General features: G+C 39.7%; 2 protein-coding genes across 2 annotated transcripts; both read right to left on the bottom strand.

Annotated features, from left to right (window-relative positions):
* Window positions 1-32,200: 32,200 nt before the first annotated feature.
* On the bottom strand, window positions 32,201-33,058 carry LOC141619931 (uncharacterized). Its single transcript, XM_074436936.1, has one exon. The coding sequence runs from the start codon at window positions 33,056-33,058 to the stop codon at window positions 32,201-32,203; it is 858 nt and encodes a 285-aa protein (XP_074293037.1).
* A 1,328-nt stretch (window positions 33,059-34,386) lies between these two features.
* Window positions 34,387-45,738, bottom strand: LOC141623906 (uncharacterized protein At1g32220, chloroplastic-like). The gene is made up of 10 exons (XM_074440055.1): window positions 45,543-45,738; window positions 43,043-43,160; window positions 42,814-42,902; window positions 39,421-39,476; window positions 39,279-39,334; window positions 38,668-38,761; window positions 37,699-37,778; window positions 35,515-35,557; window positions 35,154-35,245; window positions 34,387-34,890 (listed from the first exon to the last, which is right to left on the bottom strand). Exons 1-10 carry the CDS (start codon window positions 45,584-45,586, stop codon window positions 34,711-34,713), a joined length of 852 nt encoding a protein of 283 aa, XP_074296156.1. The 5' UTR covers window positions 45,587-45,738; the 3' UTR covers window positions 34,387-34,710.
* Between the last annotated feature and the right edge of the window lie 26,351 nt (window positions 45,739-72,089).

The raw sequence follows: 72,089 nt of genomic DNA, 5'->3' as shown, positions 1-72,089 counted from the left end.
CGTGGGGTTACGCGAGGCGCGTTTTTTGTTCCTATTCTAGGCATAGTACCGTTTTAGTTGGTCGAGGTTTGTTGGGTTGGAAAACTCATTCTCGTCTAGGTCTGTGATTCTAACCGCACCCCCTGGAAGTATGGACTTGACTAGAAATGGTCCAGCCCAATTAGGTTTGAATTTTCCCCGTGGGTCGACAGGTAAAAGAGCTCTAACCGATTTGAGTACTAAGTCTCCTTCCTTGATGTTTCTTGGCTTAACCCTTTTGTTGAAACCTCGTTTGATACGTGCTTGATATGTTTGGACGTTATGCAAGGCGCGTAGCCTACGTTCATCCAGGAGGATGAGTTCTTCATACCTATCCCTCTTCCAATCGGCTTCTGGGATTTGACTTTCGAGTAAAATACGCAAGGATGGTATCTCTAGCTCGACTGGTTGTACAGCTTCCATGCCGTAGGTCAAATAGAAAGGAGTAGCCCCAGTGGGCGTCCTAACAGATGTATGATATCCCCACAAAGCAAAGGGTATCTTACTTGGCCAATCTCGATAGTTGTCAATCATTTTCTTGAGAATTGTGACAACGTTCTTGTTTGCTGCCTCTACCGCGCCATTAGTCTGTGGTCTATAGGGCGAAGAGTGGTGATGCCTGATCTTGTATTTGGCTAGCAATTGCTCAGTCTCAGCTAGGAAATGTGATCCATTATCACTAATGATCTCATGTGGGCAACCATATCGACAGATGATGTTGTTTTGTATGAACTTTGCCACGTTTTTAGCCGTGAGACTAGTGTAGGAAGCCGCTTCTACCCATTTGGTGAAATAGTCGATTGCCACTAGGATGAAACAGTGACCTCCTATTCCGGCTGGGGTTATCTTCTCGATTATGTCAATTCCCCAAGCAGAAAATGGCCAAGGAGATGTCATCGTATAGAGCAATGAAGGAGGGATGTGTTGTACATTCCCGAAGATTTGGCAATTGTGGCAATGTCTTACGTATTTGATGCAATCGGATTCCATTGTGGTCTAATATTACCCCAAACGTGTGATTTTCTTTGCCATCATGGGCCCACTCATGTGAGGACCGCATTCTCTATCGTGGACTTCTTCCATCACCTTTCGTGCCTGTGAATGATCAAGGCAACATAGGATTACACCAAGAGGTGTTCTTTTGTATAACTCTCCTTGCATGAGAATGTATTGGGAAGCTAATAGGCGTATAGCACGTTGTCCCCTCTTGTCCATATCCGGTGGATAGGTACCGTTGAGCTTGAAATTCAGGATTGCTTGGAACCAGGGTTCCTGCGCGATCTCCTCTTCCTCGGTGATTTGGTGGACATAAGCTGGTTCTGACCGTCGTTCGATGCACAAAGGCATTTCCACCATGTGATCTTGCATATTAATCAATGATGCAAGTTTTTCAAGAGCATCTGCAAATTGATTTTCTTCCCGAGGTAAGTGTAGATATGTCACGTGATCAAAGAATTGGGCAACTTGGTCTATTCTGGCTTGGTATGGTGCTAGGCTTTCGCTTCGAATTTTCAAAGATCCTGTAACTTGATTGATGATCAGTGATGAATCCCCATGTACTCGGAGGTTTTTAATGCCTAGGCTCACTGCCGCTTGTAATCCAATTAGACAAGCTTCGTATTCTGCAGCATTGTTTGTCACCTCGAAGTTGAGTTTGACAGCGATTGGTGTATGCTCGCCTTCAGGAGAAATGAGAAACACTCCTATTCCAAATCCTCTTAAGTTTGATGCCCTATCAAAGTAAAGGTCCCAGGAGTCTACATCAGTTTTGAGTATATCCTCGTCCGGAAATGACCAAGTGTCTATTGTTTGTGTGTCATTGATGGGATTTTCTGGCAACAGCGCGCTCTTTTATGACTTTTAGAGGCACGTTGATTAATCCAAACGGCATGATCGTATAACAATAGGTTCCCCATTGAGTGACAAAGGCGGTCTTATGCATGTCTTCTATGGCCATTTTGATTTGGTTATAACCCGCATACCCATCCATGAAGGATAGTAATGCGTGGTCTGCAGTATTGTCCACCAATATGTCGATATGTGGTAGAGGGAAGTCATCTTTAGGGCTTGCTTTGTTTAAGTCCCTAAAGTCAACACAAACGCGGATTCTCCCATCCTTTTTGGGTACAGGTACTATGTTGGCTACCAAGTCAGAATGCTCGGAAACTTTGATGAACCCGGCCTTGAATTGCTTATCAACTTCTTCTTTAATTTTGAGAGCCCATTCCGTTCTCATTCGTCGAAGTTTCTGTTTTACAGGTTTAAAACCTGGCTTAATCAGGATTCTATATTCGGCGATATCCCTGTCGATCCCTGGCATGTCTTTGTAGGACCAAGCAAAAATGTCTTTGAACTCATTTAGGAGATCTATGAAATCGGCCTTTTCGGTAGAGCTCAAGGTAGTCCCTATCCTAAGTTCTTGGGGTTCTAGTTCGGTTCCTACATTGATGGGTTCGGTGTCCTCTATTACTGGTCCCCCTTCCCCTTCCTGTAGTATTTCTTTGGCTACGTAGGGAGGTATTTCGATCGAGTTTGGGTCTTGGTCATCCTCATTATCATCGTAAACAGAATTGCACTCAAGATAACACAAAGAGTAAGCAGAACCTGATTTATTCATATTAAAGTTTGAGTAAAGTTGAAACAAAGAAGCCATCTGATCCATGGTCAGTGGCGGAAAAGGGACAGTGGTTGGGACATTTCCTGAACTACTGTGACTACTCGAGGCTAAGCTAGGAGAAACAGAGGGAATGGGGATGACGACAGGAGGAGACTCTCTAATGACTTCTCTAGACTCCGACTTTGACTCCGACTCCGACTCGAACTCATCGTCTTCTGGTTCTCCTTTGAACATCTCTCCTTCTCCAGTGGTGAGTTTAAAGAGTCTTCCTTGATTGTTGGTCCACTTGATTGATTTTCTCCATCCTTTTTGTTGACTTCCGTTGGTTTCTGTGATTAACGTGGTGGGGTTGAAGCGATTGTCCTGAAGTATCATGGTAATGATCTCATCCTGCGCGGCTCTAACAAATCGATCCTCTCCAAACAATAGACTAACAGCTTGTTCGTCTAAGCAAGGTGCTTGACGGGTTTTGACGGTAAGAACCGTTTCTGGAGGGATTAAGTAGCAATCGTGAAAGATCTCGATTCCGACTAGCTTCTTCTCGAGATAATGCCAAGGCTCGGGAAATTCGTGAAAGAGTTCTAGACTTCCTTCCTTAACAAAGTACCCATTTAGGGTAGGGAGATAGGGTCGCATTTGGACTCCTACATGCTTACGGTTTTGAACTTGAGCGAGCATTTCGAGAACCTCTTCTTTAGTGGATTTGTACCCTAGTCCAAGTGGTATCCTTTTTTGAGTTGCCTTCCTTGTATGGTGCGAAGGTGTTTCTTCGGGTAGGGTTCAAAGGCATTCTAGGGAAGTATCCCTGGGATTTGAGTATGTGGTTGACCACCAAGTTGGAGTACGGGTCATAGTATAAGGGTGCCAATTCGCTTTCTATGACACTTATGCTATGGAAGCCCCCAAGTTCATATACTGGATCTGCAAGGACTTGATTGCTTGATTTCTTTTTGATTATTGCCTTGATGGGTGACGAAGTGATCGTCACCACTTTGCCATTTAGTGGGATCTTGATCTTTTGATGGAGGGTGGATGTTACCGCTTTGGAAGCGTTAATCCAAGTTCTTCCTAGAAGTATGTTAAAGGAAGCTTCGATGTCCACTATTTGGAAGTTAACCTTTCGCTCAATTGGCCATGTGGCTATGGTTAGGCTAGCAAGTCCTACTACCTTTCGTCGTGTACCATCATATGCACGTACACCTTGATTGGTAGGGGTCCAATCCGATTCTTTCATGCCTAATTTGTATGTCGTTTTGAGGGTTATGACGTTGACCGCGGAGCCATCATCTACCAAGGTCATTGGCACATTTTTCTTTAGACAAATGACAGTGATGTAAAGAGCTAAGTTGTGACTAGCGCCAAAAGGCGGCAAATCTTCGTCTGAGAAAGTAATAGGATTACTTAGCTTCGGTGATTCTTGGAAGACCAAGTTGACTACATCTTCGGGTGTCGAGTTATGTGCTACATTTAGTTTGGCCAAAGCTTGCAGTAAAGCTTGGCGATGTGGGAATGAACTTGCTACTAATTGCCAGACTGAAAGATCAGCCTTTGTCTTCCGTAATTGCTTGAGCAAATGGTCAGTGGGGTCTTCTTCGCTATCATTTGGTGTGACAACGTTGGTTGGACAATTTTGAGTAGTGCTTTGGTACGGACGACCCGAACGAGTTAGGTGGCCCACATCTTGGTCTTCACCATTTTGGACTATTTCTTTGACAAGGGAGTTTTCAATGAGATACTCGTCCTCATCATCGTCGGCCCAAACTCCATTGATTGTAGCTAGTTCCCTCATTCTCATGATTTCATCTTCTAGTCGTATGATTTGATCGACTAGTTTATCAACTACGGTGACTACTTCTTGCATAGTAGCATTTTGAGAGAAGGTTAGTGGCACATGCTTCTTGGGTGTCACGTTGGGATCATGTAAAGTTGTCACCACATTTTCTAATTCCCAAACTTGCCTATCCATACTCCTTGCCCATGTGATGAAGTCGGAAATGGTAGGGGAGATAGTAGAGTAGAACCCCTCACTCTCTATTGCGTGGATATTATTTTCGACTGGAGAAATGAGATGTGAACAATCTAAGGTAGATTCGTCACTTGTAATCACTAGAACTCCAAGAGGATTCTGAGTGTTGTTGGGTTTACCTCCCGGCGGTATTGGTAGTCGACCATCTTCAATCATGTCTTGAAGCACATTTTTCAAGTTGTAGCATTTTTCTGTGTCATGCCCCTTACCCGTATGGTATTCACAGTACGAGTTCTCGTCCCAGAATTTGGATTTCCTTTCGGGTTCGGGAGTAGGTCCAATGGGTTGAAGTTTGCCTTGCTTCATTAACCTTTTTAGAGCGTTGGAGTAAGTGTCCCCAAGATTTGTGAATTTCCTTGGTGGGGTACTTTTCTTGGATGGCTCGAGAAGGTTAACTTCATCGGTTTTGCTAGTGAAGCCGTATGAACGACTTGTTGAGCCTTGATATCCTCGACCTACCGTTTTGGACAAGAGTCCTTTATGGATGTCATCTTCAATCCTTGTCCCTAGTACGGTTAAGTCCTTGAAAGTCTTGATGTTTTGGTATCTCAAATGATTGGCATAGATGCGTTTGAGATTGTCCACAAACTTCTCCACAAGGGTAGCCTCATCCGGGCGCTCAACTAGTTGGGTACTAGTCTTCCTCCACCTACTTAGGAAGTCGGTGAATCCTTCTTTGTCATTTTGGGTAAGAACCTCTAGAGTGCGCATGTTAACTTGGATCTCGGCATTATCCGCATATTGCTTAGAAAACTCGATCGCGGCATCTTCCCAAGTAGCGACCTTCTTGTGTTCTAAGGAGTAGAACCATTGCTTCGGGATGGTGTCAAGAGATGAAGGAAAGATCCTTAAGAACATCTCAGGTTTGATGCCTTTGATAGACATGTAATCCTTGAAGGCATGGATGTGGTTCAAAGGGTTTTCGTGCCCCTTGAATTTAGGGATATCCGTCATGTTGAAGTTGGTTGGCAACTTGGAATTGACGGCCTCGTACTTACGATTATTCTCCCTGTAAATGTCATCCCCTTTAAGGTACATCAATTGCTCCTCTAAGTATTGGAGTCTTTTCTAGGCTACAGTTAGTCCCATGGGAGGATTTTCATCCCTGGATTCATCCGCGGAGTCACCTGTTACTTCACTTTCATGAGGAGGCAACCTCCCCTCTACGGCATAGATCCGGCCCTCGATGATCTCAAGGCGATCATGGACTTGGTCTTGGGTAACTTGGATTTGGGCTAGCGCGGCTAGGATTCGATCATTACCATCTTGAAGTTGGTCGAGGTTTGTTTCGCTGGATCCAGGCATCTTGAAAACTGGATAAGAGATCGATGACGAATCAAAACACGATCGATCAATCTGACACACTTGCTAAAAGAAGAAATGTTTTGACTCGTGAAGTGGGTGTGTGCCACTTGTGTTGAGTGAGCTTTGAAGAAAGATAAGGATTTTGAAAATGTGTATCCTAGTCAACTATAATGTAGTTGTAGGAGTGGACTCGAAGTGAGGTTTCGAAATGGGCTTGTGACCCGGATTTTGACTCGACAAATGGACAGAGTTTCGACTGGGTTTTGCGCTAATCAAATGGTCTTTTTCGAAATTTTGATTAAAAAAAGGATTTTGATTTTTACAAAAATCGTCATGGTTTCATTTAGAAATGGTGATCACGTAAGGTACAAACATTTATATAAGCATTATAACGGGATGCTGAGTGCATTTAAAAGGGTTTTGGTTTAAAAGGTGGGTTGCCATACCGAACCATCAAACCCGAAGTCTGTGGAGAGGCTCGTACCAAACAAGAGTAAGGCCGATTCCTAGTCCATTTCCTCAAGTAGTGAAGGCCCTTGATACAAACAAGAGTAAGCATCATGGTATGGATGACGTCAATCGCTATCCATCCTTAGGCCCAAATAAGAATTAGGACCGTTTAGACGGGACGATTGGTCGAATGGGTTGGGTTGGGCCTAGGAAGGCCGAATAAAACGGTCTAGGAAGACCGAGTTATGAAACCCGACAATTGTCTTGTACATATTATTCCCTAACCTTGTTCAAGTTTCACCCTTGGCTACACGTAAGTGTATTATCCCCAGCGGAGTCGCCAAACTGTGGACAGCGGGGGGCCCACAGGGGCGCTTGGGTGGAAGAGAACGAGCGTTTGCATTTTTGTTGGAGTCGCCACCAATTTTTATGGGAAATTGGAACCGTTTGAATACCTCGTGCCATGTCAAGGCACAAAGTAGAGACATGAACACTAAGCAATCGTTACCCTTAGCATTCTATGTCTAGAATGACTCTCGTGGATGCCAATGAACACAGGTGTTCACGGAGATCTGGAGTAAGGGGTGAGGGTACGTATTAGGAAGCTTTTTTGATCGAACACCTAATCCCGCCCGCCTCGATAGCGGCCTCTACTAATGATTAGGGACATCATTCGTACTCGATATATCGTCGGCAATATGCATGCAATGCAACATCCAAGTTTTAATCCTAACATGTGAAAATTAGGCTAAGTCGGTAGACAATTAATTTAGCATACAATTGGGTCGAAGTAAGATTTAATGCTCAATTACATGTGAAAACATACAAATGATACAAGAAATAATGATAAGTACAATAGGAAAATTACGATAAAGAAAATTATAATAATTACATTGGATTAGGCGATTTATGTCGAAAATACCTTTAAAACGGATAATTTGAGAAAACGAATAAAGGAATGAATTAACGAACAAAACAGAAGGCGATAATACGAATAATAGTTAATTAATACGTAAGCTAATTAAATTAGGTCAAGCAACAACGGAGTTCAGAGACAGAATTCAACCCGGAACAGGCGCAGCAGAGCTGCGTCTCTTGGAATAGGCGCAGCAGTTGTTGCGTCTGTTCCTTACCTGAATTCTGGCTGCGAAGCCGGAATTGCGTGTTGTTAATACCCGTCGGTAAATTTAAAGATTGATTAAATTATTTACTCGGATGAAAGTGATTAATAGGTTATTTACATGCGATTAAGGGGTCATAAAACATGGATGAGACGAATATGGATGAAGTTGATTAATACGAATTAATTACATGATTAATGAACAAATTAACAAATTAAACTAATTAGGCTAAATACGATGGATTAATGACGAATATATGATGGTGACAAAAAATAAACAGATGCAAATATATCAATGATGAATTCCAGAGATTCAATATGGGTAAATCGAACCTCTAAAACCCGAATTAAGTTTAATGACGAAAACCCGCAAATATTGGTTATTTGGGATTTAAGTCGGAAATTAATGAGATGAATTAAATACTAATGATGATAATATATTACATGTTAGAAATTATAATGCTATTTTATCAAAGAATTAAAGAAAACAAAAGAAACAAATAAAAGTTTGACGAATTTCAGAGGACGAAGGAAGAAGAAAGGAAGCAGGAACTGCAGCAGCCTCACGAAGAGGCGCAGCAGGAACTGCGCTCCTTCGAAGAGGCGCAGCAGTTGCTGTGTCCTTTCTCGACGTCTGTCTACTGGAAATCCGTAAAAAGGGGTTTTTAAACAAGCTTTTATAAATCGGTTTTAAGAGGTATTTTCGACATAAACCTTACAATTGATGATACAAAAAGTAAAATACAATAAATAAAGAGAGATTTACACCCTCAGACTTACATGTTTGACGAAACGAGATGAACTAAGATATCGATTAGTGATGCTCGACGCGAATGTAAAGAAAGTGCCCTCGTAAGAGGAATTAAAACAGATTGATTAAGTTGATTGATTGTGGAGTTGGTCAAATTGGTCGGTCATGCAAACGAGGCTGGTACTCAGAAGGATCCGAGCTTACGTGGTCGAAAGTTCAAGCACGTAGATGCCAAAAAGTAAGAACAAAGGTCTAGAATGCAAAGGGAGAAGAGAAGGGCGGACACTCGCGTGAGAAATATGAGGAGTGAAGGCTTTTATTTATACTAATCACGTGAAGGAATTAGGGTTTCGGAGAGTCTTTGGAAGTGAATCTCGGAAAGATATGAAAAAGATACGAAAATTACGCAGAAAAGGACCTGGGAAGAGGCGCGGCAGTAGCTCAAGTCTCTTGGAAGAGGCGCGAAAGAATCGCTGCGTCTGTTCCCAAGTGGTTTCCTCCTGCGGAAGAATGATTTCCGTGTTTGAGTTATGGTAGGACGAAATAATTTGGTTTTCCTTAATATCTTATGTGAATATTACGGGAAATTGTTTACCAAAGGATAAAGATTGTGAAATATTTATAAAAATATGGAATAGAAATATCCGGAATATTCCAGAACATTCTGACTCGGGATTTAACGGTTATCAGAAAATGAAGACGGTTTTAAGCCCGGACTCCAAATGTACTCTAATTACTGTCAAAACGACCGTATCGGCACGTAGATGACAACTAAGAGGTAGACATTAGTGTTTGAGCAATCACTTGACGATAAACTTACGAACTGTCACAAATCATTCCGCGTAGCAAACATGCGGCCCAATCATCACTGGGTGGTTTGCGAGAGGTGCAGAAATGAGGTATCAGCAACAAGAATCTCTTTCTTTTATTGTAGTTCAAGTTTGGAGGAAGAACTCCTCCCACAATATAATTAGCATAGTCGGCGAACCATGGTGTTTTGTGTTTCTCGAGTTGTGAATGGATGGCCATCAAAATATCATCGGGGAAAGAGTCATTGATTGGTGTCTCTCCCTCATCATTATGGAATCAAATCCTTGACAAGTGATCTGCTACTACATTCTTGGCCCCCTTCTTATCCCTTATCTCCAAATCAAATTCTTGGAGTAGCAAAATCCACCTCAACAATCTTGGTTTTGCTTCTTTCTTTATCAAGAGATGTCTAAGAGCACGGTGGTCCGAGAAAATAATCACTTTTGATCCAAGCAAATAGCAACGGAGTTTGTCCAATGCATAGACAATGGCGAGAAGTTCCTTCTCCGTGGTGTCATAGTTCACTTGGGCGGCATCAAGAGTCTTACTTATGCAATAGATAGCATGCAAAGCCTTTCCCACCCTTTGGCCAAGAACCGCTCCAACGGCGTAGTTACTTGCATCGCACATGATCTCAAATGGTAGTTCCCAATTTGGTGGTTGGATGATTGGTGCCGAGAATAAGGCTTCCTTGATTCTATACAAAGCTTCAACACACTCATTAGTGAATTGGAATTGGGCATCCTTAAGCAAAAGTTGAGTGAGGGGTTTCGCGATTTTGGAAAAATCTTTTATAAAATGGTGATAGAACCCCGCATGACCGAGAAAGCTTCGTACTCCTCTCACATTTACGGGAGGTGGAAGTTTCTCTATGACTTCAACTTAGGCTTTGTCAACTTCAATGCCCTTTTCCGAGATTAAATGACCCAAGACAATACCTTCATCGACCATGAAATGACATTTTTCCCAATTCAAGATGAGGCTAACATCTTCACACTTTTGCAATACAAGAGAAAGGTTATGCAAACAAGAATCAAAGTCTTTTCCATAAACGTTAAAATCATCCATAAAAACCTCCATTATGGTTTCTAAATAGTCGAAAAAGATGCTCATCATGCATCTTTGGAAGGTAGCGGGGGCATTAAATAGCCCGAAAGGCATTCTCCTATATGAAAAAGTACCGTAGGGACATGTGAAAGTAGTCTTGTGTTGGTCATCCCGGTGTATCGGGATTTGAAAGAATCCCGAGTACCCATCAAGATAACAAAAGAATTTGTTAGAGGCAAGCCTCTCAAGCATTTGGTCAATGAATGGTTTGGGGAAATGATTCTTTCTTGTTGCGGAATTCAATTTTCGATAATCGATACACATACGCCAACCGGTAATCTTCCTTGTGGATATTAGCTCGTTCTTATCATTTGTCAGCACCGTGGTACCTCCTTTCTTAGGTATCACTTGAACGGGGCTAACCCACAAAGAATCCGATATAGGATAAATGATTCCCGCATTAAGTAATTTCATAACCTCCGCTTTCACAATTTCTTGCATGTGGGGGTTTAGTCTCCTTTGTCCTTGGATGGTAGGTCTATGGTCGTCCTCTAGGTGAATCCTATGCATGCAAAAGTTGGGACTTATTCCCTTAAGGTCATCTATACTATAACCTATAGCCTTTTTATGTTCTTTTAACACATCAAGCAAACTTTTCAATTGATTCTCATCAAGTTTTTCATTAACAATCACGGGTTTTGTTTTAGACTCATCAAGGTAAGCATACTTCAAATTTGGGGGAAGGAGCTTTAGAGTTGGGGGTTTGTACCTCATTTTCTACCTTTGAAGGTTCACTAGGGACATCTTCTATCTCCATTACACATTCCACCCTCATGGCATATTCGACTTGTTCCTCGAACTCCTCATACCCATTGTAGTCAAATTCCTCGACATATTCGACTTGCTCCTTGACTTGCATGGTATGATCTTTAGTTGCTTGTTCTTCTTTAGTGGATTGTAATCCTTCCTTGAGAATGTCATTTATCAGTATGGATTGCTCATAAGTGAGCTCTTTGTTGGCTAGTGCGGCTTCAAGGAGATCCACTCCAATGCCCAATGCTTGTTTTTGGCATCACTTTCTTCTAAGGCTTCCAATGCTTTCAAAGGGTCTATGATGAGAGTAGTACTCACATGGTCCTCTACACAACAATCTATAATATCCATCTTGCAAATTATACTAAGAGAAAAAGGGGAGAAGTACCTTGAGGAAGTTCTCTCTCTCAAGGTAAAGAAAGACACAACTAAAAATAATTAATGAAAATTAAATCAATTGAACACCGTCCCCGGCAACGGCGCCATTTTTGGTCGGGTCGTTTTTGTGCTTAGTGCTTAGTCATTGTCACTACCTAACCAAAAAAATATTTATAACTTCACAAACTACTCTTAGTAAAGAGGTAAGTAAAGATCGGATCCCAAGGGACGGGTATCGATTTAAGATTTCAATTGCAAGTAGTGTATGTCTTAGGGTGTCACAAATTGGGTTGAGATGAAGTGTGGTCTAAACTAATCAACAAGATGAATGTAAATTAATAAAAACAAAGTAAAGCAATTAAAGGGGTTTGTAAACAATTGATTAAAGGCACTAGGGTGTCATGGGTTCATAGGGGATTCATGGAAATAGATCATACAAACATATTCTCAATTAGAAGCAAGCACTTATTGTTGTGATGGGATCGAGTTAGTGTATATCTTACAATCCCTAGGAAGATTTGGGTCCCGGAGCCGAGTCGATCAAGACTTTACAACACCTACAAGTCGACTTAATTCTTCCTATTCAACTCTATGCATGGTCTAATGAGGCTCGAGTTGGTTTATGTCTTACAAGCCTCATTGAAAAGATAAGAGATGGGTAAAAAATGCAAGGTTTCATAGTCTAGCATTTTATCAAACATAACAAGTGCATAGGTTGAAATCACAACAAGCAAGCAATTAATTATGAAAACACATTAGATTAAGCATAGATTAATTCCCATGATTGTTTTCCCTAATTCCCCATTAACCCTAGCTAAAGGACTACTCACTCATGATCAAGTTTAGCATGCTAATAAGGTTGTAAATCATACTAACAAAGCAAAACATGATGAATGATGTGATTAACAATAATTAAAAAAAGGTAAAAAGAGATTATACCTATTGAGATGATCCAAATAATAAAGCGAAGAATAATAGAAGTAAACTTGATGATTGATGGAAGGTTGTCAATCCTCCAATAAACCCCAAATAATCTGCTAATTACCCAACTAAACTAAGAACAATTGAGAGAATAAGGAAAGATTAAGATGTGATTAATATTAAAAATGTGTATTACAACTTTGATTAAGACTAAATTAAGAGAATAATTATGATAAGATGGGATTAGATTTTCTAAGATTAAGATGACATGATAATCTAGGTAGTACAATAGAGTATTTATACTAAAATTAAGTACAAGGATTAGGGTTACTAAGGGCTTAAATGACGATTAAGACCCTAAGAGAAGCTTGATGATTTGCAACTCCCGAGGGACATGCGCGGATTGGTGTAGCAACTCCTCAGGGACATGCGCGGATTGAGTTGAGGCACGCCTTGTCCTGTGAGGCAATCCGCTCGGGCTGGCAGTCGGGATGCTCGGATTGTGCTCTGGCACGCTCGGATCGTTGCTCTGATCTGCTCGTCCTGAGCTCAGGACGCTCGGATCGTTGGACAGAGTTCTTCTCCTATTCTTGGCTCCCTAACAATCCGTGAGGACTGTCTTAGGGATGCGAGGATCTTTAATCATTGCCCATTTCACTTCATTTATTTGCTTAGGCTTCTAGTGTCGGTCTCCTCTTCGATGCTTGGTCATTAGATGCAATCCATTTAGCTCCATTTTGCTCCATAAATACAAGGCTAGCAATCGTCTCCTACCAAGGACACAAAACCTCAAAGAATATGCAAAATGGGAAACTAAAGATAAGAAATGACCCTAATAGGTGCTAGAAAGCATAGGAACGAGGCTAATTGGGGGACTAAATGTGCTCAAATATGAGTCACATCACAATTGAAAAAGTGGTTTTTAAAATTGAAGGGAAATGAAGAAAACACGAAGTAATGTACTCCCAGCCTGTGGGCGGGTGGGCTACACTTGGAAGGCTGGGAAGTTTTTGACTTTGTTTTGATTAAATGGATGGGAATTTAGTGCAGTGCACTCCCAGCCTACCCATCGGCCGCCAATGCATGTACCGGCTGGGAAGTTTCTTCCTAATTCAAAGAAAAATTTGAGGAAATACTGTGAAGGGTCTCCCAGCCGGCAGGCCGGCAGCCGGTCCATCGGCTGGGAAAGCAGACTTGGGAAAAGAAGGCAAAAATGGCGTGGATGGAGGTGTGAGCCGGTAGGCTGGCAGCCGGTCCGCCGGCTGGGAACAACCCATTTGAGGAAAAAAGGAGGAAATACGAGGAATGGTAGCTCCCTGTCGGTCGGCCGATAGCTGGTCCACCGGTTGGGAGTTTTCTGACCATTTTTGAATTTTTTTTTTGAAATACCCGTACTCCCAGCCGGCGCACCGACGACTTGTCCTTGGACCGGCTAGGAGTACTCTAACGGCATTAAAACACCAAAAATCACACAAAATCAAACATAAAACCGCGACACTCCCTCCCTCTAAACCACCACTTTCTCTCTCAAATCTCCACCAAACACCACCAATCCACCACCCACTCCCTCCCTTCCCCTAACCCTCTCATCCAATCAACCATGGCACCAAAGAAGAGAGTCCGAAAGGTGATTTGGCGCTTCAGCAAGCCGAACTAGTGGCGGCCGCGGTTAATGGCATGAGTCCCGATCCGGCTTTTCCGGGACTCCAATTCAGTTCCGTCACAATGAAAGGTAAGTTCATGTTATTCAAACAACGTCCCCTTCACCCGACTCAATTTATTGATCGCCAATCTATGAGTGACTTAGGGTTAGATCGTGTCACCCTTGAATTATTTGATAGAGTTAGAATGAAACAAATGTATGATTTACATGAGAAGACTTATTCTAGACTCACTTGAGAATTCCTTAGTTCCCTTAAGATAGATAAGCACCGTCAAAATCAAAAGGCCGCATCCTTGCATTTCCGTCTTATGAACAAAGACTTCTCATTGACCTTACCGACCTTAGCCGCGAATTTTGGGCTAGACCCGAGTCCACCTCACAAAACGCCGGAAAATTTTGATCACGGACTCCTTTGGAAGGCTATAACCGGCCTTGATGACAAACCGAGGGTGAAGAGATCCGCAAACACTTGTCATAATGCCACCATCCGAATTTGGCATAGATACATGGGTTGGACTGTTTTCGGGCGAGATGAAAATCACAACTTCCGAACGAAGGAATTGGAAATTCCCCGCTCCTACCTTTGCTCCAACCCTTCAACCTTCAAAATTTGCGTGGCTCACCATATGGCCTTCCACCTTCACCGATTAAGCAATTCACCGGGGCAATCGACCCCAATTGTCGTGGATGGCCTTATCACCCACCTTGCCAAGCGCCTTTTCCGTAAATTGAACTTGAACGGGATGAATTTCATTACCGGGGAGACTATTCTCACCAAGTATTATATCCAATATACTCTCAATTGGATAAAGAAGAACCCCGAAGACCGGCAAAACTATTGGCAAATACGGGTAAACGGAGTGGATAAGAATTCAATTCCACTCCCCAACCCGGACAAAATGAAAGTGGTGTCGAATTCACCGCACTACTTGCTTGAAATTGAGGCGGATGAAGACACTTCCACCACCCAAACCCAAAACCCAAACCTCCTCTATGCGCGTGAGCGCCCGGTCACTGCCCAACCCTCTTTGCAGTACACCATGCCTACCTCTCCTTTCTTCCCCGGACCGTTCCAACAAGGGGAAGGATCATCAAGCCAAACACCATAACCACTCCTACTCCATCCTCAACTTATAGAATTCATGGAGAACATGAATTTCGGAATGAAAATGGCCACAAGTGAGAGGCTTGGCTTGCAACAAAGAATGGATCGCCTCTACTTTGACCAATCGGTCGGCCAATTCCCTGTGTACGATGACTATATGAGGAGGCAATACAAGCACCCCTCCGGCCTTCACCCTTCCTACTACCTTGCTCCAGATGGTGGACATCCTATTGACGGTAGAGCTGATCAAGTGCGGGCCAACCCGTTCAGCCCGACCCGTCCAGCCCGCTTAGTAAACGGGCTTGGTCAAGAAATTTTAAAAAATAAATGGGCAACGGGCAACGAAATTAGGCCCGCTAAAATAAATGGGCGGGCTTAGACTTGAGAAAATTGTCCATGAGCAGGCCACTAGGTCCGCTATTAATCTTATGATTTTATTTTTTATTTTTTATAAAAAAAAAAAGAATAACTTACGGATTACAAAATTTAGAATATATAGATAGAGTAGTAAACTAAATGGCCTACACTCTAAACCTTAACCAGTTAACCGTATAAATTTTGAACCTCTAAAATCTAAAAGACTAAACTTAATACCTATAAAATACTAACCGAGCAAGCCAACATCATTGTTTAGTAGATTTATTTTTGAATTTCAATATCTAATTAAGAGTAACGAAGACTACTATTTTCTAACCGTAAAATGTTTGTAAATTTAGCGATGTTAGACTTCTATAATCTTAATAACAAAAGCAAATTAATTTTATTTAGGCCCATGGGCCGGCCCGCTTTCTTGTAGTCAGCGAACTTGGACAACGGAATATGGCCCGTTGTAGCGGGCACGGGCTACAAAATATGGCCCACCAGGCACTTTTTTCATGGTTTGGCCCGTCCATGTCCGGCCCAAACCAGCTAATGATCACCTCTAATTGACGGCAGTTTTATATACGGCGACATCAACATGCGCCCGGATTATTTTAGTGCTCCGGTCTTCCCCACTCCGGCCTCTACTCAAGGGAAGGGGCTTGACACCCAGTGGTTCGGGGGAACCCCTTCCATCTTCGGTGGAGGAGGTGATGCTAGTGGCTCGGGGGCGGCACGTGAGGTGAATATCGACTTGACGGTAGAGGGCTATGATATGGGTGGCCTAACGGCCATGAACACGGGTGATTTTATCCGTGAATCCGAGTTTGGTACCAGGAATGATGATGATTATGATGATGATGACGAAGCGGACACCGACACCGAGGAGGCCTAGTATTGATGGCCATCCTCCCTCCCATTCAATCCAAATGCCAAGTATGGCCCCTTTAATCCAAATCTCCCATTTATATTTCATTTTTGTATGCATTTAGTTAGTTGTAAAATATGTAAAATTGTATCCCATATAGTTGCATTAGATTTAAATATTTGTAAAATACGTCACGTATAGGATTACATTCATATAGGCTAGCTTGCATCGTATTTCAATTTGTGCATTTAGTTAAAGCATGCATTGCATTTTACTCAAAAGTACAAAAAAATGAAAAAATTGAAAACTCCCACAAAAATATGCTTTTCCTTTTCAAAATGCCTCATATCCACACTTCATCCGTCACCGGATGTTGTATATAATAAGTGTGGGGAGGAGGCCAAAAAAAAACCTAAAAAAAAATTATTTGATTTCAAAAAAATCATGAAAATACAAAAAATATGTTTTTCATTTTGCAAATTTCAAAAAAATATGTTTTTCATTTTCGATTCTCTCCCTATACTTTGTTCCATTGAGGACAATTTAAATCTTAAGTGTGGGGAGGGAAATATCCACTTTGTGCATATTGTTAATAATTGTATATATCTTTTTGTAAATAAGTTGCAAATTTGATAAAACTTCAAAAATTTCAAAAAAATAGAAAAATCAAAAAAATATTGCATTGTATATATATGTTTGTCTAACAAGTGGCGCAGGCACATACGGAACATTTGAAGCTAAAGGAGACTAGAAGACCGCTTGTTATAACCGTTCTTATCTCTTTCTCCTTTACTGTTCTTTTCCTTTATCGTTGTATATATGGAGGAGGATGGGATTTTGCTGCTGAGGATGTTCCCTTGAGGAACTATTGGTTTTGTGTTGATGTGCTGCTAGGAGTTAGACATTTGTTGCATCCTTCTATTCATGTTATTTCCATTTCTCGCATGCATTCGTCTCACATGTATATATGTGTTGTGTTTCCTTCTTGTTGCATTGAGTTTGTATATAAATTTTTGAACAAAATGTGGTCTAGGAAGGGAGCATGATACCCTCTATGATGATATTGTCTTGGCCGTGTCTTCCCCCTCCTAGTGGCTTGCACCTTGTGACCTCCCTGTTAGGGTATATGCTTGCAAATACCCGGGAAATAAGGCTTGACCAGAGAGTATTGACCACCTTGTGAGACAAAATTTGAAAAGAACAAAATTACTTCCCGTGTATTTGTGTTATGTTGATGACAAAAAGGCGTGCAACATTCCTTAGTCGTCATTAAGGGAGTAGAAAAAAGCGTTGCGAAATAAAGGGGCAAATAATGTTTTTCAAATGAGTCGGATTTTCAAATTTTTGTGTGATTTAGGCAACTAATATCATGTTCTTTTTTATTCATTCATTTGTTGTAATAAGTTGGAAGGAAATGGAATTTTGGTAATTTCGTGATTTGTAGCTCCACATTATCCAATACGGTGCTTGCACCAATCCCGTTTCGGCCCATCACCTAGCCCCGTTACAACCCTTGTTTCCCTTTATGCACATTTCCGTTTTTGCATCTCATGTATGGTCATGTGGGAGGATATTCCACGTTAGATTGCGGGCATGTCTCACGAGTCGAGTAGTTGAGTGATTTTGGTTACTTTTTGGCACAAAAAATCACCCGTTCTTCAAATGAGTGACAAGTGAAAACCGTGAGGAGTCGGTAGTCTAGGTCCTCTTAGCCATGGGTCAACTTGGTCGAATCTTGAGTGTGTCATGTCAATCTTGAAGGTTAGGCTTTGTTTCCCCCTTTCCCGCCTTTGAATTTGATTCCTAGGCATTTGGTTATCACACTTAAGTTGCTTGAGCCATCACTAGGGGGTTGACACCCTGCTAAGACTATGAGACAGTATCTCCCGACCAAAACCTTTAATTTTTGGAACAAAACCCTTCACTTAGATAAGGAAAGCGGTTGACTTTTTTATTGATGCATCTTATGCTTAATTATGTGCTTGAATGTTTGGATGTGTCTAGTTTTTCCGCAAGCCCCCACTTGCCTTGCAAAGAAGCGTATACCTCATTGCGTTTTGTTGTGAGTTGAAGGGACGGATGAGGCCCGTTAATTGCCTTCCATCGGATAGTAGTATAGTTAGATTACAATTGGATAAGGGTCTCATTTTTGTTCACTTACTTACTCAGGGACGAGTAATGATCAAGTATGGGAAGGTTTGATATATGATTTATTTACAGCATTTCTCCTCTTTATTTTCATGCATTTCGACTCCGTTTGAGTCGGTTTTGTGTATCTTACCTTGCATTTTGTACCCCTATTCCGTAGTCTATGATATTGTGTCCGTCTTGCAGGATTTGGGGCGAAAATAGAGGAATCGGAGCAAAGGAGACGGTTCGAGAAGCTAAGCATGAAGAGAAGAGGATGGAAAGCTAAGAAGAGGTTCCTAGCCGGTGGGCCGGCAGCTGGTCAGCCAGCTGGGACTCGCCCCTTACACTTAGCCAAGAAAAAAAAAAGTTGGAAATGTTACAGCGAACTCCCAACCGGGCAAGCCACCGGTAGCCAGTCAACCGGCTAGGAGTACAAGAAGAAGGAAGAAAAGAGCCAAAGGTTACAAAGAACTCCCAGTCGGGCAGCCTGTCGGCAGCCGGGCAGCCGGCTGGGAGTCCAAGAAGAGGGATGAAAGTCAAGATAAGAGTGAAGAGTCAAGTGACCTCACAGCCGGTGGACCACCGACAGCCGGTCCACTGACCAAGCACACCTGATGACTTGTTTTGTCCTAAATTCTTACAGAGAACTCCCAGCCGGGCAGACCACCGGCGGCCGGTTCACCTGCTGGGACTCCCCCTCCGCATTTTGACTTTGCTTGTAATTTCCAACCTAATTTTGGTGTAAACTATAAATACCCCCTCCCTTAATCATTTGTATGCACAACGCTAGATCTGAAGTTATTTCCCTAATTTTATGCAAACTCTCTTAAGCAAGCTTTAATCTTTCCTTAATCAAACCTTAATTACTTGATAAATTAGCTTAGAATTAGTTGTTCTCAATAGTGTACATTTAGTATTTGGTTGTAAATTGAAGATTGGTGAAGATTATTCTTCTATTTAATCCAAGATTGCAACTTTGTCTTCCATTTGGTATAATTCTTCTCTCATTATTGTTCATCTTTCAATTGTTTACATTTCAAGTTACTTGATTAGTTTATCTTATAAACATGATTTTCTCTACTTGTTTCATGTCAAAGTTTCTATCTTTTGTGTTTGTTATTACAAGTATGTGTGAGTAGTGCCTTACTAGGATGGAGGGGGAACTCTTGTAGGATTGTAGGGGAGGATTAAGACATAGGAAGAATGAAACTATTGAGTTTATGCTTGTTGATTGTGTCATGCGCACAAGGTGTTAGTGAGAATGCTTGAGTGAGAATTTGAGCATTTAATCTATCGTTCTACTTGTTGGGTGAGAGCTTGACTAGTAATTAGGAAACTCATGTTAAAATCAAGGTTGGGTTAATTAGGTGAGAGCTTGATCAATGTTATTTTAGGTGTTAGTCTCACATCGAGAGATCGAGTCTTCCTCTTGCATATGCTCTTGGTTTTACCTTTCTATGTTCTTGTTCCCCCATTCCCTACATGAGTGAAGCCAACATCCTAGTTCTCTTAACCATCTTCTTTTACCATCTTAAGCTTTTTTTCGCTTTTCTATTGTTTTAGTTTAGTTTTTTAGTTAGCTTAAATCAACCCGCTTCCTATTATCGAACTAAACTAGTAGCTTAAACAAATAATCTTAGAGCCATAATTACATCCTTTGGGTTCGACCTTTGCAAGCTAGATCGTTCATTCGTACACTTGCGGAGCTACTACAAATAAAAAGCATAACACCACAGTTGAGTAAAACATGAGACAGTTTGGAGAACCACTGTCTAGGGGCCTGTTTCAGGCCATAGAGAGACTTCAGTAGCTTGCAAACTTTGCCTTCAGAACTTAGTGAGGGAGACTCCCCCTGACCTGGTATGTGGAGAGTCCTATCAGTATAGCCCTGTGAGAGTTTCATGTAGACATCTTCTAGCAGATCTCCATGGAGAAAGGCATTGGCCACATCCATTTGGTAGATGTCCCAGTTCTTGATGGCTACATTGGCAAGAAGGGCTCTGACTGTGGACATTTTAGCCACTGGGACAAAAGTTTCATCATAGTCAACTCCAGGGAGTTGTCTAAAGCCCTGGACCACAAATCTGGCCTTGTGTCTTTCTATGGAACCATTAGAATTATGTTTAGTTTTAAAGATCCATTTGCATCCTATAGCCTTCCTCCCTTTGGGCAGTTCAGTTAGCTCCCAAGTATTATTGTCATGAAGAGCCTGCAATTCAAGATTCATAGCTTGGATCCATTGTGGGTGCTGAACAGCTTCTTGGAAAGTGCTAGGATCTGGTGCAGCGACAACGGTACTGACATGTCCTACAAATGACTGAGGTAGATGCAGCTGAACCAGATTGGTAATGGTGGAGGGAGCCATGACAGGATTGTGAACAACATAATCTTTGGTCCACTAAGGTGCTCTTCTAAGCCTGGTGGATATGATTGTTGGAGCTTGTTTCCTCCACAAATTAGTGTGATAACATTTGTAAATCTCTTACAGGTTCACAAGGGTATACTTCGTATATTTAATCAGTTGATTAACGTTTACCTAATAACGGTTGGCTTGCTAGAAAGTTTGACGTTATTATCATACAAATGGCGGTGATCAACTGGTCCCTAAAGGTCACACCTATAGGACGTGTTTGAGAAATGTGGTTATAGAAATATAATTACATTGATGCCCAAAATGACTAAAAAGTTAGTCAATGTGTTGATGAGATAATTATTTAATGAAAATTAAATAATATTAAGTTGAGACGAATTAACTGTCAATTCGTAAATTAAATATAATAAGTTATATTTAAATTATATATATATAAGGTTAGTTTGGACGAATTAATCTGTTAATTCGTAGTTAAATATAATCAGTTGTATTTAATATTAACAAGTTGAATGTGTCATAGTGGTAATAGTGAGGGTACACAAGCCAAGAGGTCATGGGTTCGATCCTCACTAGATGACAATTTAACACACTTTATATATTTTTGGAAAGACCAAAATAAGGAGAAAAATACTCCTTATTTCGGTTCACTTGGCCGAAATTAGGGAAGGTTTTCCTTTTCCTAATTGACTCCAAGTTTCGGTCTGTATAAAAAGAAAGGTAGAGAATTATTTCTACGCTAATGCTTTTTCTTGACCTTGCCTCCTCTTTCTCATCACAAGAACACAAAGACAATTAAATTTTACAGAAAATTTTAGATTGATTTCTAGCATAATCAAAGGGTATATCTCAGATCGTCTTGGGTGCAACTAATAGGCGAATATCAATTTTGATATTGTTCTTAGGCCAATTTTGCTAGGACCTGAGGTTAATTCTAAATCCTTTTACTTTTGTTTATGTATTTTATTTTATGGCCTTAGATCATCTTTGTTAAATCGTTATAATCCTTCATGTTAAAGGGAAGTATACAGATTATTTCCCACAAGTGGTATCAGAGCTTAAGGCTACGTTTTTAACTTTGATGATTTTCATAAAATTTGTATGTAAAACTATAACCTAATTCTCGAAAAAATTAGGGTTTCGTTTTTTTTTCGGCTTGAATTTTTTTTGGCCGACTTTTGTTTCGGCCTGTTTTTTTTTCTTTCTCCTTCTTTCGTTTTTCCTTTTGTTTGATGATATATAACCAATTTCTATAGATCATATCATTGTTTTAATCGGTTAAAATTATCATATGAAGAATTTGGTAGATTTTGATTTAATGCAGATTAAGTTAAATTTCATATAGTATCATCATGTCATTGATATAAGAATTCGTTTTTGCTATATAGTTTTAGCATATACGATTAATCATGTTTGTTAATGCATTTGCTAAATCATGTCCTAATAGCAACTTAAACTTTTTCATCATATCTTTGAATTAGGGCATAAGTGCCGCAAAAGGGGAAAAAAAAAGGGGAGGGCGTTTTTTTAGGGTTTACCGTATAAAAAAAATTGTTTTTATTTTTTGGGGGTAAACCGAGATGAGAAATATATATATATATATATATATATATATATATATATATATATATGGAAAGTTTTTTGTTTTCCTAATTGCCGAAAAGGAAAAAAACATAAGGTAATTGGCTGTTTTTTTAATTTCGGCCGTGACATAAAAATAAAAAAAATAAAAATTTTGTTTTTATTTTTTTTGCCGAGACAAAATAAAAAAAAAAGGAGGATTTTGTTTTCTTTATTTTGGCCAATTAGTTATTGTGAATCGGTTCACAATTTAAAGATACCGAGTTATTTTAAAGCGGTTTAAAATTTAGACGGATAGAATTCATATTACAAGTTTAATATGGATTAAGTATGAAATTAATGTGATTTAATTGCGGAATTGTCACTTAATTTAATTTAAATAGGTGGTTTGGATAAATTAATCAACATAATTAATGTATTGTATTATGTATGTTTAATTTATTTTAGTTGATGCTTTTAATTATGTTGAATGAATCGAATGAATGAATTTTATTTACGTATTTAATTTTGCAATCGGTTGTAATTTGTAATACTTAGTGTGGCCTTAGTCAATTATGTTTTCGTAATGAAGGAAACATGATTTTTATGTAATTATGAGATCTCGAATCTTCTTTATTTTAGTTTTGGGTTTTTGAAATTAGAATGTAATTAATAGGTCAATTATGTAATTTTATTTATTGTAATTTCAAAGAAGATTAAAGATGAAGATTCAAGCTCACTCCCGCTACATGGATCAAGATGGAACATCAAGACAAGCTTCTCGGGTCCAAGGATGGATTCCAAACTTGTATTTATTGTTCATTTTGATAGGATAGGCCACACTAGGACTTTTACTGTTTTTTTTTTACGTTTTTCATTTTATTGCTTTTCATTCACATGCTAGTAATTGCATCATATTCCGCCTAAAACCAAACCACCTACTATTAAAATGCATGAAAATTGACTCATATAGTTGTATGTTAGTTTTCATGGACATGCAGATGTCACGGTCTATAAGCCATCACTTTAGTTTAAATCATTCTCGCATGCTAGATTATAGTTCACTTAAAATGAATTAAAAATAGTTGATGGGATCTTCCTCTAAAACGGAAATTGAGATTAGTCTTTATAAGGGCAAACATCTATGAGTCCCTTCTTCGTCGGTAGGCCTAATATGACCCCTTCTACGTTGGGTAAGTAGTAGAGGTGATCAAATGGCCCAAGCTCATTGGCCCGACCCGGCCCAGCCCGCTTTTTTGAAGGGCTTGGGCCTTTAATTTTGGCCCAAAAAAGCCAATAGGCCGGCCCAAAAAAGCCCAATGTACTTTTAGGCCGGGTTTGGGCCAAGCGTTTGGCCCAAATTTTGGCCCGGTCCGGCCCATATTTATTAATTAAGGAATATTTTTCTTATAAAATTTGTTTAAGTAGCGTAAATTTTATATATAATTCCTTATAAACTCATGTATATATTTTTGAGATTTAAAAGCGATGTTTACGTAACATAAATCATATCTACTAGATATGATTAAGCATTATAATGTGTCGATGATTGTCTTTTATTCTATTTTTGGAGATTAATTCATATGTATTTCATCATACTTTGTACGATTTTTTATACTAAGTGCACAATTAAAGTACAAGTTGAAGGTATTATACTACTTATCTTGTTCGGTAAGTCGTAAATTTAGGGCCCAAAAAGCCCATATAGGCCCAAAAGCCCGATTTAGGCCATAAGGGACGGGCTTGGGCTCGCTAAATAGGCCCTCTCATTTGGCCCGGTCCAGCCCAACCCGCACATGTAGGCTATTTTTATCATCCCGACCCGGCCCAAGGCCGCATAGGCCCAGCCCATGATCAGCTCTAGTAAGTAGTTGTGTTGACTTAGTTTACCTCAACATCATAGTTCGAAGAGTTTCTCGTGATTATGATGGACTAAAGATAGAATTTACAGAAATTTATCGACCAGGAATTCTAACGGTAGAATTAGCTAACAGGTTAGCTTATCAATTTACAGAGAATTGAGTCTTGGGGTCATTTATATAATTCTTGAGGGAGGTCAATTGTATAAATGTTTTTGAGTCTTCGCGTTATGACATTAGTTCATTAGACTTAAAATAAAAACGATGCATGCTTATTATTTTATTCTTCTTTCGCAGTGTAGAACACGCTTATTATCAATAATACTGTTACAACAAATGGCTGGAAATAACGCAATCCCAATGCCTAGTGCCACACTAGATCGTTCGTCCTGGCTTAAAATGTTCATGGACCAAATGAATCACCCACTCGATCAAGAATGATGGGTCCAATTTTGGATCGGGAGGCGGCACTACGGAATGTCGCCATCGCCGACGGTAAGCTCGGGTATTTAATCGAGCCAATACCGGTCAACCCAGGCCCAAATGCAGGAGTCAACGAGTCACTCGCTTATAGTGATTTCGTTATGGAAGCGGGTGCGATAAAGAACGTACTCATCTTTGCAATGGAAACCAATTTGCAGAGACGCTTCATTGCCCAAGGTGCAAACAAGATTTTCACCACGCTCACTAATGAGTTCTCAAAGGCACCGAGAATCATTACATATGAGCATACCCGTCGCTTCTTTGATGCGAAACTCCGTAAAGGCCAACCGGTTAGCCCACACATTCTTTACATGATTGAGAATGTCGAGAAGTCGGAGGCACTCGAATTGTAAAATCGGTGAGAGCATTGTCATTGACCGAATGCTTCATTCTCTTCACGATGGTTTTGCCCTTTTCAGGGCGAACTACTACATGAATGACTTGAGAAAGAGTCCTCATGAGCCACACTCCCTTCTCGTACAGACCGAGAAGGATATGAAATTGAGTGGGAGCATGAAGCAGGATGTTCTCACAATTTACAACAAAGGTAAAGGTAAGGGCAAGGCTCATGGCGACCTAGCTGTAGGTAAGCCAAAGTTTAAGAAGCCAGGAAACGGTAAGAGTGCGCCTGGTGAGATTAGTGGCTCACAGGGCAAGACAAAGAGCAAGGGCGGTGAGATAGAGTGCCACCATTGTCACAAGACTGGACATTGGAGGAGGAACTGTCCCGTCTACCGTGAGGACATCAAGGCGAGCCGCGTCGTTCTGTTGGTATGTCATCTTATATTCATATGATTGAGATTAACCATGCAAGTTTGAACTTGGGTACTAGATACTTGGTTGCGGTTCTCGTCCTGTGTAATCATTTGCGGGGCCTAAAGAACATCATACCTCTCGAAAAAGGTGATGTGGACTGCGAGTCGGGAATGGAGCACGAGTAGTCTGCGCCTCGAAGGGAACATATGTAATCCAACTCCCTAGTGGTTTTGAGTTACCTTTAAATAACTGTTACTATGTACCCAGTTTATCTAAGAACATTATTTCTGTTTCCGTACTTGCTAAAGACGGTTTTACATTTTCAATAAAGGATAATAGTTGTATTTTCTCTTTTAATGAAATGATTTATGGCAAAAGCGATTTCCATGAATGGAATTTATATCTTAGATCAAACCACGGAAGTATTACACATGAATAATAATAAATTAAAGGTTGGTGACAAAGATCAAACCTATCTATGGCATTGTCGAATGGGACACATAAATGAGAAACGCGTAAAGAAACTCGTCGATAATGGGACTATTCCCTCATTCGGATTTTCTGCATATGGCATGTGTGAATCATATCTCATTGGCAAGATGACTCGAATTTCCTTCAAAGGTGTTGGAATGCGCGCTAGTGACCTATTAGGACTCATACATACGGACGTATGTGGACCTATGGCAATTACCGCTAGAGATGGCTATAGATATTTTATCACTTTCACGGACGATTTGAGTAGATACGGATATGTCTACTTAATGAAGCATAAAAGTGAGTCCTTTGAGAAATTCAAGGAATACCAGAATAGGGTACAGAACCAACTGGGTAGAAAGATTAAAGCACTCCGTTCAGATCGTGGTGGCGAATATCTTTCAAATGAGTTTGATCAACACCTAAAAGACTGTGGAATCGTTTTGCAGTTAACTCCACCTGGAACACCTCAATTGAATGGTGTGTCCGAACGGAGAAATCGAACCTTACTTGATATGGTTCGATCCATGATGAGTCACACCATAGTGCCTGATTCATTATGGGGTTATGCTCTTTTGTCAGCTGCTCTTATACTTAACCGAAGTCCGTCTAAAGCTGTCGACAAGACTCCATATGAAATGTGGAAGGGAACAGTACCTAACTTGTCCTTTATTCGGGTTTGGGGCTGAGAGGCTTATGTCAAGTGGAGACACGAGGATAAGCTCGGCCCGCGATCGGTCAAGACATACTTTATAGGTTATCCAAAAGGAACATTTGGTCATTACTTCTTTTCGCCAACCGAACATCGAGTTTTTGTTGCGGCTAGTGCGACGTTCTTAGAGAAAAAATTTCTCGAGAACAAGTCGAGTAATAGAACCTTCGAGCTGTCGGAGATTCCAGAACCAACAACCGAGGAACAGATAAAGGAAGTTGTACCTCCAACTAATTATACGGTTAATATTCCTGAGGAACCTAGGAGGTCGGGTAGAGACTCTCATCCTCCGGACAGATACATTGGTATGGTCGAGGAGAATGATGTTTTACTTCTAGAAAGTAATGAACCCGCAACCTATAAAGGTGTTATGGCCTGTTTCGACTCAAAGCTATGGCTCGAAGCCATGCAATCCGAGATGGACTCCATGTATGAGAATAACGTATGGGATCTAGTTGATTTACCTAATAAGGTAAAACCTCTACAGTGCAAATGGCTTTACAAAATAAAGCGTTCTGTAGACGCGCAACCAGATATCTATAAGGCACGACTTGTGGCAAAAGGTTTCACTCAAGTGCAAGGATTGCATTATGATGAGATTTTTGCACCTGTAGTCATGCTACGTTCCATTCGGATAATCTTAGCGATTGCCGCATTTCATGATTATGAGATTTGGCAAATGGATGTGAAAACTGCCTTCTTAAACGGTTATTTGGAGGAAGAGTTGTACATGGTGCAACCCGAAGGTTTCATAGATCCTAAGCATCCTAAGAAAGTATGCAAGCTTAAGCGCTCCATTTATGGACTTAAGCAAGCTTCTCGGAGTTGGAATCATCGTTTCGACCAAGTGATAAAAGAGTATGGTTTCACTCGATCGGTCGAAGAACCATGCTTATATATCAAGTCGAGTGGGAGCAAGATTGTATTCTTGATATTGTATGTCGATGACATACTCTTGATTGGGAATGACATTCCTCTCCTTTCTTCGGTTAAAGAATGGTTGAAGAACCATTTCCAGATGAAAGATCTGGGTGAGGCACAGCGTATTTTGGGAATCCGTATCTACCGAGATAGATCACGACGGACGTTATCACTTAGTCAGGAGTCTTATCTAGATAAGGTTCTTGAGAGGTTCAGCATGACCAACTCCACGAAGGGGAACCTTCCTATGACGACTGGGATGTAGTTGAGCAAGTCTCAGTCACCCACGACGCCTGAAGGTATTGAGCGCATGAGTCGTGTTCCTTATGCATCTGCAATAGGATCGATCATGTATGCCATGATATGCACACGTCCAGGCGTGGCATATGCATTGAGTATGACGAGTCGGTACCAAAAGACTCCGGTGAAACACACGGATAGCATCAAAAATATCCTCAAGTACCTACGGAGGACTAAGGATTGGGTATTGACTTATGGAGGCGATACTAAGCTATGCGCAACCGGTTACGCAGATACTAGCTTCCAAACGGATCGAGACGATTAAAAATCTCAGTCCGGGTTCGTCTTCACTCTTAATGGTGCTGCGGTCAGCTGGAAGAGTTCCAAACAGAGTGTTGTAGCAGATTCTACTCATCAATCCGAGTACTATGCCGCTCGGAGGCAGCAAAAAGAAGCGATATGGATGCGTCAATTCTTACAAGGGCTTTCGGTAGTTCCTAGTTCGAATGACCCGATCACCATCTATTGTGACAATAGAGGTGCCATCTTCCAGGCTAAGGAGCCAAAGTCTAGCAACAAATCTAGACATGTACTTCGGAAGGCTCACCTGATCCGTGATTACGTGGAGCAAGAAGAGATAGTGATTGACAAGATTGCGACGGATGATAACATCGCGGATCCTCTCACCAAACCGTTGAATTATGATAAGCATGTAGGGCATGTTAATTCCATGGGAATTAAACATGTTCCAGAGTTGTAGTACTTGATTATGGATTTGATACATTATCTTTTCATATATTATTTATAACTTCATCGTTTTATATATATAATATTTTGTTTTTCATGTGGATTGTACCGACAATATTGAACGCCACAAAGTGATCTGAATTACATTATATTTGTTTTGGTCCGTAATCGTCAATGTGAGCTGATAACTCCGGCTATTATATTGTGCAGTCGATTGATGGTGGGTTCAACGAGCCATAAGTTAAACGGTTGACTAATCGATCACAGATACGAGATTATGACGATACCTCGTAGGACAACTTTTTGTGACAACGTAATGGAGTCCTAAATGTTTTCATAACATTCGGTGTCAAGTCGTGGATAGGACATCCATTGTGTTCCTAGAGTCGATTCTTTTGACTATCGACTGTCTCTTGAGATTAAGGCAGTTTTTGGGTGACTTTGGTTTCTTTCTCACGGTTTACATGAATCGGGCTAAGTAGATTTTTTTCTGGGTCATTTCATACTCGTGCTTACATCTCTGCAGGATTCGAGTTGAGGAAAATATCCAACCCTTATACGGTATAGTTATTTCTCAGGGCCACTCGAGGAGTTGTAACTCAAATGCATGGCCATGCTCGAATGATGATTCGTTTATCACTTAAGTTACTCTCTAGTCGGGGAAACCACTCTTGATATTGATCGCTTATAAAATACGACCTTTGTGAATTCGGATTTGCAAATTGTTTTACATTGAGTGGGAGAAATTTTAAAGGATATGAGAATCGGTTATTGCACATACACTTGTGAGGACAAGTGGGAGTTTGTTGGAGCTTGTGTCCTCCACAAATTAGTGTGATAACATTTGTAAATCTCTTACAGGTTCACAAGGGTATACTTCGTATATTTAATCAGTTGATTAACGTTTACCTAATAACGGTTGGCTTGCTAGAAAGTTTGACGTTATTATCATACAGATGGCGGTGATCAACTGGTCCCTAAAGGTCACACCTATAGGACGTGTTTGAGAAATGTGGTTATAGAAATATAATTACATTGATGCCCAAAATGACTAAAAAGTTAGTCAATGTGTTGATGAGATAATTATTTAATGAAAATTAAATAATATTAAGTTGAGACGAATTAACTGTCAATTCGTAAATTAAATATAATAAGTTATATTTAAATTATATATATAAGGTTAGTTTGGACGAATTAATCTGTTAATTCGTAGTTAAATATAATCAGTTGTATTTAATATCAACAAGTTGAATGTGTCATAGTGGTAATAGTGAGGGTACACAAGCCAAGAGGTCATGGGTTCGATCCTCACTAGATGACAATTTAACACACTTTATATATTTTTGGAAAGACCAAAATAAGGAGAAAAATACTCCTTATTTCGGTTCACTTGGCCGAAATTAGGGAAGGTTTTCCTTTTCCTAATTGACTCCAAGTTTCGGTCTGTATAAAAAGAAAGGTAGAGAATTATTTCTAACCTAATGCTTTTTCTTGACCTTGCCTCCTCTTTCTCATCACAAGAACACAAAGACAATTAAATTTTACAGAAAATTTTAGATTGATTTCTAGCATAATCAAAGGGTATATCTCAGATCGTCTTGGGTGCAACTAATTGGCGAATATCAATTTTGATATTGTTCTTAGGCCAATTTTGCTAGGACCTGAGGTTAATTCTAAATCCTTTTACTTTTGTTTATGTATTTTATTTTATGACCTTAGATCATCTTTGTTAAATCGTTATAATCCTTCATGTTAAAGGGAAGTATACAGATTATTTCCCACAATGATGTGTGGTTTAGGAGGATCAACTCTCTCAAGAGAGGGTGCAGGGTCTTGGGACATCTCCACCTGATCAGTATGAGTCAGTGGATCAGGAGTGACTGATGCTGGAACATCAGGTTCAATGAGAGTAGATATGTCATTTGCAGGTGGTGAGATGGATGGTGGAGGAGCTGCTGCTTGGAGTGAGGGAAGAAATTGAGAGAAGTTGTTGATTTTATAAGGGAAAACATTTTCAAAGAACATCACATCCCTGGAAACAAACACTGCCTTTTTAACTATGTCATATACTCTATGTCCTTTTTGAGATAAAGGGTAACCCAAGAAGACACAAGGTATGCTCCTGGCTTGGAAATTATCCTTCTCTCTGCTTGGATTGTGTACCATGACCAGGCATTCAAACACTCGCATCTGATCATACTGAGGAGTTCTCTGAAACAGAATGTCATAGGGTGTTTTATTTTTCAGCACTTCAGTGGGTAATCTGTTAATGATATAGGCTGCAGTGAGCACACAATCACCCCAGAATGGCAAGCCAGAGCTAAACTTGAGTGCCCTGCTGATTTCAAGAAGGTGCTTATGCTTCCTTTCAACCGCCCCATTTTGCTGTGGTGTGTCAACACAACTAGTTTGTTGCCATATGCCTTTGGATAATATGTATTTCTTGTTGTCCCCTTCTGTAATTTCAAGTGCATTATCTGATCTAAGAATTTTAATAGTTCTTCTAAATTGATTTTTAATAAATTCATAAAATTGGACAAGCAGAGGGGCAACTTCTGATTTATTTTTCATGAGATACACCCAAGTGACCCTGGAATGGTCATCAACAAGAGTTAGGAAGTATCTGTGTTTGGTCCTGGTTTCCTTCCTATAAGGTCCCCATACATCTATGTATACTAGATCAAACAATTCAGCAGCTTTGTGTGTCCTGATAGAAAATGGTAATCTGATTTGTTTGGCCATGGAGCAGGTGATACACACACTTTTAGTATGTGATCTTTGTGACTTTGGTATGCTTGCTATGTGTGTTAATTTGTTATCTGTGGCATGTCCCAACCTCAAGTGCCAAACATCATGCATTTTATCATTAGAAGTTGGCAAAATAGTACATATGTATTCAGGTGCATTATAAGAGTTGAAAACTATGTCACCTGAACATTGTCCACTACCAGGAGATAAAACAGTAGTACTAGCATTACATAAGACAGGTTCATTCAACCTGATGGAAACATTAACTAACTTAGGGTCAACACTAACAACATTATTTAGTAGATAATAGACCCCCTTGTTTTCTTTTCCAAGTCACCTAATCTTCCTTGTTTGTGAGTCCTGTATCACACAAAAATTTTCATAAAATACCACATAGCATTTCTCTTCTCTTGTCAGTTTGTGAACAAATAACAAGTTGTGTATAAAAGCAGGGACAAATAATACTGTGTTCAGTGTCAAGCCATTATTAAATTTGTATGACCCTATATGAGAAACAGTGGTAGTTTCTCCATTAGGTCAATTTATTTTTGGTTTGTTTCTTAGTTCTCTTTTATTTTCAAGCATGTTCAAGTTTGAAATCATATGGTCTGAGGCTCCAGAGTCTATGATCCAATCATGAGAGAAACTAGAAGCATTCATACAGGTCATACCTGCCATACTTGAAAATTTCACTTCCATTTCATCCTTAGTCTCAGGATAGTTGCTAGCTCCTTTTCCCTTGTTGTTGCTCATTAACTATTCAAATTGTTGGGTAGTTAAGGTGATGGTGCCTCTCATATCACCAGAACCATCTCTCATTATAGCATTAACAGCCTTCCCATGTCTGGGATAGTTGTTGTGTTTCCCTTTGTGAGATCCTGACTTGAATCTTCTTGAACATGAAACCAAATTGTGAGAGGTAGAGTGACTTGAACCCAGATGTCCATGCCTCAGCTTGTACTCTTGAGATTTTCAGGGTATTTCTTGGAAGCAGGGTGGTCAGCTGGGTATCCAGTGATCTTCCAACATTGGGCCCTAGCATGTCCCTTTATGTTGCAAGCTGGACACTTAGGATCTCCATCTGCCTCCTTCTGACCAGCAAAGAAAGCTGAGTTATCTGCTTCTGTTGTACCAGGAGCCCTGTAGTTCTTCCTTTGAGCTTCCTCATGTTGAAAGATGGCAGCTGCTTCTTCCACAGTTGGAAGTGGTGACATTATGAGCACATTGCTCCTCATAGTGGAGTAAGGTGGGTTCAAGCAATTTAAAAACTGGAACAACTTCCTTTCATCTTGTTCCTTAATTTGAGCATCTAGCCAAACATTGACCTCAGGAGTTACTTGAGTAACTGGTGGCCAATCTGACATTATTTCAAGATGCTGCCAGAGGATTCTAAACTCTGTAAAATATTCATAGATGAACTTGTCCCCTTGTGAAAGCTCATCAAGCTCCCTGTTCAGCATGAACTTTCTGGCTCCATTACTCACAGAAAATTGTTTTTGCAGGTAGTCCCAGATTTCTTTGGCAGTTTTGGTATACATAACAAATCTCTTGATGGGCTGCTCCACATTGTGCATGATCCAGCCGATGAGAAGACAGTTACATGTACCCCGGGCTGCTTCTCTGAGAGGATCCTTTGATGGTCTCTTCACCACTCCAGTCAAAAATCCAAGCTTTCTTTTGGAACAAATTGCAATCTCCATTTGTCTATTCCATTCAAGATAATTTTCAATGCCGGACAGCTTTGTATCCACCATAACTGGGTGAGTACTCTCAGCTGGATGCAGATAAAGTGGATCTGTAGGATCCATGGTGAATGGTATGTTTGAGGAGATTTGTGCAGTTTGTGTCACTGTGTTGGTGTTTTCTGAGTTGTGGAATGGATTTTATGAGGCCATTTAGATAAGATAGGTTTGTTTGAGATAGGAAGTGAGGATTCAGTGATGATCTTCACTGCTTCTTAAATAGACAATCCAAATACGAAATTGTTTGAGATTTAGTAAATGCTCTCCTTGTATGGTTATCAGTCTCTTTATTCCTGAGGCTCTGATATCATGTTGCGTTTAATAACATAATTAAGGATTTGAGCATTGTTCTGAGTATATTATTTTGTTGTGAATTGAATAAGTGAATTGAATGTGTACAAGTGAAGTACATATACAGTTGAAAAGTTGGATAATAACCAAAAGACAAAGCAATGCTTTTGTACGAAAAATCTACTCTACAGCTACTCTATTTTTGTGTCAACTATGTGCCTATAATGCACAATGCTCAATACTTCAGGGTCTTTATCACTCCTTTTGTTGGCCATGACTTGTACTTGATTGAGTGGTTTTATTATCATTATCATTTCTTCTACATATGTATTCACGTTTCTCCATTGTGTAATGGGGTATTCTCTGGAATCAGTAGAATAGCTCACAAATTAGGCAAAAACGCACTGTAAGCTATTTATTCTATATTGCCAAAAAAAAATAGTTTATAAATTATTCAACTATTCCCTCTATCAGCAACTAGTTTCCTAAAATTTCATTCAACTTGTGACTAGTCTTTCGTTTTTTGGTTCTATAAGAGCATCTGCAAAGGTGATGCTCCTCATATTTTCTCTTTCATTTTCTTATTTGTCCACCTCATTTTCTACTGACTTTTGCATTAACCCTCCCCAATTTATATTTACATCTATGCAACAATGGGGTTCCCCAACAATATTAATTCACACCCAAATATATGGAAATCTCCCCAAAAGAACACAAATTATCCTTATATTTTTTTTGGGGACCTCCTCTATAAAAGGTGGAGCCTCTAATTAAGGGGAAATATGTGCATTAATGAGGCTCCCCATTTGAGGGGAGAGATATGGGGAGCCATCTCCCCACCTTTGCAGATGCTCTAAGCATGATGTGCTCGACAAGTTGTATTAGAGGAAGTGCCTAGAAGTCTGCTGGAGACCGAAAAAGGAGTCATGGTGACAATGCTCAGGACATGGAGTAGCATTGTGATTTGTGAGGCAGAGTAGCACACCACCATAGTGTTCCAAGTTCACTAGATGGATTGCATACCTCCTATTGTTGTACCCTTGTACTGGTGATATAATATCGTTATTGGGCAAATAATAAAGAAGCCTGCCTATGACTCGCTCTTTTCACCTCAGCTGATAGATTAATGAATTTTCGATCAATACTGTTTCCTAAACATGAGTCGCCTATTATCAATACAATTCAGTTCCATCAACATATATATAATATATCCCGTCACTGAATCCAAGTGCGAGATGCTATGACCATAACCTAAGGTCAACAAGCCTCAAGATGATGATGATTAAGGAAGCTCAAAGATTCAGTTCATATCACTGCAACGTTGCAGAATAGTTGAAACAATGCTCAAACTGTTCTTTATTGCTCTGGGATTTGAGACCACCATAAGATGTCCAAAAACACATGCGCTCAAGTTCGCATATCTAATCCTACTTTTTCTTTTGCCCACTGTAGCGTAATATTCCATTAACGTCAACGATGCCTGGTGGAAATACTGGGTCAGTTGCGGCTCTGACAGCAACTTTAGCCACTGCTGTTACACTAACAGGCGGGGTGAACAACGGACCAACCAGCGGAATCTGGGTCAGTGGCTTTGTGTATTGGAATACCTGCAACAGATTCACTTTATCAGCATCGCAACAATAATACATCTAAATAATAATACAGGTTTTATACGGAGATAGCTGAGAAAATCATCTGGAAATGAATACGATTCAGGCTTCATCACATAATCTCAAGACCAACACAAGCATGGCAGGTCGCGACACTGACCCAAGCCGATTATGGAGCAACTGCTGAGTGTAGCAAAGAAAACGATGTACCAAAAAAACCCGGAAAAACAAGTTTATGCAAACAATGGAAGCTTATGTACCATTTCCAAAGGTGATCCAATAACACCTAATGGGACCTTCATGCTGCCAACTTGACGTGTTCCGTGGATAAATCCAGGCCTCAGTATGACACCTGACACACAAGTAGTCAGATTGATTGATGAGCTGCCTTAACAGTTTGTGTAGTACTGTAGTCTGTGAAGATCACTATAACAGCTGTTACAGCTACATATTCATAATAGTAGAAGCTAAAGTTTAGGCACTTTTCGGTTCAAAACCCTTTTCCACTTCATTCTTGGGTAAATAATGGAATATTCATGTAATAAGATTTCAACTTTGTTATGCTGTTGGCCTTCGCAAAATGGCACTAAGAAGCGCAGGGAAAGGTTCATAAAAACTAACCACCATATGGAAATTTTGTCAACAGCTCTGTTTCTGCTGCTCTCTGTAATCAAATTGGGGAAAAAAACCAGAAGTAAAACCTTCAGTAAGAAAGATATTCCACATTTGCTACAATCATTATGCACATAGCATATCTACAAACAAAATGCGGAAGGCAATAGGATTCTTGACATCTATGAAAGAGCATTAGGGTCCTTCATAACTGAAACTACAACAAAAAGAACAAATAAAGAAAAACAAAACAAAATCAATGATAATTTAACATCGACAAGGCTGTATAATTAAGATGGTATCACAATGATTTGGGTGCAATAGATGGCATGGCAAAAACAAACAGAAACAAAATGTAAAGGCTTAATTATATAGTCACCAGAAAAAGGTTAAATTTTTGTTCTATGAAGTCAGGGTCTTGGATTGAAAAGATCCTAAATTAATTTTAAGAATATATGCTTAATGCCACAAGATAACACCAAAAGTATTGATCAGTCTTAAATAACCTGCTTTGATAAAAGAATAGTACCGAACAAACCTCCCATGAAAGGAAAAAAGGAAATTCAAAAAAGAAGAATTAATGAGGGGGTATATAAGCCTCTATTGGAAATTGATGACAAATTCGTTCAGAAAGAGTGGTTGATAAGACCAAAACAAATTCCTCTAACATGAGTAATTATTGGGTAATAAGCCTCTATTGGTTAATAAAACATGCATTATTATTGGTCTCTGTGAGGCTCTGTCGCTGTGATGAAATTTTGTACAAGCCCATCTGTCGAAACAAGTCAGTACCATGGTAATTTCCTTGGTTTCAAAAAAAAAATTATACCCTCTAAGGCTCTAACATGAGTAATTTCCAAGCAAAAGCATGATGTAATGTTCTTTATCGGCAATAACTAAAAACTTGGCAAACAGGATGCAAAGTTGGCTGGGAAGCAGCAGGTATTGTTCATCAAGGTGCATAAAATCTTTAACACCATAGCTTTGTGATGCAAGTTAAAGAATTACTAAACCAAGCTAATATCAAGATGGATATTCAGAAAGCTTATGACTCCCAAAACAGTGTTTTGATAAGAAGATTTATCCCAAAACCAAGCCACTATTCCAATCTCTCCTCCAGTTGTAGATTTGAGGAGGTTTACTCTCTCACCTGTTACAAGATTTAAAGAAAGGAAGGTTTCCATCCAAAGTGTTTAAATACGAGGCTTGCATTCCTTGTGTTTGCAAATGACGTCTCAACTGTTAATAGGGAACAAAAGTTCTCTAAAGTCCGCGTGCTATGATGATTTCCGAAGGAGAGGTCCAAAGAAGTGTTAGATGTCTGTTATGAGTAGAAACTGAGTCACTGACACTAAATGCATATTATGAATGACGAACACTTGTGTTTTTGTTGCTAATTTTTCCTCAGTTTAGCAGTAGCTGAGTGCATTAGCTGTGTATTGGTTGAATGCTACAAGGTCATAAACAGGAGATGAAATCGTTTTTGAAGTTACAGATGGGTAAGCAATTGAAGAAGAGGTTGATGAGTGCTGGGGCTATCTATGAACTGTATTCAGATTATTAGGTGGTTGTATTTGTATATGCCCTGAGCTTCACGGTGTCCATCAAGTTCAGTTCTATGTTGGCTCTGAATTATCAACATGTTAGTGCTTTTCAGTAGGTTTTGGACTTACACGTTTCTTTAAGTTAGTTTCCGGTTGTTCAAGCTGTCTTATGCTCGCTTTCTGAAGTTATGTTAGTCGTTGCGAATTTTTGAAACCTGTGCTCCCTCCCTTAAGGATAAATACAATATCGCTCATCTTCAGAAAATAGTTAGACAAAGATTACCGTACAAGATCAGGGATTAAAAAGCAAGGGAATCCACCCAAGGCTAATACTTCCTCAATTCCATTTGGTTGTATACGTTTTCAAAATACGTGGAGGGATTTTGAAAAAAGTATACAAACAAAATAGAACAGAGGAAACAGCATCAATTGAAATAAATAGCTAGTTAATTCAACTGAACACAGCTCCCAGGAAACAGAATTTTTGAAGTGTAGCAAGTCGAATTAACCTTAGCCCACCAAAAAGAGAGGGCAGTCATTAATGAAGGGATTCCATGCTGTATAGTAAGCTCAAAAACACAAATAGCATAAAAGGACTACATGAAATGAGCTTGAATTCTAGACAATGTCGATAGACTGTTGACATTACCTTCCCCTCGTAATATCCTTGTAGTAGATAATTAACCACTCCAAAATCAGCAGCAGAGATGTAAACAAATCGCTTTACACCTGTAGATCAAATGGTTATGTTATCCAACCAGAGTGGAAGCTATCCTGCTACAAATGACAAAACAAGAGTCCAGTTCAAGTCTCAATTGTGTAGCAATAACACCTATAGTGGCATGTTAGACTTCGATTGCATGGCTAATCAAGTGCCCATGTATATTATAAGATGGAACAAAATACTCAGATTGTAGCATCGTCATGAAGTATAGAGTTATTTTAAATCTGTAAAAACGAAATAAAAAACACAAAGCAAAATTATCATAGAAAAAATGCATTTGATGCTTGGAAGACTTCTCCCTTCCTTTTCAATACTCACTTTCTCCTCCCTTTCCCTTTCCCTTCTCTTTGAGTTTATACAAATATGGAAACATCCTCTTACCTCCCTCCCCTCACGTCCTTCGCTTCCATCTCCGCTCCCTTATCTCCAATATCGTAACAAGTTATTAACTGACATAACTTTGCAGACTTGAATGACATGGTATGAGAAATTTGTCATCCAATTCAATAGGTTAGCTCCAAATATGTTGCTCACACAAGTGCACAACCATATAACTAAGATTTTAAGTTAGGCTGAGCTTTCATAAGTAACTCTGCAGGACTGAAGAGTGTCCCATCCACCATGGCCTTAAATAGTATACCCTATGTTCCATCCCAAGCACAGCCACATCGCCCACATGATCAAGAATTGAAGCAAAAAGTTATCTATCCACCTTGAGCTACTGATATTTTTTTGACAAAATTGGTCTTCGGATGTGAAAAAAGTCTGGTCACAACATATATCGAAGAAACTGCAGGTTTACAAACTGAGGGACAAACTGCTAGCATAATACAGAACTAAAGACAATATACTTCACTTTGATAAGAGAAGAAAAAAAATAATAGAACAGCGAACCTTTCTCTGCAGCAGCTCTAATTGCATTCATATTTGCAGTACCATTGATCTTATACATAACTGAATTGGACCCAAAACCACCAACACAGGATATCTGCAAAGTTTCATAAGTCCAATTAAGAATCCAATCTCTGCAACTAAAGTTGTTAATAAATACTTAAGTTACAGTATGCCAATGGAGGTAAAAGTAATCTGAAAAACATGTATATGATATTCAAGGTCTCACTGATCCTAAGAAACACCACAGCCACATAATGAGGATCCACACTAATACAACCGGTAGATCAAAGTTCACTTCACATGTAAAACCAGTTTTCTTACGAGACAGAGAAATCATTTCTTCCCTTTTCTCTTCTATATATACTGTGACTCTGTGAGGGTAACAAACAGCAGAAAACAGCAGAAAGCCGCAGGAACAACAACATAACCACAATGCTTCAAGTGCCATTTCCTATCAGCCTATGGTGGATAAAGAGCCTATTTTCGAATAGGCTCCCTCGTAATATTAATTATGTCTACACAATAAGAAAGTTCAGACAGTTTGGTGAATAATTTTGATATTTCAAAGCCAAAGAATAGTGAGGACTCTATTGACGATACTGGAGGCTTACAACAGAAGTCACTCCCTCAAGCGCGTCCTTAAATGTTTCAGGTGAAAAGAGGTTCCCTGCATTAAACGCGGGACACATAAGATGACAACCATAGAATCTTGCAGCTATTCCAATCATTCAACAAACTAAAAAATTAACTAACCTTGATGCCAGGTCACACTATTAGCCCAAGACTCATTGATGGATGGCCTTCCAGATCTAGAAACAAAAAGAAAGTAATGAAAACATTTCATACAACCAGTCATTGTCATGCTTCTGACTTTTCCAATGACCACACTGTATTGCTGGTAACTAATTTGTACAGCTGCCTAGGGAAACAATTAAGAAAGTTCATGCCTCCCTCCAAGGCTGTCTTACAGATTTAAGAGACGCTAATCGAAAAGTCAACATGAGGCCACAAGTAACAAGAAAACCATAACAACAAAAGTGTGTATAGAATCATCTCTCTATCAACCCGTAACTAGATAACTTGACCTTGCAAAATTGACCCGAGCAGAAGGATCCAACCTATTAAGGCTGACGCGAAATTGACCTGAATTTCACAAAGTAAATATGATCCGAAACTCGTAGCGACCCGTCCTAACCAAGACCAACCCCGAACTTTGCTATACTCTAAAGTCATCTTGACCCAAAATGACCATATCCAAAACCACCTGACCCAACATAACCACAGCCGAAATGACTCAAACACCCATAATATTATCTACTTCGTGTTTTAGAACAAACGATCAATTGTCATACACTCTCTTCTAAAAAGTAGTGTTGCAAAATGCTCGTCTTTAGTCAAACATTTAAAAATTAGGACCTTTAACAACTAGCTTGGAAGTGTTTTGGCTCGAAGTGACTCGTAGCTCCTATCCGAAAATGAACCAACTAGAAATGACTTGACGAAAAGTGTTAATAACATATTTACCCGAAATGACGTGTTAATAACATATTTACAACAAACACGAAACCCAAAATGTTTAACACACCCACAATGAGTCGACGCAAGCGAATCCACCAATACCCAGCTTAAATGACTCATTTCCCAAGTCTACCCATAACTATCATTTAATCTATGAACTCACCTCACGAAAGCAGTACAGGTTTGTAATAATTCAATTATTAAGAGTTAATTCACCCACATTTTATGCACCTTGTTTTCAAAAACTCCCACCTTTTATATATTTTTCTTTAAACACCCAGCCTGTATGAACATTTCTTCTAAAACTCCCACCAGAGCTCCTTTTTGAGTTGCTAAAAACATTCTTTTAACAAACATCTAAAACAAAATATCTTCACTTTTGCCCAAATCTAACTTTTGGTAGAAAAAAGACCATTAATGATTGATGTTGTCAAAAACTGCATCTTCTCTTGGAAGAAAGGGTATTTTAGTGGGAGTTTTATAGGAAATTTTCAGAAAATGTGGGCGTTCTAAAAATTAAACTTACAAAACTAATAAAAAGGTGAGATTTAGAAAATGGGGCATAGAAAATATGGAATCTGACAGCTAGCCTATTTAATAATTATCCTTTTGTTTTTTGGTGTCTAAGGAGGCAGAACAGAAAAATGACAAGGATGAGGAATTCGAACATTTGGCCTACCTAATGTCTAAGATACCTCCGTCTTAACCAATACACTAGAAAATTCTTCAGTTCTTTGTTTGTTATAATGAAAGAAAACTAAACTACTGGACTTTGCAGTTTCAGCCTCATGTTTTTTGGGCTTAACATTTACTGGCCATGGCCTCCAATTATAGAATGACCTTCCAAATATACAAAGTCTTCAATTGCTATAGAACATCTATATCAACAATCCTATGCTAAAAAGTGAAAGTTCGATGAACGGGTTAAATATAAATAGATTTATTACACATATCTTAAAAATCCCAACCTAATCACAAATATCCTTCAGTCCACCCAACTCTCATGCTTACAAAAGATCCAACATGCCAGTCCTCCCTGAATAGGAACAAATATTACACCCTAAGTCGTTTATTTTTTTTTTTTTTTAGGTGAAATGTGAATATATTGATGATCAGAAAAAATATTACATCTCCCACTCTTAGCATTTAAAGAAGAAGCTAAGATACAACCTCACAAGCAGGGGCGTCACACACCCCGTGCAACCACGGGTGAAGGAACCGGGCCTCCGATTTTGGATCCAAATTTATAAGCCTTATTGATTAAATTCAATACAAAAATTGAAGTATAATACCCTTGTGCATTCATATTTGGGGCCTCATTTTTTCTCGGTGCACCGGGCCTCCATTTATTTTAAGACGCCCCCTGCTCACAAGCTTAATAAGCTAACTTCTAATTCGAGCAATCCACCTGCTATCAATACTATTCTTAACTTGAACCAGTCTAGTTACAACTCTAGATAAAACAGACTCCTTAATGTGCAACAAAACAACACGAGGGTGCACCACGACACCTTCCATCCTGCAGCTATTCCGGACCTACGTTACTCGGACACGGGGAAGAAGTATCGTATCCGATACGTATCGGAGTATCCGACACGTGATTTTGAATTTTGATAGATACGGGGATACGGTCAAAGAAGTATCTTGACTATTTTATAGACACGGATACGACACGTCTTCTATATATATATATATATATATATATATATATATATATATATATATATATTTTTGATAAATTAGGAAATAACTATTAAAAAATATATGTCATAGCTGTCTTATTTTATACGTAAAAGTGACAAGGGGTAATAGTGTAAAGATGTGACACTACAACTTGATTAAAAGTAGTATTAAATATTACAATTTGATAGATATTTACTTTACAGCTGTCGTCCAACTACCTCCTCTCTCTTCTTTTTCAAAAATGAAACCCTAACCAGCCGCCTCACTCACTTTCCCCTCTATACTTTCTCTATCTTCATTCTTTTCTTCTCTCTCTCTTGCGATATATCGTCTTCAAACTCATACTGCATCAACCTTTTGAGGTCCTCCCCTCCTCCCAGCCTGAGAACATCCACCAATGTAACCAGATCTGGGTGAAGGGTAAGATCTCCATACTTGAAGAGCTTCATGAGAGCAAATAGGTAAGTTTTCTCATCCTTTGCCCCGTACGCGTGTCGTGTCCTATTTTGGCGTATCCGATACATATCCCGTGTCGTATTACGTATCGTATCGTATCGACACGTGATACGCCGGTGCTTTGACGTGTCGGAGTATCTCTTTTCCGGACAAGCCAAATATTATAAATCATTTTTCTTTGAAATTAGTTTTTTACACCCTAAGTCGTTGGTTGTTAGAAGTTCTGATCCAGACATTCCAAATAATTCTGGAGACTTTAGACACTTAAATAAACATTTTTCTTTGAAATTAGTTTTTTACATGAAGTACTTTCCCTCCGACCAAATAGACTTAAAATACCATCAAATTTCTAAGCTAATTTCTTAATGGTTACACAACCAAAACAAAATGATCACCATAAAGATTTCTCATGAACGTAAATACACAGATGGACACACTTAAAAAATATATCATTTATTTTCGCATCTAAGTTAGGGCAGAAAACAGTACCTGCTTAGGCTAGCAACTGGCATCCCATGATCTAAAGCTTCTTTGCAAATGTGAGAACCGACAAATCCATTGCCTCCCAGAACAAGCAGCTTAACCAACAGAATGTATTTACATCAGGATGACTATAGTACATATAAGTACATAACTATAGAAGTAACTGTAAGCAAGTAAATAACTGGAGTAAGGCAGGCTCAAGAACATGAAAAAGCTGAAAGCCAGAAGAAGATACCTTCTCAGAAGGGGAAGGAGGAACTTGGACTGTCTCTGCTTCTTCTACTTTAGTTGAACCATTAACCGTTGTAGATTCCGTTGAAAGAAATCTAAAGTTTCTTGACATAGCCATTGTACTAGTCAAACAAGAAAATCACAATCAGATACAGAGTATCTATTTACAGCTATTTTTGCTTATCAAAGAAGAATATCAAAGGCACAGGAAAGTTAAGTTGTTCTCCCAGTAATGAGAACAGAACCCCACCCCACCCTCCCGCAAAAAAAAAAAAAAAAAAAAAAAAAGGAGAGAACATAATGATAATATTAAATTTGGACAAATTTACTTAACACGCCAAAGTATGCAAAAACACTATAAGCCTCACAGATGAGCCTAGCTTGATTTCTTTTTCAAAAGAAATTTAAGGTATAACAATGATCAAATTGATAACAGTATAAAACTAGTACAACTAATATGATTAAAATGGATTCGTATTTCGCATAATTATTGTTTAAGCTTTCACAAAATCACTTGAACAAACCATCCTTATTACTTCCATTATCACCTTCGAAACCTACAAAATCATCAATGGTGATCAGTTCCTCCCTAACTTATCCTGCTTGAACACCCCAAAAGTCCAGAACTACCAGTACACAGTTTCATCCTAGAAATATCTACTTGCATGACAATGAAGGCTTCATGTCACCACATACCAACTTCATGTGGCTCTCCATACAAGTATTAAACTCACATGTCATGCGGTAATGATTACGTCGTTCACTTCTAATACTTTCAGGTCTGCAAACAGGTATAATGAATCATCATAGTAACATACTGAGCATCTACATAGCTTTTAGGGATATTTCTGACATTAGATCACAAACTGAATATGTTAAGATTATAGAAGGGAGACGATAATAAGGGAGTGTATTATTGATTGTTGTGGTTCTAGTGATTACAATACAATAGATTTATAGTAGCTAGTAAGCTAACCCTAATACTCTAAACCCTAGACGATAGCCGTCGTTCCGATAATACCTAATTATTCTCTGAATGTACCGATATTCCTCAACATCCCCCCTCAAACTCATGGTAATTTGCTAAAATTTCCATGAGTTTGCACAAAAGAAAATCAAAATAAGAAAGAGAAATTCAAATCTTCATCTTTTTTCATCTTCATTAATAGTCTTCGTCTTCGCAAGGTAGGCAAGATAAACGAGCATAAAACACGCTAGAAATTTCTTCGAACAAGAACGTTAAGCTTTTCGAACTTGTCGAATATCAAATGATTTGTTAGGAACACTAATCGGACCTAAACAAATTTCAGTAAAACGGAAAATTATCCGTCAAATTTAATATTTGGAGAACGTTAAGTTTTTCGGACTCCAAGATTAAATGCGTAACTCGCCAGTTATTTTTTTTTTTTTTTTGTACCGCCTTAAACGAAATTGAAGATGTTCAATCAAATTTCAAAAGAGAAGAATTTTTTACTCCTTTTTGTCACGCCTCTTCACAAGGCTTAATCTGTTTGATGAGGATGTTTTGGTTGATTTATTAAACAAAAGCAAAATGACGGCATGAATGTGGTTTGTGAATCATTCAACCAAACAGCACGCATAAAAATTTAAGAAGAATTGACTTTTTTTTTTTGTTTTTTTTTTTTTTAAAGAAGATTTCAATAAAGACTATCGTAAATTCCGCCGGTGAGCGTTATGAATTTTCGCCCACCGGCAAGATGACGGAAGCGATTTTAAGAGTCCTCTCAAGAAAGAGGCTCTGATACCATGTTAAGATTATAGAAGGGAGACGATAATAAGGGAGTGTATTATTGATTGTTGTGGTTCTAGTGATTACAATACAATAGATTTATAGTAGCTAGTAAGCTAACCCTAATACTCTAAACCCTAGACGATAGCCGTCGTTCCGATAATACCTAATTATTCTCTTCGGTACATTCTAGAATACCGATATTTCTCTTCGGTACATTCTAGAATACTATTTCCAAGTAGCACTCCCACATAATCCTTTTAAACTCACCAAATGTTTACTGACTCAAAGTCCGGAACATTAACTGCTAAACGTCTACATTATGCCTACATTACTACGTCTCGACTGAAATTGGGTGACAAACTGCAGCGAATGGCGAACTCGGGCAGAAAGGTTACACATGATATCCACATGGATGTATCTGGTATGCAATTCCACTTATTCATTCTTTCTTACATGCCAAAACTCAGTATCATCGAAATAAAACACGTTCATTTAGGAATATCGTCAAACAGTTGGAACGCTAACAATCACGAAAAGAATAACGTAGGAATTATGACAAAAAAGAATATATAACTTCAGCAATAAAATTACATATTATTATGTACAAAGATCGAAATCACAATATGATTTCACAAATTAAAAACAAGGGAGATCGCAAGCATTTACAAAAACAGAAATCGCGAATAAAACGATGATCATATGAATTGCAGTAGAAATTAAGAAAAACGAGAATACAAGGACAGAATCTTACTGCAATTTGGAGAAAGAGATTCGAGAGTGGATAATTCGAGACATGATCAAAAGGAATTAGGTAGCAATGAATGAAAAGAGGGAAAGTGAATGGGGAAGGAAGGAGAAGCTTGTGAAATACTGTTGTGTTGTAAGAATTGATGAAACTGAAATTAGAGAGAGGGGCGGAGGTTGTGATACGTGGCGACTCAAGGTGTAGGCCAAGTCTCTCTCGAGAGTGTCAGCATGTGGCTCATTCTTAGCCGGGACTCGGGAGAACCCCCAACATTCTAGTTACACCCTAAGTTGGCTAGGTAGCACGGACACGGACACGTGATACAGCATTCTGATTTTTTTTATTTTTTTTTTTGACAACGATAAATTTTTATAAATAAAAACTAGTACGGAATACATAGGTTACATTAAAGTACAAACAAAGGGGTATTAGTAACCCCAAATCTACTTGATACCCAAGTAAGAGAAGAAACGATACATGTAGTTCTAATCGAAGAAACAAGACGACTTTTCTTGAACGATGGATGGTAATGGGCGTCAAACTCAATAAAGTGGACATCCTTCCGCTTCATCCTCATAACGGTAACAGTAGTGCAGGTATACTTGCAAAAAGAAGCTGAAACCATAGATCTTTTCTTTGAAGTGACAGAAGCACGACCCTTGCAACCTTTAGTGTAGTAACGATCCACAATAGGTCCCTCTGTGGTAATTGAAAGATCTCTACAGCAACAAACTCAAACCGGACCGATGAGATCTTAGTAGGATAGGGAGAGTCAGAATTAAGACGTGTCTTCTTATCAACCTGTACTCGGCCTCCTCCTTAACCAACACAACACTTTCAGTCTGTTCAGCATTACTAATGTGTAAAAAGTTCTCCATTGTAGGAGAAGAGGTGAGAACTTTTGTTGTCCCATGAATTTTGTCATGGGGGAGTTCCCGCCTGGATGGTTTTAGGGATGAGGGTACAGACCCTCATAAAAGACATGGACCTTGGGTGGTAGAATCCCAAATTCTGCCATGTAGCAAATTATCATAATCTTGAGATGATAAATGTAGTGTATTATGAGGTCGCTTCTTGTTGATGAAGCGGAACTGAGGAGATTTTGAGTTAGTTGAGGAGGTAGAATTAAAGACCTGTGTATCATTCGAGGCCTCGTCGGACGCACTGCTACTATCGGAATCCATAGGTACATCTGGAGAGGTAATAGGATTGCAACTAGTAGGCGAAGTTGAATACGACAAGAGTTTCTTTCCTTTCTCTTCAATTCCAGAACATAACGACGATGCACAAGTTACAGTCTCGACCATCTTCTCCACCATTCCAGTTACTTGATATTGGGGAGAAGAAACAACTTCCTGACTTTGGAGAGAAGAAACAAACAGTTTCTCTGCTCGAACATCATTTGCATCGAAGGAGTCAACGACAACACGCTTACCATTTTTGTTAATTGCTAGAGACTGCTTAACGTCTTCCAGCTCGTGAATAATATCTTTATTATGAGGTTCAATCAAACTTGCCCCCTCCAAGGTAGCATATGCCTCTGAATACCTATTCAATTTTTTAAGGGCTACAGCCTTACGAAAAAGAGCTTTAGCATTGCGAGAAAAGAAATTTAAAACCATAGACCAGTAGGTCAAAGTAGAAGCTTGAAGTTTATTAGTACACGCTGCCAAATTTAAACACAAAGAAATAGCGAGCAATAAAGTTGAGTTTAAATCAAGCGCGCTTCTGTCTTTGAGAGACGAACTCAGTAGACGGCATGCCTTATCATAACAATCACCCGCCTGGTCAAACTGATGTTGTCGAAAAAGGTTATTACCAAAATCTTTAAGGGCTTGAATTTGAGAAAAAGGTGAAAACTCTAACTGGGTAAGCACCTTCAGAAAGTCAACTTCCTCATCCGACAACTTCTCATTACCATAAATAAGAACGAAGTATTCAAGAAAGTCGACACTAGAAATAGAAGAAAAATTTGGAGAGGGCGTCATAGCTTAACAACTAAGATAAACTCTAAAAAAACAAAATTTGAAACCTTAAGCAAAGTAGGTGAAAAGAAGGTAAAAGAAAAGAGGAAAAGCTACTACAACCAACCATCCACACAACACCAACCCAATCACACCACCTCCGCCAAACTCTGGACCAAAGTGAAACACAGAGAAAAGACACCACCTCGAACAACAGCCCCGACAACCTCTACGAGACTAAGCTGCCGCACATAAGAAGGAAACCAAGAAAGACTTGCTGAGTTCAAATTAAAATTATCTACAGCCAAACCCACAGAAGACAGAGTCAGAACCCACCACAAAGACGAGCAATTGAGCACGACATACTCAGAACACACAGGTCCCTTCAAGACAACAAACGCTTGGACGAGGCCAATTATTACCAACCAAAATAGACGACGAAAAGTAGTCGTCCGGAAGACAACAAACCCTTAGACAAGGTACAAATTACCAGACGAAAAGAATATAGCGAAAAGACAGACGATATGTAGAGACTCAGAAATATATTAGATCAAAATCAACAACCCAGAAAGTAAATCAGTTCAGACAAAATTTTGTGTTGTGATTTGCTGAAACTAAATAACTCTGAAATTAAAACAGCTTAAACTCATAAGCCAGCAATCAAATATGCATCGAAATTAAATCAGAAGAAACTCAAAACCCCGAAATTAAATCAGCTGAAAACAACCCAGAAATCAGATAAAGCAGGTATGAGGGCTAAAATTGAGGGTGGAACAAGTTAAATCAAGCGTAACCCTTGAAAGGAACCCGACACAATAAAAGCTTACTCAAACCCTTCAAAAAAATCAGATAAGGGCGAAGGAAACGAATCGACATACTGATAACCTAGGCAGCCAAAGAAAGATGTAAGAAGTCCGATTACGACGGAAACACCATATAACCTAGGCTCGGAGCATCTAATAAAATAGAGGTTGGATAAAGGTGGGTCGAAAACGGAGTGAAGACGGAATCTAACTTTGGTCAAGCGTTTGAGGCCGCCGGAGATTAGCCGAATCTTCGGCGGCGCCGGAGGGGCGTATGGGAGGTCAAGGAGGATGGCGGTGGTAGTAGATTGTTAGGCCTGGAAATCCGCAGACCTTCCTGATCAGTATCTCATCTAAACCTGACTGCCAGGCCGTCAGGGTGTCAGGCTATCAGGGCACATGAAGATAGGCGCCAGGCCATGGAGAGTTCAACGGTCAAAATATCAGGACGATATTAGACCATAAAACGCGTATTATAAAAGGATTATATACGCAGCATTGAATGAGAAGAGCTCGCAGTAAATGCAGTAATTAAGGGAGGAATATTTAGCCATTATTACAGGCAATAATGGAGAATAATCAGCATTCAATACCATATCAGGTAGCCGTTTAAAATTAGAGCTTATATATAAGGAGCACTTTGAAGACATTGGACATATCTCGTTCCTGCACAAGAAGAAGACTACACTTACATACGGAATACATAGAGAAATATAAGCATTATTATTGTCATACAGTTATTCTCCCAAATTACATAGTAAATTCCTCTCCTGGCTTGGTGCCCGTGGTTTTTCCAATTCAAGGGTTTTCCACGTACAAAATTCTTTATTTCATTGTTGTTATTGTTGTTTGCAGCTTTATATTTGACCCTGATGACCTGACCAATAGACTATCTAGAGCTAGTTAACCTTATACAACTCTACCCTGACCTGATTTCGCCTTGCACAAAATCTACACAAAACAATTGGCGCCCACCGTGGGGCATCTAGCTCTTTAAATCCTTTTTTCTTATCCTACAAAAATTCAAAAATCCTACAAAAATGGCCCAACCCACCGTTGAAGAACGATTGAATGCAGCTCTCCAACAAATCGCTGAGTTGGAAAGTTTAAAAGAAAAAGTAGCCCAAACTGAAGCAGAAATCCTGCAATTAAAAGAATCTGAGTCAGCTCTAAAACAAAAATTAGAAAAAACTCAAGGGGGAGGCTCTAGATTCCAACCAGGAACCCCATTTGCATCAATCATTAAAAATATTGATTTTTCCAGTTTTGGGTGCCCAAGCATTCCTAAATCCATTAATGTTGATGGTGATGATGAATCAAAAGATGATAAAGAGAAACCTGATGAATCTGCAGCAGCCATCATGATGGCAGTGGTTCAGGAGATCAAGAAACTCAATGAAAAATTCGATAAGATACCTGGAGTACCTGCCAGCATGGAAGAGGCCGCCCCTGACAGCTATGTTGATTCGCCTTTCATAGACGAAATAGCAAAAGTAGACCTACCAAAGAAGTTCACAATTCCATCCATGAGGGTCTATGATGGAACCACGGATCCACAGAATCACGTGGCTCTTTACAAGGCGTAAAAATGCTTTGGGCCGCATCTATTCCCAAATGAGTTTAGACAAGTTTGCATGTGCAAGGGATTTGGAATGACCCCGACCGGCCCTGCTTTCTGCAATGGTACATCAACCCGCCAACCGGGAGCATCCATTCCTTTGCCAACCCGATCAACATTTCAACCAGCCCCGATTCATTGTAGCGGGAGTTGGAGAAACGATCCAGTGACCTTTACCGAGTTACACATAAGCCTAATGAAACTCTCAGGACATTTCTTGCAAGATTCAACAAGGAGAAAGTATCCATACCCAGTGTGACGTTGGAACAAAGAAAGGAGGCATTCGGATAGGGTTACTACCATATAGTGACTTATACAACGAGCTCACTAAGTATCCCCGCCACACTTTCAAGATGTTTAGGCCAAGACTCTTGCTTTCATCAAAGAAGAAGATAAAAGCTATAAACTTGGATCACCCAAGAGACCAAAGAATCATGAAAGAAGCGAAGAGGAAGAGCAACAAAGGAAACAACTATAGACCTACTCCATATTCCAGTCGATCGATCGAGAAGTTAACCTGGCTCATGAGTATCAAGGTAAGGTTAAAATTTATCCACCTATTTCCGAACATAACTTCAAAGGTTGATATTGCAGATTAATCCAGAGACTTGACAACATGGGATCACCGTCGGATGGCCCAGAAGTCGAAAATCCAAATCCCGGAAGAGACAATTCAAAATGGTGCGAATTTCACATGGATATTGGACACACCACGGATGATTGTTTCACCCCGAGGAAGGAAGTGGCCTACCCTAAAATCGGATACTTAAAAAGACCTGATCAAGACAAAAGGCATGAACGCAAACCAGGATAAAAAAGAATCGGGAGCATAAGCGGGATCGCAGTCTCCCTCCCACCACCAATCTATGAAGTAAAATTCATATCCTAAGAATCGAAATTTGTGGCCTCGAAGTTCAAATGGCAAAGAAGATAGCCAGGACACCAAGGATCGTATCACCCCGCAAGGGATCATATTCGAACAATCACTTTCAATGATTGTGACCTAGTGGGCATCCTTGATGTTCATCATGATGGCCTGGTAATTTCTATGCGATTGGAACGAACACGGTAAGAAGGATCCTGGTAGACGGAGGCGACTCGGTGAACCCGATCATGCTTGACGTCTTGAAAGTCATGAAGATCAACGAGGACCAAATCATCAAGAAATCCGGCGTTCTAGTGGGATTCAGTGGCGAAACCAGGAGCACCCTAGGAGAAATCCACCTCCCAACCTACGTGGAAGGAGTCTTATCTTATGAGAAATTTGGAGTCCTTGACTGCTTGTCATCCTACAACGCTATCTTGGGCAGACCATGGATTCATAATGTCAAGGCCGTACTGTCAAACTATCACCAGTGTATCAAGATACCAACAAACTGGGGCATAGCCATAATCAAAGGGGATCACAAGATAGCCCATGAATGCTACACAACAGCCTTGAAACCTTCCAAGGCAGGTAAGTCCCTGGCATAGCAATTACAAAGACCACTGTCGTCAGAGTACCTATGTGGCACCGCCTTAATGGAAACATATCAGGTAATCCTAGACCCTGAGTATCCTGACAGGTATGTTTTAATAGGATCTGACGCACCAGATAGTGTCAGGCCTGAACTGGTGAGGTTCCTTAAAAATAAATCATCTTGGTTTGCTTGGTCACATTTTGATATGACTGGAATTAGCGCTGATATAATTACACATAAGCTCAATGTTGACCCATCTTTTAAGCCTGTAAAGCAAAAAAGGCGGAAATTTGCAGCTGAAAGAAATACCATTATTAACGAGGAAGTAGAAAAACTCTTGGATATGGGGATGATCAGGGAAGTAATGTACCCCGAGTGGTTGGCTAACATAGTTGTTGTGCAGAAAAAGAATGGAAAGTGGAGAGTTTGTGTAGACTACACTGACCTGAACAAAGCCTGTCCTAAAGATCCATCCCCCCTGCCTCATATTGATGTCATGGTAGACGCCACAAAGAGCCACGAGATGCCGACATTCATGGATGCTTCCAAAGTGGATTCAATCAAATAAAGATGCACCTGCCGACCAGGAGAGTACTACATTCATTACAGGCATCGAGGCATATCTTTATTACCGCGCCATGCCTTTCGGCCTCAAGAATGCAGGGCAACGTACCAATCACCGTCAACATGATGTTTAAAGACCAAATATGTGACATCATGGAAGTATACATAGACGACATGGTGGTGAAATCCAAAAATGCAGAAGATCATGTGAAACATCTGGAAATAGCATTTGAGATATTGGAAAAATACAACATGAAGCTAAACCCTGCAAAATGCCACTTTGGAGTTTCTGCAGGCAAACTCCTTGGATATATGGTCACAAAAAGAGGCATAGAAGCTAGCCCTGAACAGATAAAGGCTATCCTGGAACTACAGTCACCCAAGTCTGTCAAGGATATCCAGAAATTGACAGGCCGGGTAGCTGCCCTGAACCGTTTCATATCAAGATCCCCTGAGAGATGCAAAACATTCTATAACCTCCCCAGGAAGAACAAACAGTTCCAATGGACGGATGAACATGAGACAACTTTTCAGGATCTAAAATCCTACTTATCATCTGGCCAAGCCAGAGAAGGGAGAGCCTTTGTCAGTATATACCTATCTCACACGACATACACACGGTCAGCGCAGTCCTAGTGAAAGAACAGGACGGTCATCAACATCCAGTCTACTATGTAAGTAAAAGCCTGCTAGATGCTGAATTGAGGTATGGACTACTTGAAAAATATGTCTTAGCTTTAATTATGTCATGTACTAAATTGCGACCTTATTTTGAAAGTCACCCCATTATAGTCAGGACCAATTTACCCATAAAAATCATCCTCCGTAAGCCTGAACTTTCGGCAGGATGGCCAAATGGTCGATCTGATTAGCACATATGACATCTCGCTTTGAACCCGGGCGTGATCAAATCGCAGGCCCTAGCAGACTTTGTGGCTGACTTTAGCCCTAACCTGGAACCAGACCTGATAAAAGAGGTCAACCAATTAGAAAATAAAACCCCAGACCAAGAATGGACCCTATTCATAGATGGGGCATCCAACACCAGGGGAACAGGGTTAGGACTAGTACTTAAATCGCCCCAGGCAGATATGATAGCACAGGCTGTAAGCTGTGAGTTCAAAGCTACGAACAACGAAGCAGAATATGAAGCCCTAATAGCAGGCTTAAAGGTATGTCTAGACCTCGGTGTTCAAAACCTAAAGGTAAAAACTGATTCACTCCTAATTGCTAATCAAATAAAAGGAATTTATACGGCTAAGGATGCAAAAATGATTTCGTATTTAGAATATGCAAAAAACCTTACCGCTAAATTTGCTTTATTTGAAATAGATCAAATATCAAGAGACCTGAACACCCAGGCTAATGCTCTGGCCAGCCTAGGTTCGAATTTTAACCCCACTGTTTTCGACAAAATACCAATTGTGCACTTATTAGAGCCAGCCATCAGCAGACCTGAACAAGCCAGTCCTGTCAATCAGGACAATAACTCTTGGACCAAACCCTATTATGATTGGTTTCTAAGAGGAATACTGCCTCAGGGCAGACATGAGGCAAGGGCTTTTAAAATTAGAGCTTCAACTTATGCTATCATCAATAACACTCTGTTCAATAGATCGCGGGCTGGACCCTACCTGAGATGCTTGGAGCTTGACGAAGCCAAACTAGTACTTCAAGAAATACACGATGGACACTATGGCAACCACAAAGGAGGAAAGAGCCTGGCAAGCAAAGTTCTCACGACAGGCTACTCTCGGCCTACACCGAGGGTGATGCCGAATACTCTTCAAAATGCGAAGCCTGCCAAATTCATGCACCAATCATACATCAGCCATCTGAACTCCTCCATTAAATCTCCGCACCCTGGCCATTCATAAAGTGGGGCATGGATATTGTGGGAAAACTGCCCGTAGCTCTAGGACAAAAAGTATTCATGTTGGCTATGACTGATTACTTCTCCAAATGGATTGAGGCGACTCTTTCGAGCAAGTAATGAAAAGGAAGTAATATCCTTCATCGGACAAACATCATTTGCGGATACGAGTCCCATCGAAAATAGTATGTGATAATGGAACTCAATTTGTGGGGAAAAGGACCCAAGCATTTTGCCAAGAATGGAATATCAATCTGGTAACATCAACTCCTGGATATCCAAAAGCTAATGGTCAGGCTGAATCAAGCAATAAGGTAGTCATAAGCTGCCTAAAAAAGAAGCTGAAAAGAAGACGAGGCAGATGGGCTGAATAACTTCCATTAGTACTATGGGCAGACATGGCAACTCCAAAAACTGCAACAGGCCAAACACCTTACTCCCTGGTATATGGCTGTGAAGCTGTCATTCCTGCAGAAGTACAGATGCCAACATCAAGGTACAGCCTGAACAATGTTGAAGCAAACAAAGACTTAATGCAAGATAACCTGGTCCTAACAGAAGAATTAAAAGACGCTGCCAAGATCAGGATGGCATCATATCAACAAGCAGTCGCCAGGACTTACAATAAAAACGTCAGGATCAGAGTCTTTAAAGAAGGAGACCTTGTCCTACGCAAAGTATTTCCAAATAAAAAAGAAAAATCAGCAGGGAAACTGTCTCCCGCATGGGAAGGCCCTTACTTAATCGATTCAATTGTTGGACAAGGAGCATACAGGCTCCAAACGCTTGAAGGAGAAATGATCCCGAGATCTTGTAATGTAACTCATTTAAAATTATTCCATAGGTAAAGATCAGATCAGGCTACAATCAGGTATAAATTCAATCACTACTTAACCTGACGTGCTACTTGATGAACTACATGTCTTACATGCCTTGTATGTAATTTATATCTGTTCAACTAACCTATTTATTTACTTCTTGAATCTTGAACAATTATCCATGATAAAAGATTATATGCATAAATATTCAGGGTTGAGGGCTACTCTACTATATATTTCTGAAACAAAAATCTGCACTTGACTGTGCCTAACGAGTTGGTAACCGCCACCAGATACAGTAAATGTTAGGACCAATCAGGCATGAAATAATTGCCTGACTTGACTAGGTTTACTGCCACGGATTACAACCTACTGGACGCAAAGAAGACAGTGCAAGGGTGTTCTCTCCCAAACACTTAGTCTAAAATGCCCTCTTGACAGGCCGAATACCAAGCCCTCCAACTAGGCAGGGGACATAAGCCCTCCTGACAGGCCGGTTTTCCCACCCCTTCAACCATTATAGCAAAAAACTATACTTGGTTGAATAACTCATGAATAACAAAATAAAACGAAAATGATGTGTAGGTTATTCAATCAAAATGTCTGACAGGCCCAACAGGATGAAACTTACAAATCCAAGCAAAGTCAAAAGCAAAATCACCGAAAAAGGCCACCATGCCTATATTAATAAACCTTTACCCCCGGGGCAAAGGCGCCAAAATATTCATAAAGGCCGTGATAGTCTCCCGACCCAAGACAGAAAAAGAAAATAAAATATTGTTTGTCCAGGGGACATCCCCTGGATGGGCCAAAATACCAATCGAAAAAATAAATTATCGCTTCTCCTTAGAAACAAGATTTCAAAGATCAACATCCTGCTCCCTACTCTTAGCCGGATCGGATCAACATCCTGCTCCCCTAGAGAGTCGACCTCCTCATTTTCCATATTATGCAGTCGATACTTTGAAGCGGCAAAAAAGCCATCTCGGCTCCGGGTTCCACTTCGCCCGGCTTCAACATGCTCGACATAGCAAAGCCTTCCCTCGATATAGAAGTAGAGAGAAGCATCATCTAGCTTGAAATCTAAGTCATCCCTCTCTTGGGTGAGCTCCTCATTTTGTCCAAGGCCTCATGCAACAGTAGCTTACTCAAATCGCCTCGGTCTTAGCAAGATCCCTCTCGGCCCGCACCCTCGCCAAGTCGGCGACTTTAGCACGGCCGTCACTGCGTGCAAAATCCACTCGGACTTGACTGTCATAACTGATCTCATCGGATCAATCCACAGCTACCAAAGAAGTAGCCTGATAGGCATTATGAAGACAGTCGCAAAGACTTCGACCAAAAACAGAGAGAAAAGTATGAGTAATATACCCCAATAATAAAAAATCGCTCAAACAAAACACACATAAAAATTGTTTCACCTACCTCCTTACAAAGACCAAGGCACTGCCAAGAGGTGACCAATGATCCACCGAAGCAACCGCCCGAGTAGCGCCTCAACAGGGTCAAGGGTGAGCATGACATCGATTTAGAAGCAGCGTAATCGGGCCGATCTTCACCCTAGCAGACCTCCATATTGTCCACCCCGGCTCTTACTTTCCTGACCAAGGCGAAATGTCAACATCTTCAATTTTCCTTTTTTGGGCTCTTCAACTTGTTTCGATGAGGGGCAATCAGGCAGCAGTGACCTTGGCGATCAGTTGTTCACCAAATCAATAACAGCTCGGATTCCCGCTTCCCTGGGAACCTTCCTCCTTGATCTTAGCCAGCCTGGCTGAAAGGTCAGCCGTACCAAACCTGGCAAGGCGAGTAGATGACCTGGTGGCTACAATATGAAATACTATATTAGCAATATAAACCAAACAATATCAGGAAGCCAAAGTAAAAAGAAAAGAAAGACTAAGATAGACTTACTGCCTAAGGTAGTGGCACTAACAGCCCTAGAAGGTTTAGCCGCTCTGGCAGCACCGTCAGCCTTCAAGCAGCGAGGAAGGTGACCAACCCCACAACAGAGAGGCCAAGACCTCTCCAAAGGAGGAATTGCAAGGAAAGCAGAAATATTGGGAGTGGGATACTCAGTTTCAGTAACCCAATCATCAACTGCACACGTGAGAGGTATGACTTATTATAAATTTCATTTTATTTTTTCACTAATGTGTAAAACATGCAGGGCAAAGAGAGAAACCAAAAGACTCACCAGCAACGCAAGTCTCATGATTTAAATATGCCAGGTCAGGACCCCCAGAATTGGTCCTGACAAACATGTATCTAGCAGCCCAGCCCTTGTCATGGCCGCTGTCTAGGTTGCCCAAGAGAGGAGTAGTAGAAGCCCTGACCTTAAAACTTATACGGCCAGGACTATTTGTTTTAACAGCATAACAAGCCTTCAAATCGTCAAAAGAAAAAGAAATATTGTGTTTTTTTACAGAGATTCTTAATGGAACACACAACCTTCCACACCATAGGCATCAACTGATAAGATGGAACACCGATCTCCTTAATAACCTCAACCATAAGAGGAGAAAAAGGAAGCTTACAATCTGCCCTGAAAGCCCAGTCATGAATACAGAACCAACCAGGACAAGCACAGTCGGCCCTGATACGAGAATTCTTAGGGATCCAGACTTCAGCATCAGCAGGGATGATCCCCTTATCCTTCAAAATCTTCTCAAACTCAGGCTTCAAACGGTTTGCAGGAGACTGATCCTCATTTAAAGCCTTTGAAGGCTTGAATTGAAAATCACCATGGAATATTGAGATCATTTCCAATGGAGAATCACTCGGCTTACTGATCGTGGAAGGTGGAGCAGCAGAAGAAGTAGGCAGATTTTCAGAAGAGGTTTCCTCAGGATTCCGAGGAGGAGGGGTTGCAGGAACTGCTGCCCTGGTAGATTTCTTTTTTGCAGCCATTATTTGAAAGATTATGGAGAATTGATCGAAGATTGAAGAAGTTGGTAATTAAGAGAACTGAAGAGAAAAATTATTAAGAGAGAAAATAAGGAGAATTGCTTTGGTGTGTTCAACTTAATGAAGCACGCATGTATTTATAGTGGAGAAGATTAGGGTTTCAACCGCAAAGGAAGTGGATAATCATTAAGGAAGTTGCGGTAAATCTTACACACGTCATAAACTGCAGTAAAATAGCCGTTACAGGAAACTGACTGAGCATAACTTAACCGTTGGGTAATCTGCCTAAAAATAAAGTTATCTCCTCATTTTTTCGCCCTGGCACACTGAAAATAAGGAGATAAGGGGCAATTGTTAGGCCTGGAAATCTGCAGACCTTCCTAATTAGTATCTCATCTAAACCTGACTGCCAGGCCGTCAGGATGTCAGGCTATCAGGGCACATGAAGATAGGCGCCAGGCCATGGAGAGGTCAACGGTCAAAATATCAGGACGATATTAGACCATAAAACGCGTATTATAAAAGGATTATATACGCAGCATTGAATGAGAAGATCTCGCAAAAAATGCGAAAGAATTAAGGGAGGAATATTTAGCCATTATTACAGTAATAATGGAGAATAATCGACATTCAATACCATATCAAAAATAGTTTAAGATTAGAGCTTATATATAAGGAGCACTTTGAAGACATTGGACATATCTCGTTCCTGCACAAGAAGAAGACTACACTTACATACGGAATACATAGAGAAATATAAGCATTATTATTGTCATACAGTTATTCTCCCAAATTACATAGTGAATTCCTCTCCTGGCTTGGTGCCCGTGGTTTTTCCAATTCAAGGGTTTTCCACGTACAAAATTCTTTATTTCATTGTTGTTATTGTTGTTTGCAGCTTTATATTTGACCCTGATGACCTGACCAATAGACTATCTAGAGCTAGTTAACCTTATACAACTCTACCCTGACCTGATTTCGCCTTGCGCAAAATCTACACAAAACAATTGGCGCCCACCGTGGGGCATCTAGCTCTTTAAATCCTTTTTTCTTATCCTACAAAAATTCAAAAATCCTACAAAAATGGCCCAACCCACCGTTGAAGAACGATTGAATGCAGCTCCCCAACAAATCGCTGAGTTGGAAAGCTTAAAAGAAAAAGTAGCCCAAACTGAAGCAGAAATCCTGCAATTAAAAGAATCTGAGTCAGCTCTAAAACAAAAATTAGAAAAAACTCAAGGGGGAGGCTCTAGATTCCAACCCTTGAAAGGAACCCGACACAATAAAAGCTTACTCAAACCCTTCAAAAAAATCAGATAAGGGCGAAGGAAACGAATCGACATACTGATAACCTAGGCAGCCAAAGGAAGATGTAAGAAGTCCGATTACGACGGAAACACCATATAACCTAGGATCGGAGCATCTAATAAAATAGAGGTTGGATAAAGGTGGGTCGAAAACGGAGTGAAGACGGAATCTAACTTTGGTCAAGCGTTTGAGGCCGCCGGAGATTAGCCGAATCTTCGGCGGCGCCGGAGGGGCGTATGGGAGGTCAAGGAGGATGGCGGTGGTAGTAGATTGTTAGGCCTGGAAATCTGCAGACCTTCCTGATCAGTATCTCATCGAAACCTGACTGCCAGGCCGTCAGGGTGTCAGGCTATCAGGGCACATGAAGATAGGCGCCAGGCCATGGAGAGGTAAACGGTCAAAATATCAGGACGATATTAGACCATAAAACGCGTATTATAAAAGGATTATATACGCAGCATTGAATGAGAAGATCTCGCAGTAAATGCAGTAATTAAGGGAGGAACATTTAGCCATTATTACAGGCAATAATGGAGAATAATGAACATTCAATACCATATCAGGCAGCCGTTCAAGATTAGAGCTTATATATAAGGAGCACTTTGAAGACTTTGGACATATCTCGTTCCTGCATAAGAAGAAGCATACACTTACATACGCAATACATAGAGAAATATAAGCATTATTATTGTCATACAGTTATTCTCCCAAATTACATAGTGAATTCCTCTCCTGGCTTGGTGCCCGTGGTTTTTTCCCATTCAAGGGTTTTCCACGTACAATATTCTTTGTTTCATTGTTGTTATTGTTGTTTGCAGCTTTATATTTGACCCTGACGAGCTGACCAATAGACTATCTAGAGCTAGTTAACCTTATACAACTCTACCCTGACCTGATTTCGCCTTGCGCAAAATCTACACAAAACTTAGATCAATGATTACTTAAGAGGGAAGGAATAGGTAGAGAGAGGGGAGAACATTTTTAGTGAGAGATTGGGCATCCTATGAAATTTAGGACACGGTACATGTTATTTAAATTTAATGAAATAAATATTTTATAGTTATAAATAATGTATGAATTTATTTTTGTAATGTGTCTGATATTGTTTGTGTGGAAACAAGCACAATACTTTAAGGTATCCTTGAGGTCGTAACTACCCACCTACACTTTGTGATCCACTCTTTAATGCAAGGGTATGAATCATGGTTGTAGATGTATAATCTAATAAACAGTGCTAAATTACTTATACAATTTAGCGCTGAAAGATGAATGATATAATTCTCAAACTTAAACACAAGAATCTCCAACGATACTTATATATCAAGAAAGATCCTATAACACAACATCAAGTAGAGCCTTCACAAGAGTACTTGTTGAAGACTCTAGTTTAATGCTTTTGGTTTTGATGATGATAAGTATTATATTGCATTGTATATGGTATTGTCTAGTGTTTGGTATTTTATGTATTTTATGATTGTACAAGCATAGGTATTGTCAAGCACAAAAAACTGATTAACAAAGCTTACTAGTCAAGATGAGGCAAGCTCTAAGGATCTTGAAGTCAAGATCATTTGCGAGAAGAGTTATACCCAAGGAATTGGCGTAATCAAAGAGAAAATCCTTTTGGCAGTGTCAGTTTATACAGATTCATAAACTGTATTACTGATCACTTGACAAAAGGATGTGTTAAGTAATTAAAGTACTAGTTATACATTCTCAGAGTTCTGGCTATACAGTCTAAGCTGTGCTGAGATAAGTTTTCAAAAAAAGTCGTGTCTATTTTGAACTTACAAAGTTTATCTCATAAACCGTTTTTTGGAAACTTAAATTATTTCGTTGCAAATGAATTACTTTGAAATTATATTTTTGAAATATATTCTTTATGATTTTTTGGAAAAACTTTAAGGAATTTTAGCTTGCAAGAGAAGGCAAATTCTCCTTTAGAAAGTGTTCCTAAATCTCACGAGAATTTCCTTAGATTGTTATAGGAAATTTGATTTATGGAAATCAAGATCTAGAATTATATATTAGTGAATTTCCTTATTGTCTTATTTGCTAAAAACTGAGAATGCCTATTTCCTTATTACAGTTACATGAATATTTGATTCGTGTAGTATATAAGGAGATATAGGTTATTGTTTTTGACACACCTTTTCACGAAGCAAATAATTGTTTTAACAGAATTGTTTTTAAGTACGTATAATTGTTTTTGCTGAAGTTTCAATCTTTTGCAAAAGTGTCATTAGTACTTTGCGCTTAATCGTTTTCTTGATTCTCTTAGTACTTATGTAAAAGTGCACATTTGTTCCTACACTCGTCTTGAAGAAGGAAGACAATTGTATAGAAGATTGGTAATCTAGATTATATTGTTAATTTAGATATTGAGTAGAAGAACGATTAGAGTTAATCGTTGAGTAGAGTATTAATATTTTGTCCTGGATTCGGTACTAAAATATTAATAAGAGAATAATGGACGTAGGTCTCGGAGTGTGAGACTGAACCACTTCAAAAAGATCGTTGTGCATTGCTTTTATCATCTGTTTTAAATTTGATTAAACAACATACGAGGTAAAATTGAGATAATTAAATAAACGAAAAAATAGACTTACTCAATTCACCCCCCTCTCTTGAGTATCTAGGCAAGACGTCTAGGTCTTTTAATTGGCATCAGAGCCTCGTGCTCGAGGTGGCCTAAAGGTTTGAGTGATCCTAATCTATTATTTTTCTATCTCAGGTACAATGGAATCCAAACATCCGAAGTGCCCTGTTTTCAACGAAGAAGATTATGGTACGTGGAAGAACATGATGATGCAATTCATTAAAGGGACTGACTGGGAATGGTAGAAGGTCATCAACAATGGTCTCATTCATATCACGCATATGCTGGATGATGTGTTGAGAACTAAGGAAGAAAAGGACTATCGTGAGGCTGATTACAAAAAGGCTGAAAAGAACTCTAAGTCTCTAAAGCAATATCTCTGCTTCAGACGAGCATTGGCCCACGTGAACACAACCATATTTCCTCTTGTGTTACCGCAACAAAAATTTGGGACAGTCTTGAGCTTGCTTATGAAGGAACGGATCAAGTCAGGAAGCATCGAATTGATCTACTGGTTCAACAATATAAGATGTTCTCCTTGAACAAATATGAGAGAATTCACAACCACTACAAAAAAAACACGGGAAACTGACGAAATAATCCGTCAATAAGGCGCTTTTCCCGTCAGAAACACGGGTACCTAACGAAAAATCCGTCAGGAACACGCGTCACTACGATTCGTCACGAAAAAAAGATTTCTGGCGGATTTTTCGTCAGTAAAGCGCATTTCCGACGGATTACTGACTGAATTTCCGTTAAAGATTTACCCCCAGATCGGTCATAAAGTCCACAAAAGGTTGACTTTTCACGGAAATTCCGTCAGAAAAGTCAAAATTTCTGACGGAAATTCCGTCAGAAAAGTCAACCTTTTTTAAAAAAAAAAAAAAAATTCTTCCTGCCATATGGCTGAGATCAACAAAGTTCAAAATTACAAACGTTTTTTCATTATGAAACAATCAAAAAGTAGTGACATCACTACTGCTACTTATCAATTTAAATCCAATAACCAATACATTCCGATAACACTACTGCTACTTGATAAAAAACTAGAAAACGCATCGCTATGACAACGACAATAACACTACTTGTGTAAATTGGGCAAGCTTTAGCAAGCAATCTGCTCCTCTGCTTCTGTTTATTGCTGATGCCAAAAGTGAGACACCCGTCAGAGTGAAAAAGAAATTCCAATGCACTGCCATACTCTTCTATGTGAACCTATATGATCAGAGGATAGACAATGAATAACACTTCCTAAGAAACAGGTGTACAACCAAAGTAAGATCGAGGATAACAATTTAAGACTTTAGCGCCTTATTTTAGTAGTGAGCATGTCCTCACTCTTTCAAACTCTCCCTAATGAGTTGAGAAATATTGGAAGGAGCTTTGAAACATAAGACTTGATAAGAAGGTTTTGAGAAGTTTCACGAATCGATTGAAGCCTAAATTTATTGTCATAGCGGAAGCCAAAGACCTTTCAAAGTTAACATATCAAGAACTTTTAGATTCTCTGATGGTACATGAGATGACGTTGAACAAACGCTCATCTGACAACTCAAAGGCTAAAGGAATTGTTCTCAATGCTGATATGAGCGAGCATGAAGAAGAATTTATTGATGATGATCTATCTCTTTTTATAGATGATTCAAGAAGTCTTTTAAAGGGAGACCGGAGTCAAACGTCTCAATACCAACAAAAAATCTTCCACGAACAAACCTATGGCGTTTGGTGGAAACTATTTCAAGTGTGGAGAAAAGGGACATGTTATTAAGGATTGTCCTCAATTGAAAGAAATTTCCAAAGACAAAAGAGAGAAGACCAAGAATGTAACACCTCAACTATCCGGCCAAGATAATTGGAGCGTTACCATCTCGGTTTCCCGAGGTAAGGTTTCAAAACTCCAATCAAAGAACATTTTATTAATGTAATGTTTTATGAATTACATAAACGTAAACAAATGAATAAATAAAATACAACTCGTGACATCTATACTCTTCTAGTCAACTAGACTCGTCTCGTGATATCATCAGGCTCGTCCCATCTCCCGCGTACTATCCAAACAACCTGAACATAACCTGGTCCCCATATGACCAAAGGATATCATATGGATCGACACAGACCATCCCAAAAGAGATAGGTGACAATGCACAAACACAAAAACGTCAGTTTAATTAAATAAATAAAGTGTGACTCGACTCGAGTGTGAACATGCGACATGACTATGATATGAATGAACCACCATCAACAACCACCACCATGATACCGGGACACGCCTAGACATACCGACAACCACACTGGTACCGGGACACGCCCAGACATATCGATAACCACAAACAGGTACCGGGATACGCTCAGACATACCGGGTCCGAAAGCCAACCGGATTCCCTGCCAGATGTCGTGTCTCAACCACACGAGTCCCTCCAAACTCAAGTCATTAATGTGCACACCCCTCTTGGAGTGGGAAAGCTCCAAGAGGTGACCCAAGCGGAAGACGGTCTCCCAACCACCTTCCATCTCCTCAACAACAACTAGCAATCACAGCCGTAATATAATCTAATATAGATCACAACACAATAAACACAAGATGCCACACAATATGCCAATTAGCGACTCATCCAACCGTCTCAACCAAAATCATGTCATAATGCAATGAAAATTAAAATACGACTCACATGACAATTCAAATGCATATTGAAACTGAGTAGGATTAACCTACCTAACAGGAAATCTGCATAAGCAAACCATCACACAAGCTAGGTCCGTCTCGTAAAATCGTCTCACAAAACCCATTTCCTAAAATATGAATAATACAAATATGTATAAATATACTCATCTAATCATACAAATATATAAACAAATGCGTATAAATATACTAATCCAATATGTATACCAATACGTATAATATACTAATAAATTTATACCAATACGTATAAATATACTAATACATTATACAAATACGTATACGACTAATTAAATAAATAAAACTCGTCTTATACTATACAAATCCCGACTCAACCCAAATACCACCACCACCTCCGCTACCACCGTGTACCACCACCACTGGCCATAGTGGCCACGGCCAGCCGCGACACTCACGACCACCACCAACGGCCACCCTCGACACCACCACCAACAACAAACAACAACAAACACCAACACGCAACCCGTGTCACCCACCACACGCACGACCCAACACCACCGTGCCTGCCACCACCATCATGGTGCTGCCCTGACCACGGTGGGTCCAAGGGTGGCCACCATGCCGACAGCCACCACCCACAACAGCAGCAACAACCGCAACACAACCGCAACAACAACAACCCAAACCCGACACCCCTCCTTCTTCCTCTGAAAACGCCACCTCCGGCCACCCTCACGGCCACCCACAACTACCACCCTACTCCCCTCTCTTCCCTCAACCTAGATCCGCCTAGAATCAGCCCCAAACCGACCCGCAACACCCTCGAAAATGCAGCCCTAACCCGCATCACCAAAACCCCCCAAAATCCATATAAAAATAGTCGGTCAAAGCCCTTAATGGGCGGTCAACGACAGCCTATAGGGTGGTCAAAGATCGGTCAAGGTCAAGACGCGTTAAAGGTATAAAATAAATAACATAAAGGCTAGTATAAGACGGTTTACCTTACGATCTCAAGGCGGAGGGACAAAAAGGCAATCTCCTTTCTTCTCTTTTTCTCTCTTCTTTCTCTCTAGGATTCTCTCTAATTTTTGAGGTGGAAAATGAAATGAAATGGGATAGGATATGGTAGATAAGGATAAGGGAGTATATGTATATGGTGAGAGTATATAATACATGTATAGTGTATTATTATTATTATATTATTATATTATTCCGTCTCAACATAACTCGCTAAATATAATGAAATATTATTATTATATAATTATTAAATACGGAGTATTACAATATTCCCCCCTTAAAATAAACTTCATCCCCGAGGTTTCACCTCATTCTTCCCTTTCCGACTATTCTCTCGAATCTCATGTGTACTCTCTTCCCGAAGTTCGGTGTTCCATTCTCACTATTTTCTCACATTATGTACTTTCTCTTTCCTAAACTTCCGAATTATTATATTCACTCCCCCTAAAAGAGAACTTCGTCCCGAAGTTCAACCATCAACCTCCAAATGTGGTCTCATACTCTCATTACTAAATTCCACAAATGACTATGTTTCAGGTTCAATACTCTCTCCTACTTATTGTAAGTCCATAAATGAATCACGCATATTTCTAATGCCATGATATAACCCTACTCTACGAGCCTCCCAAACGTCAAGGTACAAGGTCCTGCCCACGGTTCGAAACCCTAATCCCATAACAACTCTCAACTCAATTGGTTCTAAGTCTACGCATGAATCTCGGGGTATAACTCGATTATTACTACACACACACACACACACACACACACACACACACACACACACACACACACACACACACACACACACACACACACACACATATATATATCACGTCTAATCTCGTACATGCACGTGTATGCAAATCAATCATAAACATACAGACTCTATGAAACAACCAAATAATGCAACGTCACTCGTCATGTGACTCAACCATGCTCAACATTCCCATTTTCCAGGAACCATGCCACGCATATACCGCGTCAAATCCACCACATGATCAGACATGTGTTTTCAACATCTATTCCCATCTATCACCACACTTTCGCTCATATGGAAGACCATATATACAATCATGCAAATGACCACTATGCAACACATAACTTGCATTTTTCATCTTACTTTTACGCAATGAAATGAACTCACGCCGATTAACACACATCAAACAAGATTTTCATATCAATTCTGTCATCAACCAACTCATGTCGAATCAACGATTTCCATTACTTGCAAAATTCTACACCATATGATCAAGCATAAATAATTCACATATGTAAGGTCAATCATGGTCATCCAACCCAAGTCAACTAATATAAACCGCGAAATAAGGGTGCATGCTCAATATTTGGTCAAATGTCCACAAAACAAGGGTTAAAGCAGTCCACTCGGTCGAGTGTAGAAGGTCACTCGGCCGAGTAGGCGACCACTCGGTCGAGTAGGGGACCACACGGTCGAGTGTCACCCGGGGCAGAATGTTTTCATTCTCAACTCGGTTCCAAACTTCCTATTTCATCACACAAATGCTAATAAATCCCGATGGTGACTCATATACCATTAAACAACCGAATCAAACACAACTATTGTCCTTATGGCCATCATTATTACCCAATTTAGATGAAGCATCCAAGGCATACTACCAACACAAACCTAATATTTCATCACCAACAACTGCACCGTAGTGCAACACTCTAGTCACAACGGTAAACACAACGCATTTCACCATCTCATGGGCACGGCCTAATCGCTCATCATTCTCAAGGAACAGTAACAACATCACCACTCACCCAAGCACTACAACAAAATCATGATGTGCACCGTGGGCATTTTCACAATAACGCTTGGGAGGCAACTTTACTAATAGAATCTATACTTGATGTGACTCATGTTTGAGCACATTTAGTCCCCGAATTAACCTCGTTCCCATGCTCTATACTGCATAATTGGGTCATTTACTATCTTTAGTTTCCCATTTTGTATATTCTTTGAGGTTTTGTCCCCTTTGGTAGGAAAGGAGTACTACCCTTGCATTTACATGTCAAAATGGAGCTAAATGTATCGCATCTAATGACCAAGCATCAAAGAGAAGATATTACTAGAAGGCCTAAGTAGATAATAAAGTGAATTGGGCAATAATGAAAGGATCCTTGCATCCTCAACACAATCCTTGCGGATTGTTAAGGAGTAAAAAGAAGAGAAGCCGTCTGTCCCAGGATCCGAGCGGATTGCCACCAATCCGGGCGTCTCCCAACACCACAATCCGGGCGTCTTATGCCCAGGACGAGCATCTCCCAGCAGCACAAGACAAGCGTCTCCTCCATGATCCGCTCGGATCACAAGTCAGAACCAACCGTGCCACAACTCAAGACGCGCTGGACGAGCATATTGATGCGGGACTAGCAAGATGGATATGCTCATTTCCTCCGATAGGAGCATTTCCTCAACTTTTCTTAAGGGTCTTAATACTCATTTAAGCCCTTAGTAATCCTAATTTATGTACCTAATATTTAGTATAAATACCCCATTGTGCTACCTAGATTAGCATCATCTATTAATCATCTCTTAATCAATCTTTAATCCATCTTAATTAATTCTTAATACTCTCAAATTCATTGTAATAGAATTCATCAATATCAATCACATCTTAATCTCTTCTTAATTTCTCGATTGTTCTTCATTTATTTTGGGTAATTAGAAGATTATTTGGGTTTTATTGGGAGATTGACAACCTTCCATCAATCATCAAGTACTTCTATTATTCTTTGCATTATTATTTTGGAATCCCCATAGGTATAATTCTCTTAATCCTTGTTTTAATTATTGTTAATCTTTCTTACTTGTTCATCATGTTTTGCATTGTTAATATGATTGACAACCTTGCTAGCATGTTAAACTTGATAATGAGTGAGTAGTTTTCTTAGCTAGGGTTAATGGGGAATTAGGGGAAACCAACATGGGAAATGATTCATGCTTAATATAATATGTTTTCATAATTTATTTGCTTGCTTGTTATGATTTTAACTTATGCACATGTTATGTTTGATGAAATGCGAGCCTATGAATCCTTGCAATTTTTTATCCATCACCTATCTTTTCAATGAGGCTTGTAAGCTTATACACCAACTCGAGCCTTATTAGACCATGCATATAGTTGGATAGGAAAGATTAAATCGACTTGTAGGTGTTGTACAATCTAATCGATTCGGCTCCGGGACCCAAACCTTCCTAGGGATTGTAAGCTTATACACCAACTCGATCCCATCACAACAATAATTGCTTGCTTATAATTTGAGAATATGTTTGTATGATCAACTCCCATGAATCCCCTATGAACCCATGACACCCTAGTGCCTTTAATCAATTGTTTACATCTTCATCTTATTTACCTTGCATTTATTTTCATTGTTGATTAGTTTTAGTTGACCTCCTACCTCAACCCCAAATTGTGGCACCCTAAGACACGACCACTTACAATTGAAAATCCTACATCAATACCCGTCCCTTGGGATACGACCTTTACTTACCTCTTTACTAAGAGTAGTTTGTAGAGTTATAAATATTGTTTTGGTTGGTAGCTTTTGACGACGAAGTTTTAGCCGAGCCAAAAAATGGCGCCGTTGCCGGGGACGATGTTAACTTGATTTGATTTTCGTTAATTGTTTTTAGTTGTGTCTTTCTTTATCTTGGGGAATTAAAACTCCTCAAGGTACTTCTCATCTTTTTCTCTTAGTCTACTTTGCAAGATGGATATTATAGATTATTTTGTTGAGGACCATATGAGTATCACCTTCATCAAAGACCCTTTGCAAGCATTGGAAGCCTTAGAAGCAAGTGAGGCCATCAAAAATAAGCATTGGGAATTGGAGGTATATCTCCTTGAAGCCGCCCTTGCCAACAAGGAACTTACTTATGAGCAATCCGTGTTGATACATGACATTCTCGTGGAAGCATCCCAATCCACTAAGGAAGAACAACCAATAGAAGATCATACCACACAAGCCGAAGAGCTAGATGAATATGTCATGGAATTTGAGTATGATGAGATTGATGAGCTTGAAGAGCAAATTGAGTATTCCATGAGGATGGAGTGCATAATGGAGATGGAGCAAATCCTCAATGAACCATCAACGGTGGAAAGTGAGGTACCAACTTCAACTCTAAAACCCCTTCCCCCAAATTTGAAATATGCTTACCTTGATGAATCTAAAACTAAACCCATGATTGTTAATGATAAACTTGATGAGAACCAATTGGAAAGTTTGCTTGATGTGTTGAAAAAACATGAAAAGGCTATAGGTTATAGTCTAGATGACCTTAAAGGGATAAGCCCCAATTTTTGCATGCATATAATTCATCTAGAAGAAAATCATAGACCTACCATTCAAGCCCAAAGGAGGCTAAACCCCCACTTGCAAGAAGTTGTAAAAGCAGAGGTTATGAAATTACTTGATGCGGGAATCATTTATCCTATATCGGATTCTTTGTGGGTTAGCCCCGTTCAAGTGGTACCTAAGAAAGGAGGTACCACAGTGGTGACAAACGACAAGAACGAGCTAATACCCACAAGGAAGATCATCGGTTGGCGTATGTGTATTGACTATCATAAATTGAATTCCACAACAAGAAAGGATCATTTCCCCTACAATTCATTGACCAAATGCTTGAGAGTAACAAATTCTTTTGCTACCTTGACGGGTATTTGAGATTCTTCCAAATCCCGATACACCCGGATGACCAACACAAGACTACTTTCACATGCCCCTATGGTACTTTTGCATATAGGAGAATGCCTTTCGGGCTATGTAATGCCCCCGCTACTTTCTAAAGATGCATGATGAGTGTTTTCTCTAATTATCTAGAAACCATAATGGAGGTTTTTATGGACGATTTTAGCGTTTATGGAAAAGACTTTGACTCATGCTTGCATAATCTTTCTCTTGTATTGCAAAAATGTGAAGATGTTAGCCTTGTTTTGAATTGGGAAAAGTGTCACTTTATGGTCAACGAAGGTATAGTTTTGGGTCATTTAATTTCAGAAAAGGGTATCGAAGTTGACAAGGCTAAAGTTGAGGTGATAGAGAAACTCCCACCTCCCGTGAATGTTAGAGGAGTGAGGAGCTTTCTTGATCACACGGGTTTTTATCGCCGTTTCATAAAAGATTTTTCAAAAGTTGCGAAACTCCTCACTCAACTTTTGCTTAAAGATGCCCATTTCCAATTCCCTAATGAGTGTGTTGAAGCTTTTAATAGAATCAAGGAAGCATTGATCTCGGCACCAATCATCCAACCACCCAATTAGGAATTACCATTTGAAATCATGTGCGATGCAAGTAACTACGCCGTTGGCGCGGTTCTTGGCCAACGGGTAGTAAAGGCTTTACATGCTATTTATTACATAAGCAAGACTCTTGATTCCGCACAAGTGAGCTATGATACTACCGAGAAGGAACTCTTTGCCATTGTCTATGCTTTAGACAAATTCCGTTCCTATTTGCTTGGATCAAAAGTGATTGTTTTCTCGGATCATCGTGCTCTTAGACATCTCTTGATAAAGAAAGAGGCAAAACCAAGGTTGTTGAGATGGATTTTGCTACTCCAAGAATTCTATTTAGAGATAAGAAACAAGAAGGGAGCCGAGAATGTGGTAGCTAGTGGATCACTTGCCAAGAATTCGATTCCATAGTGATGAGGGAGAGACACCGATCAATGACTCTTTCCCCGATGATATCTTAATGGCCATTCAATCACAACTTGAGAGGCACACCACACCATGGTTTGCCGACTATGCTAACTACATTGTGGGAGGAGTCCTTCCTCCAAATTTGAACTACAATCAAAGGAAGAGATTCTTGTTTGAAGTGAAGAGGTACTTTTGGGACGATCCCAATCTTTACAAGGAATGTAGTGATGGACTTTACCGAAGATGCATACCTCAATGGGAAGTTCAAGGTGTTTTGGAGGGATGTCATTCATCTCCTTACGGAGGACATCATGGGGTATGAAGAACTATTGCTAAAGTCCTTCAATCGGGCTTCTTTTGGCCTACCATGTTTGAAGATGCTAGAGAGTTTATTATCCATTGTGATCCATGCCAAAGAACCGGGAACATTTCTTGGAGAAATGAGATGCCACAACGAAGAATATTGGAGGTAGAAATTTTTGATGTATAGGGAATTGACTACCAATGACCATTTGTATCATCTCAAAGAAACAAGTACATTCTTGTAGCCGTTGATTATGTATCAAAGTGAGTAGAGGCAATTGCTACTCCAACCGATGACGCCAAAATGGTTACTAAACTTCTCAAGAAAATAATCTTCCCATGATTCGGAGTCCCTAGAGCAATCATTAGTGATGGAGGGACACATTTCCATGAATAGAAACTTACTTCTCTTTTGGCAAAATATGGTGTTCAACATAGAACTGGCTTGAGATATCATCCTCAAACAAGCGGTCAAGTTGAAGTTTCAAATAGAGAGATCAAACAAATTCTTGAAAAGGTTGTTAACAAGACCCGTAAGGATTGGAGTATGAAGCTTGATGACACTCTTTGGGCTTATAGGACGGCCTATAAGACTCCCATAGTGTTGGGAAATGTGTCCTCGACAATAGTGCGATCACATGATTTAAATATCATTATTAAATCTCATTACAAGAATACGGAAGAGATGATACATAATATATATAGTCAACTGGTCCACACATATCGGTAATGATTGGCTGGCTAGAGTTTGACATTACTGTCGTGCGACGGTGGTGATCAGTTGATCCCTTGAGGTCACACCTAAAGGACGATTCCCTTAATTGAAAAGGTTAATTAATTGTATACCGATTAATTAATTCCTTAAAATTGAACAAATTATCATAAGAGAGAAAATGACATCTTATTATAATGTGATTAAATGAGATTTTATTTAGTAATTTAAGAAGTTATATTACTAAAATTAATCGGTGTTTGCGAAACGCGCGAGATGAGAATGATAGGTTA

This window comes from Silene latifolia, chromosome X (assembly GCF_048544455.1).
Source record: "Silene latifolia isolate original U9 population chromosome X, ASM4854445v1, whole genome shotgun sequence".
Classification (NCBI taxonomy): Eukaryota; Viridiplantae; Streptophyta; class Magnoliopsida; order Caryophyllales; family Caryophyllaceae; genus Silene; species Silene latifolia.
Note: the sequence above shows the minus strand (reverse complement) of the source record. Positions and strands in the feature narration are given on the sequence as shown.

Excerpts from the sequence above, each read along its gene's own strand:
- LOC141623906 (XM_074440055.1), bottom strand. The coding sequence starts at position 45,586 with ATGTCTCGAATTATCCACTCTCGAATCTCTTTCTCCAAATTGCA. Across the intron at positions 39,335-39,420 it reads TAGTGTGACCTGGCATCAAG|GGAACCTCTTTTCACCTGAA; the intron begins GTTAGTTAATTT and ends CGTTTAATGCAG. Across the intron at positions 37,779-38,667 it reads TAGAGCTGCTGCAGAGAAAG|GTGTAAAGCGATTTGTTTAC; the intron begins GTTCGCTGTTCT and ends TTTGATCTACAG.
- LOC141619931 (XM_074436936.1), bottom strand. The coding sequence starts at position 33,058 with ATGGATCCTACAGATCCACTTTATCTGCATCCAGCTGAGAGTACTCAC.